The sequence below is a fragment of the Phragmites australis genome, chromosome 16 (assembly GCF_958298935.1).
Source record: "Phragmites australis chromosome 16, lpPhrAust1.1, whole genome shotgun sequence".
Lineage (NCBI taxonomy): Eukaryota > Viridiplantae > Streptophyta > Magnoliopsida > Poales > Poaceae > Phragmites > Phragmites australis.
This window is the reverse complement of record NC_084936.1, coordinates 17,982,836-18,054,924: the sequence shown is the minus strand read 5'-3', so window position 1 is coordinate 18,054,924 and position 72,089 is coordinate 17,982,836. Positions and strand designations below refer to the sequence as shown.

The following is a 72,089-nucleotide window of genomic DNA, read 5'->3' as shown; positions in this document are numbered from 1 at the left end:
CATATGTAGTTAATCTTTTGTCCTTTTTTTTAATCTTTCGGAAGCTATAGCTTGTTAATCGTAGTTTTGATTTGACCTTTTTTTTTTCACCGGAATATATGGAAAAGTGTGATCTTGTGTGTGATGATATTATTGTGTGCTATTTGGTTCTTTTTTGATCTTAGTATTTATGTGTTGTCTTTTCTCTTATGTTCGTGAGTAAGTGCTAACGTTTTGAAGAAGCTAATATGAATTCAAGATGAAGACTTCGCTGAAGACCCAACTGAGTTGAGTAAAGACAAGTTGTGTTTTTGAATATATTTATCATGCTAATAATTTATCAGGAATCCCAAAAGTTAGGTTTTACCCTAATTTTTTCTTATCATCTTTGTAGCCATGGTTTGGTTTTGATTATAGAAGGGTAGATGATGCTTAGCCTTGTTTTGTGATGGTGATCATGATATGGTTTAACCGAATACGCTAATGGTCTTGTGCAACAATGATAAAAGATGATAGTATAATTTTTTAGCAATATGGTATAGTGATTTGAGCAATGACTTGATGAGATCGATACATGAAATATGGTTGGAGTTGTGGTGATCTTGCTTAAATCTAAAGACCGGTTTATGGAGTAATCTTTCCGAGTAAACAATAGAATCATAAGCCTAGAATGAGACAGCCCTAGAAAATTAATCTGCATACTCTCAGTATTCTGTAGACCATTCGGCTGTGTGGAACGGAATGGTGTACTTCTAGGGTTTTAGTGGCGCAAGAGGTGACTTTTTATTGATGAGATGTATTCACATAGTGGTAAAACCTTAATTGGTATGAACAAGTAGAGAATGACTTTGTAAAACCTTAACGATGTTGGTGGAAGAAATAAAGTGTCGATGTCCCTTTAGTTTAAAACTAGAAAGGTTTTAAACTTATCCTTTCTCTGAAAGCATTGAGGTTGGAGTAAAAAAAGTTGTTTGTTCTTATTGAGGTTTTGACTGAGTCTGTAGATTATGAGATATGTCTTCTTTCTTGCGGTTGTTCATATTTCTCATATGTGAAGCGTGTATACCTATATTGGATGCTATATCTTTTGATTATGCATAAGCGTGTTACTTAATATTTACTTTTTCGAAGTTTACTTATCCTTAAGTTATGAAGTGCAACAAGAGATACATTGCTTTGCAGTTATTATTTATTAATATATATGCAATTCTTAAGGTATTATGTATATCTTTGAAATTTATGTTGTTTACTATGCATAAAATATTATAAACATAACATCTTGTATTAGAAGTTTTATTACCGTGGCTATATACAACACTGTATATTATCCATAGAGGAATACAATACACATCCTTATATTATTCGTGAAGCCTCGTAAAGCTGAGAGCCCTACCAAACAGCTAACTTCATTCATTCTTACGAGTGATGAGTAAATTATGTAACGTCAAGCAATGGAATAAGAAAGAAAATCGATAATAGCAGACCGTTTCTATACGTCAGATGCATTCAGACCAGATCTTATCCAGATGCCAAAACACAAGGGAATAGCAGGATTAATTCAGACGAGAAATTTTCAATCATTCATGCATTCACTTTCAGAAATAAAAAAAGAAAATAAAAAATCGTACAGGCATTACACGTCCTGGACGAACGTTACTGAGAACGTAAAAGTAAAACTCAGCAGAACTATCGTTCGGCACATGGAGATTTGATGCAGGCAGGAGCAGGATTTCATTTTTTAACAGTAGTTTAGAACTCCAGGTGAACACTCCTTGATCTTTCTTGTTTTCGGAGCCTACCATTCCTTGATCTGGAGAAGAGAGGATGAACCATGTTGGTTGCTCACTTGCCATGAAGACAGCCGCACTCTCTAGAGGAGCTTCAGCATTTTCAGCCGCTCCTCGTGCTCTGGATCAAGCTTCGGCACCGTGTAGTTGCCGTGAAGGTCTTCCACCACGTATTCCTGCACATGAGAAATGCAGTGTTAAGAAACGCCACTGCCTTGCAGAATTACATACCCAATAACTACCAATACTGACAAGATTGCCATGAGATGCTTCGAATACGTATGATTTAAATGTAATATGGACTTCTTTTATTCCATATGAAGGTATGAACACTGATTCGAGGGGAGTTGCTTGCCTTGGTCAGCTCCCTTTTGGTCAGGATGTGATAATGCCTCTGCCAGATCCTTTGGACGGCCATGGTTGCGGCGAGGAAACCGTAAGCAATGCCGAGAATGGCGAACACAACAATGAAAACCAACACCAGGGCAAAGCATGCCTCCAAGGAAGCAGGCAGGCAGTCCAGGATGCCCCAACCATAGCAGCAGTTCCGGCATCCTGCTAGGCATGGATCCTGGTTGTCGTTGAAGGACGAGCAATGCACTATCAACCCAAAGAATCCAAGCAGCACGAAGAAAACCACAACGCCTACAGCGGAAGATATGGTCACCACAGTTACATACCAAAGGTTCATATTGCAGATATCAACAATGTAGACGCATCATGAGAATGGATAAGAAAATAGACGACTTGCATACCCATGCAATAATAGAATGGTATTGGATGCTTTGACAAGAAGCGATCCCAACCATCGCTGAAACTGTTTCGGAAACTTCCATCCCTGTCTAGAAAGTATGCAATTGCACCAATAATAGCAATAGTCTGCAACAATGAAAGCAATTCAATAATTATTTCACTGGCTTTCAATTGGATTTCAATGCAAATTGACCTAACAATGCAATAGTATTTCTTGAGTACATATCTCTTCTACAAATATTTTGCCATATCACTACTTATCCAAGAGTTGAGTGAGCAGCAAAGACATAGTCCTTTTCTTTAACAAAATTATCCTGCATTTGTACCATTTACTATACCAAATTGGGAACAATGCAAAAAAAAAAAAAAAACCCAGGTTTGTTGCGACGTCTTATGATTGTAACAAGTAGAAAAATGCAATTGATGATGCCCCAGGAGGCATACAGTCATGCTTTCAAATGTATAGCTTTAAATGTTGCATAGGAAGAATCACAAGGAAACATCCCTAGAAATGAAGATATTGTGACTTCATTGTGAAAAAGTGCATACAAAAAGGAAGTGCATTCAAATGTTTAAAACTTACAAGTTGTATGGCAAGAAACACAAGAAGAACATCTCTTGCAACAAAGACCCGGAACTTCATTTTACGCCATGAATTGTCCTCCCAAGTCTCCACTCGAAGATGAAACTGAGCTTTGCAAGTTGTGCAGTGTGAAAATGCAAATCCTTCCTACAATGTAAGAATGAAAAATCAGAATCAGAACTGGTACACAACTTTTTCCTCCATTCATTCCATATGTATAGAAGACAACTTAAGAGATAACAGTGAAGGACTCATATTCAGAGACCATAACATCTAGCTTGGAAATATTTAATGCAAAGAGAATTATTGAAGGCCAGTAAAGAGCAAAAATTCAACCTAGATCTAATTAGAAGGTTCGATGAAGATCGAATTTAAGTGGCACAGAAATTGCAGCCAAGAGACTACATTCTACAATTTACCCTCCGAATCAAGCTGAAATCATATAGCTTGGAGAGATGCAGCTCGACTTCTAACAAGTAGTGTACTGCCAATACATGTCAAAACTCTGATTTTGATAACATCTTTGCAATGTCATAATCTGCCATTTGAAAGAAAGAAAAAATGGTTAATGAAGCAAAAGGCTGGGTTTTTGTCCATCGGGGAAGCGCAATCATCTACTATCACCAGAGGAAAACAAAATCTAACACCTAGATTGCACTGTTGTTTCCTGCTCTTCCTACAATACGCATCAACTAGTCCACCACTGCCTTATGCATGCTTTCTATGTGATATGTTCCCTCTATCTCACAGTAATGTCTCCATGTGGTAACTACCAACGTAAAGGCTTGTAGTGTCGATGAGGGGAAGCAGCAGCATATATCATGTGCTTGAGGGAACTGATATGTAAAATATAAGACACTGGGTGTACCTTAACAGAACGCCAGTGGTCAAGGCATGAACGGTGAACAAACTGTTGAGTTCCTTTGCACATGCAAGGTGATATCAGCTCATCACCTGCACCAAAAACAAAACCAAAAAAAAAAAAAAAAATCACAAGAGCACATAAGCTTACAGTTAGATCAGTTATTGGTTGGGTAGAAAAAGAAAAACTGAAGCACCCAATTAACATTCCACACTTCCAGCGCATCCTATCCTAATCATTTTTATTGGCTCAGAATTTAGCCGAATGCATATCTGAAAGTGCATCTAGACCCCCTAAGTGAGTTTTGATTTATTGATGACAAACGATTAATGGACTAATGAGTTTATTGAAGCTATGAACATGTTTTAGTTTTATTGGCGAAGTTATACGACGTTAGCGTCCCTCAAAAAGAAAAGAGAAGCGGTTTGTAGTACTCAATAGGATTTAATTGGTTTTATCTTTGAAATTGAGTTTAGGAAAGCCGTACTATCAAGAGGGATGCAATTGATAGTTTTGATGGTGTCTCAGTGCTCAAAATAACCTCTTAGAACCAAATGTTGAGACATATTCACCCATGGATACCGGGAAATAGGCTAAAGTGTTCTGAGTCCGGAGTTTCCGGTGCTCACCAGATACTCCGGTACTTAGTGTTTTAGGCCGGAGTCTCCGAGCAAAACTCCGCCAGAGAGTCTCAGTTCCGATTTAATTTTAAATGTCCGAAGTCTCCAGAGTTCACCAGATACTCTGGTGTTTGGTGTTTTTGGCCGGAGTCTCCGGCAGAGAGCCTCGGTTTCAATTTAATTTTAAAATGGCCGGAGTCTCCGGTGTTCACCGGACACTCCGGTAGTTAGTGTTTTCAGCCGGAGTCTCCGAGTGAGACTCCGCCAAAGAGTCTCGGTTCGAATTTATTTTAAATTACCGGAGTCTCCGGGGTTCATCGGATACTCCGGTATCTGGAGAGGCCGGAGAGTCCGGCAAGTCTCCGGGTCTTTTTTGTGTGGCAACTATGTGCCACCCGGAGTCTCCGGTGTTCACCGGATACTCTGGTCAGTGTAACAGAACTGTAATGGTTAGTTTTGACACTGTTCTGAGCCCGTTTTGAAATAATGGCCGGAGTCTCCGGTGTTCACCGGATACTCCGGGTTAGGTCAACCAGAACAGTAACGGCTAGTTTATGAGGGATAGCTATAAATACCTCCCCACCTCTTTGCATTGAATGCTTACTGTTGCTGCTGAGCTACTCTTTAACAAAGCCTTCCAAAGCATTCAAGAGCCCCTCCAAACCTCTCTAGTACTTAGATTGTTCCAAAAATTGAGAGATAGGGTTTGGAAGTGTAATTTAAGTTGTTGAGCCAAAATCCAACCTTTGAGCATTGAGTTCGTTGTCAAGCGTTCACTTGTGATCTTTTTCTCTTGGAGCCTCGTGCTCCTAGACGACAAGGCGTCGTCCGTAGAGCACTCAAGGATTGTAGAGTGCCACGGGAAGTTTGTAATCTCCCGTTGCTTTGAGTAAGAAAACATAGTTTGATCTTTGTGGTCGCTAGGAGAGGATAGAGTTGAAAGAAACCTGACTCTTTGTGAACTCCTCAACGGAGACGTACACGCTTTTTAGTGAGGTGACCGAACTTCGGGATAAATCCTTGTCTCCTTAATTTTCGTGCAAGTTTTACTTGTTCTTGTAGTTTTGGGAATTTTCTCAAATCTTATTATTCGTGAGTATTTTACTACAGGGTATTGTTGATAAAGTCATTTTACACTTAGTAGAACCTGTGGTAACTCTTAGACTCTAGTAGACTTGCTTAGATTCATTTCGATTTCGTAATCCTGTATAAGCCGGACAAGACCGGATACTTCGGACATCCGGAGTATCCGAACTTCACCGGAGTATCCGAACTCTGTTAATCAACTGCTGAGTTTTTAAATTTCAGAAACGCCTATTCACCCCCCCTCTAGACGACATCAAGTACATTCAATATCCAGATGCATAGAAAGTTAATTTCGTTTTCTTCACAAACCAAGGATGAAATCCAAAATGGCAGTTGTTCATCATGAGCAAAATGGTACATATTCCTTGTAATTTGCTGACAGAACTAGAATTTACAGTTGGCTACAGTTCAAAGATCTCACAATAGCATTGCAGACCTTCTCCAGGGCAATCTTTAAATTAGTCACATTGTGTAAAATATTGATATCATGACAGCATAAAACCCAGTTTCTATTTCTATAACAAAGGCATAGGCAAAGCTGCAACCATCTGCAAGCTAGTCAAATGTGCATCTTACTTTGTCGTCCTAGCTAACAAGACTTATGGTATGGTTCAGATCATTACAAATCCCATTTGCTAGCACGCATCCTATGACCAAATAATTGCCTATTCAATTAGACACACAATAAATACAACAGACAGAAAAGTTTTTAAACTAACAGAAGAAGTTGCTGAACTACTTTGAGCGGTACAAACACACTTCCTTTTCGTCACCTATCTCAGACTGTAGTAGGTAGGATATAGGATCATCACCTATTTCAGACTCAGCCTCGAGGCAAATGCGGCAGCACGCAGCAGAAGAGTCATCGGTCTCCTCATCCTCGATCTCCAGCGGGCTCACAGTTGCTGGCTGTGGCGGGGACAACTGCGCCGATGGCTCTGCTTCCTTGTTCTCCCCCCTCCCAAGAAGAGGGTCCGAGTCATTCGGTGTCATCTCTTCCTGCTCCTGGTTCCTATCCATTCCGTGGCCGTTCTTCACCGCAACCAATTTAACCACCACAACAGTCAAGAAACACAAAATTGTAAAGTTAATTATAGTTTGGGCAGCACGGCGAAGCATTGCCGTATGGAGCCAGAAGCATTAGAAGTAAAGACCAAGGCTCAGAAGTCAAAAGGCCCAATGAAGTTGAACATTTAACTAAGTGAAGACATTGAACTTGAGCTGCACTTGTACTAGACTTGGTTTGAGGGGCTACTCGCGGACCAAAATTGCACATGAGAAAACGTCAAGTTGTAACAAAAAATTACAATAAAAACCAAATAAAAGATCGATTTTACACCAAATTTGCACATACAAATCGGCTTGCCGCGTGAAAGTATTCCCACCAGGAAAATCACTAAATCAAAATTCGATGTCTAACTCTGCAAAAATTAGGACCCCATGGCCGTATTGCATATAATCCATGAGAAAACCGCGAGCGCATCAACCCCAGCTAATCAATGGAACCAATCATGGAACGACGAGAAAGCTCTAAGCTGAGAACGAAGGAAAACGGCTAGAAAATCAGCCCCAAATTCAACCAAAACTGCCCACTGGAAAAAGCAAAGCCCGATCACCGAATCGCAGCAATTGCCACGGAAATCCACCTCAAGAGCACAGCGCAGAGTTGCGTCGATCCACAAATGGATGCGGAACCGGAACCGATTCTTCAGAAGCCCAGGCCCGAATCAAAAATGCGAAAAAGGGAAGAGAAAATCGAGAAGGGGAAAACGAAAACTCACCAGGAGAAACCGCCTTCCTGCCGCAACAAGAAATCAACAAACGGTGCGACGAATCGGCGGGAGGAAAGAGAACGGAACCCTAGCCCGCTGCGCTCTGTGGAGCTCGCCTCTCGCGGAGGGTCTCGACGGATTCGAAGATTTCCGTGGGGAGCAGCGAGGAAGCAATGCGAGAAAACCGAATAATAGCAGACGTGGAGGTGGTGGTCGAGAAAGCTGTAGAATTTTGCATGAAGCACCTCTACGATAAACAACATGTTACCGACGCTGGAAAGCCCGTTGGCATTAAATCCGGCCCACATCAAGATGGCAATGGGCTCCAAAATCCGGAACCCAACAGGTAATTACCCATTAAAGACTGGATATGGATCAATTTTCACTGGATATGGACCAATTTTCGTACCATAGGTCTGGTAACCAGCAAAATCCTCACTCATTGGGTGGAGCGAGTGCGGTTTTATTCTCCTATCCAGCCCACTATGACAATACTTTTGTACATCCCATGACGAAAATAATATTGAATGGCACGAGCCCATCTAAATCGCCATCACCCACCACCCCACCTATCCCTAAGCCCAAACATGTAGTGTGGCCTAGGTCCAAAGGAGACCTCTCTTATGTATAAAAGGAAAAATGAAACCCTAGTTCATTGACGGCCTCTTGCCCACACACCCACTAATAGTATTTCTCCCCTCTACCGCACCTAAGGATAGCAACAAGCACAAAATTCGTGGATAGGAGCTACATAAATCCATACCCACGCTCATTGCATGCGGGCACGTTTGTATACCCACCAATGACATAAAAGGCCCATCATATTTTGGTGAAAGAAGGGTTGCTGTGAGCTCGTGTGTCTCCAGTGGTCACCCTCTTCGGATATTGTGTCAACGACAATACTCATATTTAGGGAATATAGAAGCATTTATTCAAAGTTGTACTGGTTACAAATTGTGTTTAAAAAAACTAGAGTAGCAAGAAATAGAAGGCAATGAATAAGACGGAAATAAAACAATGGAGAAATATTTGGACACACCTGCTGGACTACAAAGTATTTGGACACACATGTCCGGTGCTTGGAGTGGGTATGCTGGTAAAGCGGACATGGATAAGTTTTTTATTTTATTCTTGCGTATGTGTGCCTATTAAGTTTAGATACAAACACGTGCCTAGACCCATGAGCAAATAATACAACTAAAACCCGCACCCATTAAGGTTTTTACCTGCGGGCACACTTTGCCCATTGCCATCCCTAGCGCACCGGAAGCTGGGCTCCGTTGCCGACGATCCTAGCATCGCCCCACCTCTCTGATCTGTCAACAAGATCCGGCACGACCTTCTCCATCCGTTCCCTGCCCCCACTTCTGGTTTCACGACCAAGCCCAAGTGCATGACCCTCCTTCTCCAACTCTGACCGTGGGAGCAGAACACACTGCCGCCATCGACTCTTCATCCTAGCGTATAGGGCTGCCTCCACTATTTTTCTCTCTACCGACAACCTCCGCCAAGGACCTCATCGTTGACTAGCACCATCCCGAGTTGTGCTCACATTCTTCAGCGAGGCTTCTCTCCGGGCAAGCACTGTGGAGCTGTTGAGGCTAGCTGGCGTCCATACAAGGATCTAGGCTATCGTCGCACTGCAGTAGGTGGTAACCGCTCGACAGGGGTTGTTATGTGTGGGTAACCTGTTTGGTGCCCATTACCTATATGGGTGCAAGTACATGAAAATATTGTACCCATATGCGAGTATGGGGTATAGGGATGGTAGATTTCCTTCACTCCGGGTGCGGGTTTGGGTGGGCAATACCTCGCGGTTGGTGGGTGCAAATCCTTTGCTATCTTTAGACTGCATCTGCGAGGCCGAATGTAGAATTGCAGCGGACTTCACCAAAATACATCGCTAACAAAAAGATGGAGTCCTTGAAAAAGGACGGAGAAGAAATTTGTAGAGTAAATGAGGATGGGAAACCAGATGTTAATTATCAAAATTCATTGACACAGGGGAAAGGGATCGTGCTATTCGAGCGTTGGGTCATGTATAAGAACAGATCATACCAAGTGAATAGTTCACAGACAATAAAGAAAGATGACTAAGGTTGTCCCAGAGCTAAGGTGGCTGGCCACAAAGAAGAAAAAATAAAGAGTCAAAGAGGGGTGGCTACTCAAAAGCCTGTCATCAGTTATATTAGATGTTCCCTCTCTCTTGTTTTATCGACAATTTACCCGAACCAACTGGACATACCTCATTATTTTGTATTGGACATGGGCAGCATAAGGTTAATTAACACCATGAGATACATGGTGCGTTTACATCACCCATCCTACACTACTATAAAAACTATTTTCAGAAACGATTAATAATCTGTTTTCACAGTTGTTTAGTGCACCCACCTATAATCGAGAACCTGTGGAAATGGATAATTTTTACCAGTGCAAATGTGAACTACATGTGGTAATATGTTTTCACAGGCAATCCACTTCGTCTGTGATAATTGGCCCCCGAATCAATATTTTTTAGCCTAAAAAAGCGATTTACATGGTGCATTCACATCACCCATCCTACACTATAAAAAACTATTTTTAGAGGTGGTTGGTAATCCGTTTTCACAGTTGTTTAGTGCACCCACCTATAATCGAGGACATGTGGAAATAGACAATTTTCACTGGTGCAAAAGTGAGCTACATGTGGTAATATGTTTTTACAGGCAGTCCACTTCGTCTGTGATAATTGGTTCTCGAATCAATATTTTTTAGCCAAAAAAACAATTTTTTGGGCTGATCAAGCATCCTCGTGGCTGCGACGTCGCAAGTCATAAGTCACAAGTTTTTTCGCACAAAATTCACGTGCATACGGTTCTTGGCACTCGAATTTGAAACCTCCCAGCTTGCGCAAACCGTCCTCACCATTCAACCATAGAATTACTACTGATCATAATAGCATATGCATTTATTTTGATATTTTTTATCTGAAACTTCAAATAAAAAGGTTTTCAACTACAAAGTTGTAGATCTCGTCGAGGACTACAATTTTCATATAAAGTTTATCCTCATCCGTCTTCGTATAAAAAAGTTAATGAAAAAAGTTGTAGACACCTACAGAGAGAGAGAGCTGAAGGGAGGGAGGGACGGAGGGAGAGATACATAGATAAAGAGAGATACATAGAAAAAGAGAGAGATACACATAGAGAGATTGCTACACATAAATAAAGTTAGAGAAATAAATAGTAGTCATACATAGAGATAGAACGAGATGGAGAGAGAAGAGATACTGCTACATAGAAACATACATAAATAGATGCATACATAAATAGATAGAAAAGACATACATACATAGATAGAGAGATGGAGAGAGAGAGAAATAGAGAGAGGAAGAGAAACATAGATAGAGAGAAGAGAGAGAAATAAGAGAAAGAAAGGAGAGAAGACAAGAGAGAAGAGAGAAATAAGAGAAAACATAGTCATAGAAATATAACCATTATAGGTCATTTTCCTAAAAAATATGAAATTGAAATAACAGTAGAAACATATTTACATGAGAAAAAAATTATATAATAGCAGACTTACAGAAAAATGAATTTAGAGAAATTTCACTTCAACTAGAATTTAATTTGAGTTAACATTATTTTTGAGAGGATTCTCCACTGAGATATATGTTGATGCATGTGAAAAACAAGAAACGACGTAGAAAAAGGACACATTATCTATGCTTACAAAATCAACTTTAATAAAAAATTTCTAAAAGCATAGTACATAAATCACATATGAAAACTTTTCAGAAACACAAATGTGCATGCACAATACTCATATAGTAACATATGAATAATTTAGATCAATACCATGTATGAACAGAAAAGTACTAATATATGTTAACACCAAGCATATTTTTGGAGCCATCTCACGAAGAAAAATGAATCCAAAAATAAACACTAAGTACTTAACTAAAACAATACATAGAGAACAAAACATGAGATTGGAGACCCCTATCCTAGAAACATCAATCGTATCCCCACATAGAGAGTGCATGCCATAACGAGAGGCATAACTAACATAAGTAAAAACAAAATAAATAAGAGCAATATTGAACAAAAATAAGCATTACAGAAATGATATGAATAAAATGATGAGACATAATCTATAAGGGCATACTCACCACAACAAAAATCGTTGGATCTCGGCACTGCTCAATCCCTTCACCAGTCTCCTGCACAAAATATGTCCAGAACAGTAGAACAGTGACCACCTCCACCCCTCGCACAAAATCAAACAAAGACACATCAGAACCAAACCGAAATGCATTTTAGCTCACCTAGAGCAGAAGAGCAACCTGATTTCTGAGCACAATCCAAAATCCCCCACTCCAAAACCAAACCCTAACAGAGAGCAATCGAAAAAAAAAATCGATGAGAATAAACACAACACGCAGCAGCCCCCTATATAGTCAAGCACTAGACAATGATAATCGATCAAATCGAACCTTGCACAAACCGCTTGCAGATCTGGAGATGGTTGCGCAACGAGAACAACGCGAAGAACTGCGTCGCCTCTGCTAGGGACGCGATATTAAACAAAAATAAGCACTACATAAATGATATGAATAAAATGATGAGATAGGATCTATAAGGGCATACTCACCACAACAAAAACAGTTGGATCTTGGTACTGCTCAATCCCTTCACCAGTCTCCTGCACAAAATGTGTCCAGAATAGTAGAACAGTGACCACCTCCACCTCTCGCACAAAATCAAACAAAGACATATCGGAACCGAATCGAACAATGCATTTCAGCTCACCTAGAGCAAAAGAGCAACCTGATTTTTTAGCACAATCCAAAATCCCCCACTCCAAAACCAAACCCTAATAGAGAGCAATTGAAAAAAATCGATGAGAATGAACACAACACGCAGCAACCCCCTAATATAGTCAAGAACCAGATAGCGATAATCGATCAAATTGAACCTTGCACAAACCGTTTGCAGATCTGTAAATGGTTGCGCGAAGAGAACAAGGCGAAAACTACGTCGCCTCTACTAGGGACGCGGGTGTGGGAGAGAGAAAAAAGACAGAGAGAGACAGACCAACAGAGAGAGGGATCTGAAGAGAGATAAGTAAAAAAAAGTACTAAAAATGAGGTACAAAGAACCATTTTTAAATAGATTCAGGTCTCCGAGCAATATAGCGGATCGGGTCCGCACATCCAAAACCCAGAACCAAAATAAGATCCATAACCTCAATCTGCTTAGCAAGCAAAGCAAAATCATACGACCACAAATTAGATAGATATTAGAGTAAGAAATCTGTCAATAGATAAATAACAAAATTCATTCTTTTTCCCCTGAGATGTCTTGTGGTCCAGGTAGGAATGCTTGGGGTGTTCGTCCGATTAGACGATTGGTCGTGTGACAGCTTCTGCATTAAGTGGATAGTAGGATTTATGATCAGTGCGAAGGGTGCATCTAGGTTGATTTCGCGGCAATTTCTGTGTTGGAGAGCTTATGAGTTCATCTTGTTTCTCCTTGACATCGTTTAGCTGTATCAAGCCCAGTTTTTTTTTTAAAGATGGCATAAGGCTGGCTGATTTTATTAGAGAAGAAATAAAAGTGGATACAAAAACAAAAGTTCACGGTAGAAGGAGGCACAACACGTGTATCCCGGCCACACCAGCTAGAAACAAATCCACATAAAAACAACATGCTGCTACCATAGTGCGGATCAAATTGCTAGTGCTCTTTGAAATTCTTCTATTTGCTCCGTGATTTTTTCCGCTACCTGCATGACGTCACATTGGACGTTTTGGAAAGTTCGACAGTTTCTTTCTTTCCATATGTTCTACCAAAATGCGATGATCACCTCGTCAAAAGTTCATCATAGATGTTTGTCAATACGGCGCGATACTGTATAGCCTCCAATTGTGCGGTAGGAAGTTAATGGTGGGATATTATGCATCCGCGACCAACACGTCAGTTGGGCCCAAACCTACTGTGTGAACACGCAGTCTTTGCAAATGTGTGTTGGTGTTTTGTCCGCTTGATCGCAGAGGTGACACGCTTGGTGACGGGGCCATCCCCTTTTAGCGAGGTTGTATGCGGTTAGAATCTTATTTTGAAGGAGCACCCAAGAGAACGTCTTGCATTTTGGTTCCACCCTTGCCTTCTAGACCAACTGATTCTTGCATCTATCTATTTGTCCTACGAATTGAATTTTGTATGCACTCTTTGCCGTGTATATACCACTATTTGTCCAGTGCCATGTTATTTGATCGGGCTCTTTTGGGTGTAGGTTTTGTTCATATAACAAGCTCTGGAGGTGTGAAAATTGGAGGAGTCCTACCTCGATGTCTATCTAACTGATGTAGCCCAGCCATCATTTCTCTGATGGTCCTTGTTTAACACAAATTTTTTTCTTGAGCTAGTGGTATAGATTAGGGGTGCAATGTTTTTTGGGGCTTGCCCATGGAGCCAGCTCGAGTGCTAGAAGGAAGCCTTTTCACCATTGTATATAGTGACTGTCGTTGATGCGTTGAAGAGATGTACATCCGTTTGATGCAAGGCATGAGAAAGTCTTTCCATGGTATGTCGTCTTGCCACTGAAACCATAACCAACAAAGTCTAAGTGCTCTAGCAAAATTCTACAATTCCAATATGCCGGGGCCACCCAATTCTTTAGGCTTTGCGACGGTCGGTCAGTTGACGAGGCAATGTCCCCTCGAGACCTTGTGTGGGTCTTCCCCTCTCCAAAGGAAGCTTCTTTGAATCCTATCAATTTTCTTGATTAGCCATTTCTGTAGGGGGAGAGCGGTTAAATAAAAAGTCAGTTGTGAGGACAGAACCAACTTGACTAGTGTTTTGCGGCCAGCTAAGGAAAGGAGGTTCCCCTACCACCTCGGTAGTTTGTTGCCAATTTTTTTAATCAGAGGTTGGACATCTACTCTTCTCACTTTTCTGGTATGTAAGGGGAGCCCAAGATATTTGCATGGTAGTGAGCCAATTTTGCCGGGGAATCCATCTAGTATTTCGGCCATAGGTAGTTCATTGCACCGAATCTTGTAGATATCAGTTTTTCTTAGGTTGGTGACTAAACCCCAGAAATCACCAAAGGCCTTGAAGATTGTTTGTAGAGCAATCAATTCTTCTTTGTCGGGGTTGGCGAAGATAGCTGCATCATCTGCATACAAGGAACATTTGAATTTTGCCGAACACGGTAGGATAGGCTTTAGGATCCCTTGTTGCGTGGCCAATGAAATCATTCTTTGTAGGGGGTTGATGGCAAGAATGAACAGCATCGATGATAGCGGATCGCCTTGTTGAAACCCTCTTGCATGTTTGAACGGTGGACCTGGCAGACCGTTTAACAAGACCCGCGATGATGAGATCATGAGATTGGCCGAGATCCAATCTCTCCACCATAGCCCAAAGTCAAGATTTTCCATGACCTCTAGAAGATATGACCAGCTCACCGAATCAAAAGCTTTGGAAATGTCAAGTTTTATGAATAGAGCGGATCGTTTGCTTTTGTGCAGGCATTTGATGATGTTTTGCACATACAAGAAGTTATCATGGATGCTTCTCTTTTTTTATGAAGGCACTTTGACATTTCGGGATTATTCATATAGGTATGGCACTAGCCTGTTTGCCAGTAGCTTCATGATTACACTGCCTGTGCATCAAGTTTTTTGGGTAGTAAGATGATGTTGGCATCATTGATGAGGTGCAGTTTATTGGATCCCAGCCTAAAGAATTCATTTGATAGCATCAATGAGGTCCTCCTTGATTGTTTGCCAACAATGCTTGTAAAACAAACCGATGTAGCCATCGGGCCGGGGGCCTTTTCAGGGTTCATAGACTTGATTGTGCTCCAAATCTCCTCTTCATTAAATGGGTTTTCCAGACTGAATTGATTCGCAGCTGTCGAGATGTTGTTGTGCCAAGTTGCTAGACAAAATGCCGATAAATTTCCGTTTGCTTTTCTTGGTGTGTCGTGGCAAAGTCCTCCTCTGTTCAGATACATTGTATGTCTTTCTTTCGTCTATTTGCATTCGCCTTGTCGTGGAAATTTTTTGTATTTATGTCTGATTTTCTTATCCACCTAAGCCTCAGTGTTGGCGCGTCCTTCTCTTTTCAACGGCTGCCAGGATGGAGTCAAGCTCACTTGAATTAAGCTTGAGTTAGTTGAAGTCATGCTTTGTGTAATTCCATTTGTCCTAAGTTTTAGGTTTAAATGGTGATTTTACAAGTACTTCTAATAATTACAGTGGTCATGATTTTTTTACTGATGATATGCATTGAATTTGATAAGACATGTTATCCATAGGCTCTTGTGAATGCTGGTGCACATGAGTGTAACTACCGTACCGAGGATGGCCAAACCAAACATTATGACTCGAAGGGGATTAGGGTATAAGAAGGTGGAGATAGTCATAGATTGAAATGAGAGAACTAGATGGGTTGGGAGATAGCAAACAGTGGGAAAATATCTCTTTCTATGAATTAAACTTGCGTACACAGCCTAGTTTTAGAGTATTAAACAAGCCTCCGATCATACGGTCTCCATATCTTACTCTATCACTGACTTACTGAACTTATGTGTAACTTATAATTCATCAATTCTTCTTTTACTAACTTATGGACTCCTTTACTAACTCTACTTAACTTTTCTAATCCTCTTCCTGACCAAACCCTCATAAACTGCTGCCGCAGGCTGGTGTCTGTGTCCAACACACCATCATCTTCGATCTTCCCCTGCTACTGTATGGCTGATCTGGTCTGTTGAACTAACCAATTTGATAACCAACTAAACATCTAGCTGCACGTTGCTACTCCTACCAGCACCACCAGTTGCACCTGTTGCTCCCATTGCACTGCTGCAGGGCCCAAGCCTACAATATAGGCAGTGATGGAGTCTGATTTTTTTTTTGTGGGGCCAACAGATTCCAGAGCAGACTAGGTGGTATAGATGCGAGGAAGGTTTATCATTTGTTTTTGAAGACTGTTTTGTTTATGTTTCATTGTCCTTCATTTTTTAGTTTGCATTTCAATTTCTTTTACAGTGGGGTAAAAAATGTAAAGAGGTTTGGGGTCAATCTTAACTGGTACTAATTTTCACATATTTCCTAACCTTATTTGATTTTTTTGGAATATTTTTTTGGTGTAGCTGATTGACTTCATACCATAATGCATGAATCTGTTGTCTGTAGGGGATCAAATAAAATAACAAGAATTAATATATGTTTTTAGTTTATGTACATTTATTTTCAGTATCTCAATCTGCCTGTATAACTTCTGCTGGTGAATTTTCTGTGGAATCGAGGGTCTTGTGAGAAAAGAATGAAATCATCTAATGATTGTTCTATTTTACTGATTGATAAATTTTTTGTTGCACAAAGCAACATATGCATAAAAACCACTTGCAAGCGTTTGCTCAACGGACACATAAAAAGTTGCCAATCTACAATGTTGAGTTTGAAGGCGAGCATCATCAACCTAAGTCCAAACGCACAGTGGAAGTGGGCGGCCAGCTGTTCTCATCAACGTGTAGTTTTAGTCGCCGCAAGGAAGCAGAGCAGGGTGCTGCCGGAGTGGCCTATGAGATCTTGGTAACAAGAGGAGAGGGTGATGTTAAAGAGGTGTTTGAGCTGATTGATCAGGTATAGTTTTGAAACTGTTTCTTGTTTTGGTTGTTTATCATCTTTTCACCTCATGAGCAATGATGTTTATATATATATATTTTTGTGAATTGTGTTATATCAGATCATAATATTGAACTGTTATTTCTCCCTCCAAAAACAACATATCATAAAATAGTATGTTGCCTTGAAAAACAACAGTCTGGTGGTAATTACTACCAATTTTAGGAGCATACATAGACATGTGCATTTTGAGTGGGAAAGTCTTTTGTATTATTTACTTTCCAAATGCTTGTGGTACCATCTCATTACCATTTTAGTATTGCATGTCTATGTACAACTCAGTTTATAGTATCATGGGTTGTAATCTCTCATCTTTCAAAATTTGTTTTTAATAATTATGCATCTAACATATACATCCCTTTTTTCTTCCGTTCAGGATGTGGTGCTCTCCAAATCAATTCTTCATGAATTTGCTGACAAGACAAAAACCACTTGGCCCTCTTACTCTGTAGCTCCTCAAGAAAGCCATTGACCCTGTTTGTTGCATCCGTGGTGTTTGATGGGAACACCTATACTGGTGAAGCTGCAACCAGCAAGAAGGATGCAGAGCAGAAAGCTGTTCGTGCTGTGATCAAGTCAATTTTAGGTAACTTGTGTTCCCTTGTTCATGATTAGAAAGAAAGCGCCAATGAACCTTTTCTATTGAGAATTAACACTTGAGATATAATAATTCACTATGGTGTTTCAGCTACAGATAACACTTGAGAACTAATAATTCACTATGGTGTTGCAGCTACAGATAACACTTGTATGATGGGAATCGTTGGATCGAAGAAAAAGCTTTTCACTGCTATCAAATCTTCACGAAACAACAAAGATACAGGAGCTTTAAACCAGGAAACCCACAATACTTCAACAAAAAAACCAATCTACTTTTACTCCTATAAAGTGTACGTGCCCTGTTGCATACCCAGCATATGGTACATCTCCTCTTGGTACGGGACAACCACCACGTCAAACAGTATCCCCTCCATTTGCACTCTTTCCCCACCTCCGAAGGTAACTTGGAGTGAAATTCTCCTGAGGGCCTTGACCGGCTGCCCCCCGAAACCCAGAAGTGGGGTCCCCACTGGTCAAAGGCGGCTCCTGGCTATCTCCATTTGATCAAATGCTTTGGCGAATAGTAGATCTGCCGAGCTCCCTCCATCTATCAACACTCAGTGCACTTCAGATCCCGACACGTCTGCAATGCTAACAAAGACATCAGTATGCGGGTAGTCCATGACTCACATGTCATTCTGAGAGAAGATGATCGGACATGGGACCATCAAGACCTAACGAACAGGGGGCTGGTCCCCACATGATTGACACTTTGCACATATTCTCTATGTTGCATCTTGGATTTGAAATCATGGTTAGATCCGCTAGAGATGGCCAACTATGAAACACTAATACTCCAATTAGGTGTCGTATCTATATCGGCACGTATCCGATACGGCGCTGATACTTATTTGTGAAGTATCCAAAAAAATAAATCAGCAAAATCGGGATACATTGAGGATACATCTGTGACATTCAATATGGCCTGGCACAATATCTGACTATGGCCCATTAGCAACCCTAAAGACATCGTGTCTCATGACACAATAGCCCACGCCCTGCCACACAGTAGCCCACGCACTGCACTACCCCCTCTGGTCTCCCTAGCTGCCGCCCGCGCCCCGCACTGCTCCCTCTCTCTCATCGGTCGTTGCTGGCCACCACAGTGAGCCACCACAGCGAGCTGGAGACCTCCAAGTCGACGCTCTCCAAGTCGACGCCCACACGGCTGCACCTCTAGGAGACTAAGACGCTGCCTGCATGCCTACACCTTGAGCACCTGCTGATTGCTATCCTACCGGCGGCGAGCTGGAGCCCGGCGACACCCTCCACCTGGATCTGGTGAGTTCCTCACTTCCTCTCCTCTCCTCTCTCTTTTCTTCCTTCTTTTTTTCCCATCCCCTTCCGTGCCCCGATCTGAATGAGTGATCGTCAGCCTGCTTGTAGATGAGTATTGAAAGATGTTATCATGTTACTGAAATATGCTTGTAGATGAGTGGACAATAGCATACTATCTATTATACATATCTTACCGAAAGTAGGTCATCTATAGTCATGACTATTTCACTTAGTCGAATGTCTCAACTATACCTAGTGGAGATATGTTTGCCACTGAGCACCACCCAAACCTAACAGCATTGGCGAACCACCGCTTGCTTTGACATGTTCCTGCGTATCTTGGTTTAGTTTTATATGCTAATATAGGATCATGGTTTCATTAGTGTACATGTTGTACAAAGAGCAGCATATATCAAGATGCTTGGTTTTGTGAATGAGTTGTCTGATGTATAAAGTAACCTGTAGGAACACATACCTGTTTAGTGTTTACAAAACATATTCTCTGACAAATAGCTATCTTGTAATCCTTAGTTTCAGCCTTTCAGGAGCCTATTGTAATATTAATATGATCCCTCTCTCCACATGGTTTATTTGCTTAACAATTAGTATCAGTTACATAAAATTCACTTATGGTTTATATGCTAAAATTTACTATTTTTAAAAAATATATTAAAACATACCCGCGTATTAGGTTTTTTGGAAAAATGCCATATTCCTGTATCCGTATCGACCCAATACCGATACCCGTATCCAAAGTGATTTCATGCAAGCGGGGTCCAAGTGTCATGTTGTCCTCTTCAGCTTCTTCCAAGCGATGACGAACCTCCTTTGGTTCTTGTATGGTGCTCTCATAGAGTCGATCAAGGGTGATGGTGAGTTAAACTTGAATTTAGAGTGTGATATTCTCTTCATCGTAGTAGTATCGGACTCTAGTATTTTCTTTTTTTAGCATTTTTTTCTTTTTTTTGACATTTTAATACCACAAGACCAGATATATGACTAGCACAAATTAGAAGATAAAACCCAACACAACCAGCAGCTAGAACTTGATGGGATCAAAGTTTTCAGAAAGGATGAACTTGGTCTCTAACTTTTTACTTATAGATATGAAATGACGCAAAATATAGAACAACACAAAAGACACACGAATGATGTATGATCAGCAACTAAAACAAAGACTCTAATGGATAGAAACTTAACTAAACTTACCAAAATAACAGATGCAAAAAACAAAAAGCTATTATTTTTTTGTTGGCTTTTTAATGGATAGGACAAACACAAAATATATATAGATAGGGATAAACGATCCTATCGTGGCAATGAAGGCTCTGATACCCAATGATACGGATGGTGTCATGATTTTCACGATGTAGGATCATGAACAAGATAACTAGCTTCAAAGAAGCCAGATAACTAGCTGCAAGCAGCGGGATAACAGTGCAATCTGACAAATAAAACTCGAAGCCAACCACCGTCTTTAACCGGCAACCTGAATCGAGGATTCGCCCAACCACACTCTGAAGAACCAATCAACACAACCTGGAATCAACCTGGAAGCTGATGACGCAGCCGCTTTTGTAATTCCGCGAGGAAACCACAAGAGCAAAGGGTAGAGATCATTCTCTAAATTTGTTAGCACACAGCTGAACAAAGGGGTTTGTATTTTGATTATCAAAAGTCTCCCTATAATAGTGATACAAGGGGGTATCTATACTAGGAACAACCCCCTATCTAGGTGTGAATGGTTGGTGGAGTTTCCTAAAGATAAGCTAGCTGAAAGATCTAAAGTCGAAGAGTCTCGTGTGGCCTGTTCAACTTCTAGCAATCTTTAGTAAATTAGCCATTACTCCTTATTAGGAAGTCAAAATGATGAACCGTTTATTGGGTGTGAAAGTAGACTTGATTGTCTTTCCAACCATGTGTATTATGCATGCCGAATCATCACAGGCTTGGTCGCATGACTCGTGGAAGTTGAAGTAGTTGTCACAAGACTGAGAGTGTTGAAGATTGTGGAGGCGGTCGAGGCCCCCTCTTTGTGGTCAATAAGGTGCTCGATGAGATCAACCACTTCCTCTTCATGGTCGATGAGGTGGTCGACAAGGTCAATCACTTCCTCTTCGTGGCCGTTGTTTCTTCTTTGCGGTCGAATATCTTGCTGCACTGCTCGGAATTGGTCGAGGATCACGCGGCGCTGCTCAGAGTTGGTCGAAGAGCACGCGACGCTACTCGGAACTGGTCGAGGAGTATGCAGCGCTGCTCAGAGCTAGTCGAGGATTACGTGGCGCTGCTCGTAGGCCTTTGTATCCAAAGTAATGTCCTCTTCAGGTGTAAACCTTAGCAAAACAAATATACAACATTTAGGTAGTATAAAATTCTCATCATTATTAAAGTTTAACTCAGTAAAAAGCGAGTTCACCTCTTGTTGTATCTTTTTGGCACCGCTTCGTGTAATCGGCTCTTGGACTAGGGGTGAAGCATCTTGCTTTACATGACTGGTTGGGATGTCCGCATCATCCTTCCCCTCTTGAAAAGGAGTTGTCCTCAACTCTGACTCATCTTCATCGATGAAGGGTGACAACTCAGCGACATTGAATGTTGTGCTTACACCATATTCTTTAGGAAGTGCAATCGTGTAAGCATTGTCATTGACTTTGGCCAAGATTTTGAATGGTCCATCTACTCGAGGCATCAACTTTGATTTACGCTTGTCTGGAAAGCGTTCCTTCCTTGCATAGATGTACCCAAACCAGATCACCTGGCTCAAAAGTTAGCTTCTTACGATGCTTGTTGGCCTTCGCAGCATAGTGTTTTGTTTTCTTCTTAATTTCTTCCTTAGTCTTTTCATGTATCTTCTTGACATATGCATCACGGCTTGAGGCTTCCTTGTTACTCCTTTCCTGCAATGGTAGAGGCAGCAAACCGATAGGAGCAATCAATTTGAATCCATATACAATTTCAAATGGACACATGTTGGTGGTAGAGTATACTGCCTTGTTATAAGCAAATTCCACATGTAGTAAGCATTCTTTCCACTCTTTCAAATTCTTCTTGATCATCGTTCGCAGTAGCATTGAAAGTGTTCTATTCACCACCTCAGTTTGCTATCCGTTTGTGGGTGATATGTTGTGGAAAACAACAACTTTGTTCCAAGTTTTGCCCGCAACGTCTTCCAAAAGTAGCTCAAAATTTTTGTGTCGCGATCTGAAACAATTATCTTTGGCATCCCATGTAATCTCACAATTTCTCTGAAAACATATTTGCTATATGAGAAGCATCATCACTTTTATGACACGGTATAAAATGCGTCATCTTTGAGAATCTATCAACAACAACAACAACAATGGAATCCCTTCCCCTCTTAGTTCTAGGTAATCCTAACACAAAATCCATACTAATGTCCTCCCAAGGAACACTCAGAACAGGAAGTGGAATATATAAACCATGGGGGTTCAGTTTTGACTTAGCTTTGTGGCATGTGACGCAACGCTGCACAAATCTCTCAACATCTCTTCTCATCTTTGGCCAATAGAAATGGTCGGCCAGCAGCTCATAGGTCTTATCACGTCCAAAGTGACCCATCAATCCACCTGCATGTGCTTACTGCAACAACAAGAGTCTAACCGAAGAATTTGGAACACACAACTTGTTAGCTCGAAACAAGAACCCATCATGCTAGTGATATTTCTCCCATCCTTTACCATTTTTGCATTGTGCATATGGTTCTGAAAATTCAGAGTCTCTACCATACAAATCTTTCAAACTCTCTAGGCCAGGCACCTTCACCTCTAGCTGATTCAACAAGACATTTTTACGAGACAAAGCATCAGCCACAAGATTGTCCTTACCTTTCTTGTACCTCACAACATATGGGAAAGTTTCTATGAACTCAACCCACTTGGCATGTCTATGGTTCAGTTTAGCTTGGCCCTTCAAGTACTTTAAAACCTCATGATCTGAATGAATAACAAATTCTTTTGGCCATAAGTAATGTTGCCAAGTTTCAAGTACTCGAACCAAAGCATACAACTCTTTATCATACACGGAATAATTCAGTTGTGCACCTCCTAATTTTTCACTGAAATATGCTACATGTTTTCCTTCTTGCATGAGCACACCTCCTATACCAATTCCACTAGCATCACATTCAACTTCAAAAGTTTTAGTATAATCAGGTAAAATCAGTAAAGGTGCTTTGGTCAAACATTTCTTTAGTTCTTGAAAAGCATGTTCTTGTGATTCTCCCTGTTCAAATGCAACACCTTTCTTTGTCAATTCATTCAAGGGTGCAGCTAGGGTACTGAAATCTCTCATAAATCTCCTATAAAAACTAGCAAGACCATAAAAACTTCTTACCTAACTTATATTCACAGGAGTTGGCCAATCCTGTGAATATAAGTTAGGTAAGAAGTTTTTATGGTCTTGCTGAAACAACAAAGCCAAGAAACACAACTTGTTCTGTACAAAAGGTGCACTTCTCAAGGTTAGCGAATAATCTTTCTTTTCTAAGAACATCCAAGACTTGCTGAAGATGATCAACATGCTCCTTAAAAGACTTGCTGTAAATTAGGATATCATCAAAGTAAACCACAACAAATTTACCAATGAAAGATCTCAAGATATGGTTCATTAATCTCATGAAAGTGATAGGAGCATTAGTCAAACTGAAAGGCATAACTAACCATTCATACAGTCCAAACTTTGTTTTGAAAGCAGTTTTTCATTTATCGCCAATTTTCATTCTTATTTGATGGTAACCACTTCTCAAATCAATTTTAGTGAATATTATGGAACCACTCAACTCATCTAGCATATGATCTAGCCTAGGAATAGGGTAACGATAGCGAATAGTGATATTGTTGATGGCTCTACAATCTACACACATCCTCCATGAACAATCTTTCTTTGGCACCAAGATCATAGGAACAACACAAGGACTTAAACTTTCACACACATAACCTTTATTTAAAAGTTCTTGCACTTGCCTATGAATCTCCTTTGTTTCTTCGGGGTTGGTGCGGTATGGTGGTTGATTTGGTAGTGCAGCACCCGGAATGAGATAGATTTGATGTTCAATACCACGCAAAAGAGGAAGTCCAGCTGGGGTTTCCTTTGGAAACACATCTTCATAGTCCTACAAAAGATGAGACACTGCACTAGGAAGAGATGTTATGTCGTTAACTGAAAGCAATACATCTTTGTACACAAGTACAAAGAGTACTTGATCTGGGTGAGTCCTTACATTTCTTATTTCAGATTTGCTGGCTAACATGACTAGATTCTCTCCCTCTGTTTTCTTTTTATCTCTCACATTTGGTTTGTGGCTCTCACTCACCGAATTGTGGGTGGCACTCAGATTATTCTTTTTATCTCTTTCTCGTTCACTCTCCACTTTCACTTCGAAACTCTTTTGCAAATGTTCAGCCATGATTTGGTGAGGGGTCATGGGATTAAACAACAAATCTTTGCTTTTCTACTTGAGAGTGTAGTGGTTGGTGCGTCCATAATGAAGAGATGAACGATCATATTGCCAAGGCCTTCCCAACAGCAGATGGCACACTGTCATGGGCACAACATCACACTCTACGGTATCAATATATTCACCAATCTTGAATGAAACTTTTACCCTATATGCAATCTTGATATCTCCCGAATCATTCAGCCATTGCACATGATATGGGTGTGAATGCCGCAACAACTTCAAATCAAGCTTTTTGACTATCTCTTTACCTGCAAGATTATGGCAGCTCCTGCCATCAATGATTACCTTGACAACCTTGCCCTCAACCTTGGCTCTTGTTTGAAAAAAATTATGACGCTGTCCATTTTCAGCTTCCTTTAGCTGCACACTCAATATTTGAGCCACAACAAGAGCAGCACCACTCTCATATTCACATGTTGTTGGACCCTCATTTTTAGGAGCATCATCTTCTTCAACATCTTGCTCTTCTTCACTACCCGATTCATACTCGTCATTCTCATTCACAAGTATGGTGCGGTTATTTGGACACTCTTTTATAACATGTCCACGTCCTCCACACTTGAAGCATTGAATTCCACTACTCTTAGTTGTGTAACCCATCACTGCTCGAACTTGCAGCAATTTTCTTTCCACTATGAGCATTGGAACGTACACCATCACTCGAGCGTGTAACAGTTCCTCAAGTTACAGTAAATCGTGAAGCATTCATGCTTGTATTGGCTGCAACTCTAGTGCTATAAGGGCTGACTTTGCTTGACTTCTCATCTTGCTACAATTGACGCTCGGCTTTGCTTGCTTGATGCACTAGTTCGACCAAATTTTGATATGGCTGAAATTCAACAATGCGTTAAATATTACGGTGTAAACCCAACATAAACCGTGCTATAGATTGTTCTTCATGCTCATTTATATTAGCCCTGATAATGGCCTTCTCCATTTCTTTGAAATACTCTTCAATGGAGAGATTACCTTGCTTCAAATTCTGTAGCTTGTTAAAAAGATCACGCCGATAATGCCTCTGCACAAATTGACCTCTCATTTCTCTTTTCATTTTAGTCCACGAGACAATAGCAAACTGTCCCACATCCTCTCGATCACGGATAACTTGTTCCCACCAGATTAAAGCATAATCATCAAACTCGAGAGAAGCCATTGCCAACTTCTTTTCTTTCGAATAGTTATGCATGCAAAATATCTTATCAACTTTCAACTCCCATGAGAGATAAGCTTCAGGATTAGATCCTCCATCAAATTTAGGCATGGTAATGGTAAATTTCAGTTTACCAAACCTCTCTTCTTGGGGCTGATTACGTGCTCGATTTGCCTTGACGTCGACAGCCATTATTTTGTAATGGTTCATACTCGACCTCTTCTTCTTCTTCATGATCATTATTCACTCGACCATGACCTCTTCCCCTATCATGCACATCATTGTTTCCATGTTTTGGACGTGATGGTCGATGACCATGGAAAGCATCACGTTCTTGTTGTTGTCTTCCACGTCAGGTAGCAGCTTCTGTATCGGTTTCATCAACTTCCTCAGATTGATTACTCTCACCATCAAAGGCTCATTGATGACCACAAACAAGATTCATGAGGGCTTGAATGTCTTGTGAGCTCCTCTCTAGTTTCTCCTCCAAGATTTGCTTCAACTCATTGAATTGAGAAAGAGACACACATCTTTCCTGCATGGTTAGTGGTACTCGAGTAGAAAAATATGTGAAATAGGACAATATGTGGAATCGCACAACCTCACCGTCTCTTACCAACCCAAACTCTTATGTTTTCCCTACAGATTACAGAAGTAAATGTGTTGTGGTACAAGTGATGGTTAAGCGAATACACGACCAGATTTCCATTTACAGTGGCTTGTTTGTGGAGCTTGGTGGGGAGTTGATGCACAAGGAGCAATCTGATTTCTAGTTATTATAAAGCTAAGTAACAATTCAAACTAGAGATTCAATGCCAAGTGCTGATCACAAGATATGAATAAAATATATGGATCAACTCATGCAGAAAGAAAATTTAGATTTGATGCAAACAAGGAGTATGCTTGGGATGCAAGTGTTGCAATCAAACCCAAGCAAAATTTTGCACCAAAGAAAAGATAGCAAACTGGTCGTGCACTTGAGGGACGGTTTTCACTCCGCACCTTTGACAAAAAGGATTACAACTGTTTGCACAACTCGATTCGATGTTTTTACGCACTTGTACGAACTGATCTTTCTCACTTTTTTTTTTGCAAATTTTCCTTTTTTTTAGCAACTTTCTTTCTTTTTTTTTGACACTTTAATACCACAAGACCAGATATATGACTAGCACAAATTGGAAGATAAAACCCAACACAACCAGCAGCTAGAACTTGATGGGATCAAAGTTTTCAGAAAGGATGAACTTGGTTTCTAACTTTTTACTTATAGATATGAAACGATGCAAAAATATAGAACAACACAAAAGACACACAAATGATGGATGATCAACAACTAAAACAAAGATTCTAATGGATAGAAACTTAACTAAACTTACCAAAATAACAGATGCAAAAACAAAAGGCTATTATTATTATTATTATTTGTTGGCTTTTTAGTGGATAGAACGAACACAAAATATGTATAGATAGGGATAAACGATCCTACCATGGCAACGGAGGCTCTGATACCAGATGATACGGATGGTGTCCCGATCTTCACGACGTAGGATCACGAACAAGATAAGTAGCTTCAAAGGAGCCAGATAACTAGTTGCAAGCGGTGGGATAACAGTGCAATCTGACAAATAAAACTCAAAGCCAACCACCATCTTTAACTTGCAACCTGAATTGAGGATTCGTCAAACCACACTCTCAAGAACCAATCAACACAACCAGGAATCAACAAACCAGGAGCACCAATTGGAAGTCGATGACGCATCCGCTTTTGTAATTCTGTGAGGAAACCACAAGAGCAAAGGGGTAGAGAACACTCTCTAAATTTGTTAGCACAAAGCTGAACAAAGGGGTTTGTATTTCAATTATCAAAAGTCTCCCTATAATAGTGATACAAGGGGGTATGTATACTAGGAACAACCCTCCTAGCTAGGTGTGAAAGATTGGTGGAGTTTCCTTGAAGATAAGCTAGCTGAAAGATCTGAAGTCGAAGAGTCTCGCGTGGCCTGTGTATCTAAAGCAATGCCCTTCTCTTCAGGTGTAAACCTTAGGAAAACAAATATACAACATTTAGGTAGTATAAAATTCTCATCATTATTAAAGTTTAACTTAGTAAGAAGCGAGTTCACCTCTTGTTGTACCTTTTTGGCACGGCTTCGTGTAATCGGCCCTTGGACTAGGGGTGAAGCATCTTGGTTTACATGACTGGTTGGGATGTCCGCATCAAGTATCCAGGCTTGAGTAATCACAAACAGAGATGTAGCAGCACAACGAGTCCTTAGTTGTTGATCCATAGTCCAGGCACACGCAGTAGTGGGCTTAACGGGCGGTGTCTCGTATGCCTTTTTCGAAGCTAGATATCCTTTTTTCTGAGGTGTAGGTGCATGCAACTCTAAATTCTCCCTTGTGTGCACGGAGTCCATAGACGAAGATGGTGAAGAACCATTCCATGCGGTTGGCTTGCCTTATTCCTTCGTACATCAGCTTCTTTTGGTGTCCCATGTTGATAGAGGCCCATATCATCCTCGGCAAGATCCCTTAGCGCAATCCATTGGAATGGCGAACTTCGTTAATATCCGACTCCATCTGTAGGTTTGAGCACAAGAGGATGGTAAGTAAACCTTACTAGAAGAGAGGAAGGTAAGGGGTCTTTAAGCATAGCTTTTATTCTTCCCAAAGTTTTCTCTTTTTAGTGTTGACCAGTTATCTAAAGTTATATTCTAGGTCAATATGGCTCTGATACCACCTGTGTCAAGATTGGTTCAAGAAACAGACCAATCTCATCTATGTGCTGAGCCTAGGAATCAATCCCAATATATAGTAACTTTATTGATGATAATCATTATAATATCCATACTTAATCGAATTAACCATCTTACGAAAGTGACCTTTAAGGGTCGAAAAACCAAATAAACTGCAGCGGAACTAAATGAAATATGAAGACTCTAATCCTATATGACTCTTCCACATGCATCATCGATGTAGAAATCATCTTAGAATGATCCACCTTCAGCGTACTCCTCAATACCTTCTCCAACTGAGTGTTTGGTGATAGCAAGAGTGAGCACTTATCGTACTCAGCAAGTTATGAAGGAAATAATATGCATATGAAGGCTTGACAAGAATAAGGCTAATAAGGCCCTCTTGCATAAATCAGCATTTAAGTAAAAATGATTGAAAAACAATAATAATTAAGTGAATAACAAACCACCTCAAGATTCCATCCATCTTGACTTAACCATCTAACCAACACCTCAACCCAAAGTTCCATCTACTAAGGTTGAACCCTCAATCATAGTTCCCACCACTATGATTGACCATCCTCAACTATGATTCTCACCATCACAGTTGACCCGACTATCCAAAACATCAAGTTATAATCATGGTAGGTTTTCATTACCGCTCATAATCGTAAGCACGACTGAATATTCAATTTTAACTCTGCAGAGATTGTAATTTATCCACAAGACGTTTCATCCCATTTTGCCAAGCATCCGTTGGCCAACAGAGAACCCTTACACACTACCGAGATGTGCACTAGGAATCCACTACAAAGCCTTTACAATACCCCCTCTCAGCACATGTCTACCCGCTAAGGTTTCACTACCGCGTAATTCCACCTCAACAACAGAAGCCCCCTCTTGCACCTTTCAGATCCCAAGACATCGTCTATTCACTGATCTTCTGCGTGGTATACACTATACTGAGAGTAAGCAAATTACTTGGCTAGGCCCATCTCATACCATGCTTATGGTTGTATTATAAACACAGTAAGGTCACCTCATGAACCGGTCCTTAGATTTGAGCAAGACTACCACTTTTCCAACCATACATCTCATCATACCACCTGCTCAAATCCCTATATCATGTTGCTAAAAAAATTATTTCATCATATTTTATCATTGTTGCATAGGAACATTATCAAGTTTGCGGAACAATTATCATGATTACCATCCCAAAGCAAGGCTAAGCATCATCTACCCATCTATAACCCAAAACCATACTATGGAGACAAGGATCATAAGGATCATCTACCCAAAGCCTAACTCTTGGGATTTCTAATAAATTATTAGCATACATGTTTATAAATAAAACGTTTGTAAATCTGGAATAAAAATGATCAAGAACACAACTTGCCTTCACTGAACTCAGTTGGGTCTTCAAAATCCTGATCCTGTAGACCTTTTAGTTCCTCCTAAACGTTGGCGTCTACTCGCAACATACATGGAAAAACAACAACACATAAACTCCAAGATCTAAAAGGAATCAAATATCACACAACAAACATCATCCCATACAAGATCACTATTTCAGATAATCTAGCGAAAGAAAAGGTCAGAACAGAGCTACGATTAACAAGTTATGATTTTCCAAAAATAAAAACATGACTAAAATTATTATCTACATATGAAATTATATTGCTAGGAATTTTCTAGGATTTTTCCGAAGTCATCTATGATTTTTTGAGATTTTTCTGGAATTTTCTAGCATTTATTTGAATTATAAAACTATTAAATAGAATTAAATAAAACTATTAAATAGAATTAAATAAAACTATTAAAAATTGTTAAACATTATCAAAAATTAATTTCCTAATTATTATTATTTTAGAATTATTTTTATACTAAAAACTATTTATTGCGTAATATATACTATTTATGACATCAGCAAAATAATTAAAACAAAGAAAAAGAAAACAAAAGGATGACTGGGCTGCTGACTAGACTGCTAGCACTGATGTGGCATGACACGTAAGCAAAAGCGCTGATGTGCTTGGGTGACTAGGCTTGATGATGTAGCACCAGTTGACTAGGATTATGTAAGCCACGTGGCGCGCTCTGATTGGTTACTGAAGGGGTATGCAATCTTCGAATCTACACCGTCGATCTAGATTGGACGACTCACACTCGCCCGCTCTCGGCTCCAATGGAACAGAGGCGGCGACAGCTCCTCCTACGACGACGCACGGCTAGAAACTCATCGGAATAGCGCTCCGATGGACCAACTACTCCGACAAGCGGTGAAAAAGGTTCGGGAGAGCATGGGGAACTCACCTAGGGTACTTGTCGGCGTCGGAGAGGCTCCAGAGAGGCTTGCGGTGGCGACGGGTAGCGCAATGCTTCGGGGCTCGCTAGAGTTGGGCTCTTGGCGTCGGTTTCGCCTCGTCGAGTTGGGCAAAAGCTTCGGGATGTTCTAAGGGAGGTCTAGGGACGCATATTTATACACGAGAGGCTTCCTTATCTCCAATTTCAAGTCGTATTTGAAAACGACAGGCGGCGGTGATCCGAACTCCAATCCAGCGATTCAAATGCGCTCGGGCTTCTATCTCTTAGGCAAAAGATCATGCATAGCCTCTGGAATCTTCCTCCTTTTGATCCATAGTTTATCTCCCACGCATTCTCGTGAATTTGATCGGGACTCCATACGGTCAGCGGAGTCCTTTGCATGTTCATCTCGGACTTGGCTCGTGCTTTAGCAACATTAGCGCGGGCTCAAGCTTCTAGAGGCTCTAGCGATCTCGTCTAGCGAATGGGTGCTTGCTCTCTGGCTCGGACACGATGATGACACGCGCGCGGTGGTGGCTAGCTGCTGCTGCGGCACTGCGCTGAGCTGAAGCAGAGAGGGAGAGAAAAGAAGAGAGGGCAGATTAGGCCGGCTTGATCGAGTGGGCCAAGAGAAGAGAGAAAAGTGAGGAGGTGGGCTTCAGCCTATACAAATAAAAAGCTTTTCTTTTTCTTCTCATTTTATCTTTTCTACTCTCTCATGTATATACGCATGTATATTTATAAATACAACATATATACCACCTATATACTTATATTAGTTCATATAAACAAGCAATCAAATATATACACATATATACATATATAGACATTTTTTATAGGAAAAAGCCCTCATTGCCTATATGTATAACACACATGCTCACATATATGTATATATATGTATAAAGCACACATACACACTTAGGGATTTATTTAATTTTGCAAAACTCTTTTTAATTTCTTTTGAAAAAGTTTTTATTTTCTTGGTTTTAGGAATTTGGGCTGTTACAAAACCTACCCCCCCCCCCTAAAGGAATCTCGTCCCCAAGATTCAGGCTGATCTCCAAACATATGAGGAAACTCTGTCTTTAGCTCTCCTTCTTATTCCCAGGTTGCTTCATCCTTAGTATGGTGAGTTCACTGAACTTTGAATATACGTATGACCTTTCTCTGAGTCACTCGCTCTATTGTTTCCATAATCTTGACTGGGTATTCTGAATAAGTCAAATCCTCTTGCAGTTCTACTTCTTCCAGGGGTAACCGTTCCTCTGGTACTCGTAAACACTTCTTCAACTGCGATATATGAAACACATTGTGCACATCCTCCAGCTTGGGCGGCAGTTCCAACTGGTAGGCCACTTCTCTACATCTAGCACTCATTCTAAACGGTCCGATATACCTGGGTGCCAACTTGCATCTAATATTAAAACAGCGAAGTCCTCTTAAAGGCGAGACCTTGAGATACAAATAATCTCCAACCTTTAAAGTTAACTCTTGACGTCAGTTATTCGCATAACTCTTCTGTCTAGATTGGGCTATCTTAACTTTTCTCGTATTGCCTTGACTTGCTCCTCAACTTCCTTGAGTATTTTTGGTCCAAACACTTGACCTTCTCCAGTCTCATTCCAATGCAGGGGTGTTCTACACTTCCTTCCATATAGTGCTTCAAATGGGTTATCTGTAAACTGGACTGATAACTGCTGTTATACGAAAATTCTACATACGCCAAGTTCTTGTCCCAACTATTTTGATTTTGAAGAGCACAAGCTCGCAACATATCCTCAAGTATCTGGTTTATTCTTTCTATATATCCACCTATATGTGGGTGATATGCTGAGCTAAAATTCAACTTCGTGTTCAATGATTTATGAAGTTGCTGCCAAAACCTTGAGGTGAATTGGGTACCTTGATCCGACATTATTCCTTTGGAACTCCATGTAGGCACATAATCCTGGATATATATAACTCTGTTAACTTATCTCCTTTATAGGTTGTTTTGGCCTGGACAAAATGAGCTACCTTCACGATCCATAATGACCCATATTGAATCATAGCCTGATTAGGTACGAGGTAAACTGACTATGAAATCCATACCAATTTCTTCCCACTTCTATTCTGGTATCTTCAGAGGCTATAGCAATCCTACTGGTTTCTGATGTTCTGCTTTCACACGCTAACATACATCACACATGGCCACATACTCGGCTATTTCTCGCTTCATACAAAGCCACCAATAGTGGTCCTTCAAATCCTAATATATTTTGGTACTACCTAGATGAATAGAATAAGCTGACTCATGAGCTTCTCGTAAGATTATCTCCTTAATCTTTTTCTGGTCTTATACACAGATATGCTTGCCAAACCATACCATACCTTTCTCACCTTCTGAGAACTTTGGGGCTTTTCTTGCTTTAACATTCTCTTTATCCTTTTGAAATTTTCATCTTCTGCCTGTCCCTTCTAGATGTCCTCATCCAGAGTAAGTTCTACTTCCATGGTTACTGCCTCTAAATCGAAAACAAAACGTAGGTTAAGACGTTGGAATTCTTCACACAAAGTCGGTTGAGCTTCTTGTAATATCCATAATACTATACACTTTCTGACTTAATGCGTCTGCAACCACGTTTGCTTTTCCTGGGTGATAATGGATTCCGACATCATAATCCTTGATCAATTCTAGCCATCTTCGTTGCCTCAAGTTAAAATCCGTTTGAGTTAATATATACTTCAAGCTCTTATGATATGTTTATATTTCACATCTTTTCCCAAGAAGATAATGCATCCATATCTTCAAAGCATGTACCACTACTGCTAACTCCAGGTCATGAGTTGGATAATTCTTCTCATGAGTCCTCAACTATCTTGAATCGTGCGCTACCACTTGTCCTTCTTGTATCAAAACACATCCAAGACCTTGTTGAGATGCATCACAGTATATGTCAAAGTTCTTCTGGATATCTGGCAACACTAGTACTTGGGCTACAGTTAACTTCTTCTTAAGCTTATTGAAACTCGCTTCACAATCGCTTGTTCATTCATACCTCTTTTCTTTCTTTAGAAACTCTGTGAGTGGCTTGGCTATCTTCGAGAATCCTTCTACGAAACTACGGTAATAACCTACTAGACCAAGAAAACTTCTCACTTTTGTAACGTTGGTAGGTGATGGCAAACTATTTTCATGTTGCCTTGAGGGGCTCCGCCCGCTCTTGGCTTATGAACTTACCCCCAGGGTCTATTAGCTCCTGGGATGACCTGCGCCACCAGTTTGTGGCCAACTTTCAGGGCACATTTACACGCCCCGGTTTGGAGTGCGACCTCCATGCCGTCCAACAACAGGAAGGGGAGACGCTACGGCGCTTTATACAACGCTTCAGCCAGGTTTGCAACACTATTCTGTGAGTGGCCCCCCATGCTGTTATTGTTGCTTTTCGGCAGGGCGTCCGCGACGAGTGGATGCTCGAAAAGCTAGGTACGCACGAGATCGAGACCACTGCGGAACTCTTCGCACTGGCCGATAAGTGCGCCAAGGCTGCGGAGGCCAGGACGTGGCATGCTCCTCGCCCCGCCTCCGACCAGCCAAGTTCTTCCCGCTCCGACAAGCGGGAAAAGAAGAAGAGAAGGAAGCGCGAGGCCACTCCCGTTGAGCCGACCCAGGTCCCCGCTCACAGGGTGCCGCAAGAGCCCAACCGCCGGCAAGAGCGCCGGCCGGGCGTCGACCGACGTCCCGTCAGAGCCCCTGCTAGGGCTCCTCCTCGGGCCTCCATGCCCACGAGGGCCCCGACACTAGCTAGGGTATCGGCTCCAGCAAGTGCCCCGGCCCCCGGCCGAGCTCCTGCTCCAGCGAGGGCCCCCGCTCCCGCGGGGCCCGAGCCAGGTAAATGGTGTCCCATACACCAGACCAGATGGCACGACCTCACGGAGTGTCGTACGGTCAAAGGACTCGTGGAGCAGCGCCAGAGGGAGCGCGACGAGTCCCGCGGAGGAGGCAATGCTGAGGTCGCCCCCGACAACGTCGAGCTCGGCTTCCAGGAGCCCGAGCACGCCGTCGCCTTCATCGACGGAGGCGCCTACACACCTTGCTCGCGCCATGGCATCAAGGTCATGCGATGCGAGGTATGCTCGGCAACCCCGAGCGAGGAGGCCGCAAGGCCCCTGAGGTGGTCGGATGCTCCGATCACGTTCAACATGGCTGATCACCCCGCCAGTACTGCAGCCGTGGGGCGGCTACCTCTGGTAGTGTCTCCCACTATCTGCAATGTTAAGGTCGGCAGAGTGCTGATCGACGGTGGTGCCGGCCTCAACCTCCTCTCCAAGGAGGCTTTTGAGAAGCTGCAGGTGTCCTCCCGACGCCTAAAGCCATCGCTCCCCTTCTGCGGAGTGACCCCCGGGCACTCCCTGCCCCTCGGGCAGGTCGAGTTGCCCGTGACGTTCGGGAGCCGGGACAACTTCCGCATGGAGTGCGTCCTCTTCGACGTTGCGAACTCCCTCTCCCCTATAACGCCATCCTCGGGCGTCCGGCGCTCGCCAAGTTTATGATGGCCGTGCATTATGCATACCTTACGGTCACTTCTGTAACGTTGGTAGGTGATTTCCAACTCAACACACCTGTCACCTTACTTGGGTCTACTGCAACTCCTCCAGCAGATAGAATGTGTCCAAGAAATGACACATCTGTTAACCAAAACTCACACTTGCTAAGCTTAGCATACAATTGATGTCCTCTAAGCTTTCCTAAAACTTTCCTTAGGTGCTCTTCATGTTCTTCTTATGTTCTTCTTCACTCTTAGAGTAAACCAGTATGTCATCAATAAACACTACAACAAACTTATTCAAATACTCCATGAAAACCTTATTCATGAGGTACATGAAGTAAACCAGGGTATTAGTTAAATCGAATGACATAACTGTAAACTCATATAATTTGTATCGGGTGATGAATGATGTCTTGGGTATATCCGATTTACTATTCTTTAGCTGATGGTATCCTGACCTTAAGTCTATCTTTTAAAACACTCAAGCTCCGGTAAGTTGGTCAATCAGATCTTTGATCCTAGGTAAATGATACTTATTCTTTATGGTGACATCATTAAGTGCTCTATAATCTATGCACATCCTTTATCTCCCATCTTTTTTCTGCACGAAGAGCATATGTGCTCCCAATGACGAGGTACTAGGACGAACATAACCCTTCTCTAATAACTCTTGTATTTGCTTCTTTAGTTCAGCTAGGTCATTAGCGGGCATCCTATAGGGTCTCTTAGCTATAGTCACAGTTTTAGGCACAAGATCAATTACAAACTCAATGTCTCCGTCTAGTGATGTACCTGGCAATTCATCTGGGAATACATCTGGGAACTCACAGACTATCTATATCTGGTCCACTATCGATCCTTCAAGATGGTTCAACTTGCATTGCTCTACTAACGGTGTGTCTGCCATGAACTCTACCTTGACGCCTTCTCCATTTTCCAAGGTGATTGCCCTTCACTCTATCATTCCTTTGAACTTTGCTAACCAATCCATTCCAAGAATCACATCGATCCCCTCTGATTCTAGGACGATGAGGTTGGCTAGGAACTCTACCCCCCTTAATTTGAGGTTTAACGAAGGGCAGAGGAGACTAGTTCTCATTTCTCCATCAGGTGAGCTAATTAGCATCTTATGTTCAAGGTGGTTACTGGTAAACTATGCTTGGCCACATACTTGGATGTAATGAATGAGTGCGGAGCTCCAGAATCAAACAAAATAGATGCGGGGTTGAGTTAACAAAGAACATACCAAGTACGACATCCGGTGCATCCTGAGCTTCTTCTGCGGAGACGTGGTTCACATGTCCCTTCACATGGTTATGTTGGGCTCTGTTGGGCGGTGCAGATGTCTGATACTAATTGTGGTTCTGAGTTAGAGCAGGTGTCTTCGTTGGTGTGTTCAAGTTGAATGGAACTGGGGTCTGGTTCTACCTCCTCTTAGGACACTGATTAGCATAGTATCCAATCTCATGACAGTTAAAACATGCTAGTCTAGTTGGAGCATATGAATTAGGGTTCTTGGTGGGGCTGGTGTGTTGTAGCTAGTGTTGGAGTGAGGCTGCTGGTTCACAGAACGAGATGTTGCTACTTGAGGTCTAAACTGAGTGTATGACTGCTGTTGACCTGAGACGGCATGGTGCGTGGGCGAGAGTTACTACCTGAGTGTTGTCCTTGTGAGGCCATCCTTCTCTTGTGATCTTTGCCGAGCATACGACGTTTGTCTTCCAATACTAGTGCCTTGTTTACCAAATGCTAAAAATCTAGGTAGTCATGGGGGCTTAACTGAGTTGTAGTAATGGGGCTGTGTTGGTGGCTGATTATGTGTAGTCTGTTGCATGTTAGTTATTGCTTGGGTCATCCCTTGCAGAATCTGGGTTTGCATAACCATAAGCTGTTCTATAGTTATTGGAGGTAGTAGTGGAGGCAGGGTTTCTGTGCGGTTGCCACTTCTGAGGTTGCCCCTAGTGTTGACCATCTGGCAGAGTAGGGCATAGATAAGAGAAAAGTACAATATTCTAGGAAGAAGTCTATGTTGTAGAGACTGATTTTACTTAAAGAAAACTCTTATTATATTTATTACTATTATCAAAACCTACTTCAAAGATGTGGATGCAGACATGGTGCCTAAGGGCGATCTTACAACTCACATCTGACACTCACAAGCAAAAATATCCATAAGAACCAAAACTCCAAAATGACCTAAATGACACTACTAATCGATCTCTATTATTCTAACAGGGGACTCCTTATTTGGTAGACATGGTGGGGTTACAGGTTCTCCATCCAAGTCACTATTTGGGTACTTTGATCCTGAGCTAGAGAGAGGTTCAGAGCGAGCTCTCTTTCTTGGGGGCAACACTGGTGTAGGAGTGAATTCATCCAAGCGGTGTTGAAGTGTCATGTTGTCCTCTTCAGCTTTTTCCAAGCGATAGCGAACCTCCTTCAGTTCTTGTATGGTGCTCTCATAGAGTCGATCCTAGGCGACGGTGAGTTGAACTTGAATTTGGAGTGTGATGTTCTCTTCATCGCAGTAGCATCAGACTCTAGTATCTGGGCTTGAGTCGTTACGAACAGGGACGTAGTGGTACAGTGAGTCCTTAGTTATTGCTCTATAGTCTATGCACACGCGGTAGAGGGCTTGACATGCGGCGTCTTGTATGCCTTCTTTGAATTTGGATCTCCTTGTTTCCGTGGTGTAGGTGTGTGCAACTCTGAACTCTCCCTTGTATGCACGGCGTCCATAGACAAAGACAGTGAAGGACCATTCCGTGTGGTTGGCCTTGTTCCTCCGTACATCAGCTTCTTTTGGTGTCCCATGTCGATAAGTAAGGCCCATAGCATCCTTGGTAAGATCTCTTGGTGCAATCCGTTGGAATGGCGAACTTCATTGAGATCAAACTCCATCTATAGGTTTGATCACAAGAGGAGGGTAAATAATCCTTACTAAAAGAGAGAAAGGTAAGGGGTCTTTAAGTGTAGCTTTTATTATTTTTAAAGTTTTCTCTTTTTAGGGTTGACCAGTTATCTAAGGTTGCGTTCTAGGTCAATATGGCTCTGATACCACCTGTGTCAATACCGGTTCAAGAAACAAACCAATCTCATCTATGCGCTGAGCCCAGGAATCAATCTCAATACATAGTAACTTCATTGATGATAATAATTACAAATCCATACTTAATCGAATTAACCGTCTTACAAAAGTGACCTTCAAGGGTCGAAAACCAAATAAACTGCAGCGAAACTAAATAAACTACGAATACTCTAATCCTTTACGACTCTTCCACATGCATCATCGATGTAGAAAGCATCTTAGAACGATCCACCTTCAGCGTACTCCTCGATACCTTCTCCAACTGAGTGTTTGGTGTAGCAAGAGTGAGCTCTTGTCATACTCAGCAAGTTGTGAAGAAAATAGTATGCATATGTTGGCTTGACATGAATAAGGCTAATATAGCTCTCTTGCATAAATTAGCATTTAAGTAAAAACATTTGATAAACAATAATAATTAAGTGAATAACAAACCACCTCAAGATTCCATCCATCTTGACTTAACCAACTAACCAACAGCTCAACCCAAAGTTCCATCCACTAAGGTTTGAACCCTCAATTATAGTTCCCACCACTATGATTGATCATCCTCAACTATGATTCCCACCATCACAGTTGACCTGACTATCTAGAACATCAAGTTATAATCATGGTAGGTTTTTTGTATCGCTCATGACCATGAGCACGGCTGAATATTCAGTTTTAACTCTACAGAGGTTATACTTTATCCACAAGACGTTTCATCTCGTTTTGCCGAGCATCCGTTGGCCGACGGAGAACTCTTACACACTATCTTGATGTGTGCTAGGAATCCACTACAAAGCCTTTACAATGCCCCCTTTCACCACATGTCTACCCGCTAAGGTTTCACTGCCGCGTGATTCCACCTCAACAACAAAAGCCCCCTCTTGCGCCTTTCGGATCCTAAGGCATCGTCCATTCACTGCTCTTCTGCCTGGTCTACACTATGCTGAGAGTAAACAAATTATTTGGCTAGGCCCGTCTCATACCAGGCTTGTGGTTTTACTGTAAACACAGAAAGGTCACCCTATGAACTGATCCTTAGATTTGAGCAAGACTATTACTTTCCCAACTATAAACCTCATCAGACCACCTGCTCAAATCTCTATACCATGTTGCTACACAAAATTATTCCATCATATTTTATCATTATGACATAGGACCATTATCAAGTTCGTAGAACAATTATCATGATTACCATCCCAAAGCAACGCTAAGCATCATACCCATCCATAACCCAAAACCATACTATTGCGATAAGGATGATAAGGAAAAAACTAGGATAAATGCTATCTCTTGGGATTTCCAATACATTATTAGCATGCATGTTTATAAAACAAAATATTTATAAACCTAGGACAAAAATGATCAAGAAAAACAACTTGCCTTCACTGAACTCAGTTGGGTCTTCAAAATCCTGATCCTGCAGACCCTCTAGCTCCTCCTGAACGTTGGCATCTACTCACAACATACACAGAAAAATAACAACACATAAACACCAAGATCCAAAAAGAATAAAGTATCAGACAACAAACATCATCACATACAAGATCACACTATTATGGACAATCTAGCGAAAGAACGGGTTGGAACGGAGCTACGATTAACAAGTTATGATTTTCCAAAGATTAAAAATTGACTAAAAATGTTATCTACAAATGAAATTATGTTGCTAGAAATTTTATAGGATTTTTTCAAAGTCATCTATGATTTTTTGAGATTTTTCTAGAATTTTCTAGCATTTATTTGAATTATAAACTATTTAAAACTATTAATAGAATTAAATAAAACTATAAAATATTACTAAACATTATTAGAAATTAATTTCCTAATTATTATTATTTAAGAATTATTTTTATACTAAAAAACTATTTATTGCACAATATATACTATTTATGATGTCAACAAAACGACTAAAGCAAACAAAAGAAAAGAAAAAGCTGACTGGGCTGTCAGCACTGATGTGGCCTGACACGTAAGCAAAAGCGCTAATATTGTCGGGTGATTGGCATAATGGCATGGCACCCGCTAACTAGGATTATATGAGCCATGTGGCGCGCTCTGATTGGTTACCGAAGGGGTATGCGATCTTCTAATCTACACCGTCGATCTAGATTGGATGACTCACACTCACCCGCTCTCAGCTCCAGTGGAACAGAGGCAGCGGCAGGTCCTCCGCAGCGGCGCACAACCAGAAACTCCGGGGAATAGCGCTCTGATGGACCAACTACTTCAACGAGCGGCGAAAAAGGTTCGGGAGAGCACAGAGAACTCACCTAGGATACGTGTCGGCGTCGGAGAGGCTCCAGAGAGGTTGGTGACGGCGACAGGCGGCGCAAAGCTTCGGGGCTCGCTGGGGTTGGGCTCTAGGCGTCCTTTTTGCCTCGGCGAGTTGGGTAAAAGCTTCAGGATGTTCTGAGGAAGGTCTAGGGTGCATATTTATACACGGGAGGCTTCCTTATCTCCAATTTCGAGTCAGATTTGAAAATGAGAGGTGGCGGCGATCCAAACTCCAATCTAGCGATTCAAACACGCTCGGGCTTCTATCTCTTAGGCAAAAGATCACGCATAGCCTCTAAAATCTTCCTCCTTTTGATCCATAGCTTATCTCCCACGCATTCTCGTGAATTTGATCAGGACTCCATAAGGTCGACGGACTCCTTTGCGTGATCATCTCAGACTTGGCTTGTGCTTTAGCAACATTAGCACGGGCTCAAGCTTCTAGAGGCTCTGGCGATCTCGTCTGGTGAATGGGTGCTTGCTCTTCGGCTCGGATGCGATGATGACGTGTAGTGGTGGCCAGCTGCTGTTGCGGCACTACGCTATGCTGAAGCAGAGAGGGAGAAAAAAGAAGGGAGGGCGGGCTAGGCCGGCTTTACCAAGTGGGCCGAGAGAAGAGAGACAAGTGAGGAGGTGGGCTTTGGCCTATACAACAAAAAAAAATTTCTTTTTCTTCTTATTTTATCTTTTCTACTCTCTCATGTATATAGATATGTATATTTATAAATACAACGTATATACTACCTATATACTTATATTAGCTCATATAAACAAGCAATCAAATATATACACATATATACATATATAGACATTCTTTTATGGGAAAAAGCCCTCATTGCCTATATGTATTTATACATATAACATATTGTCGGTGTATCAGGAACCAGGGGTCCCTGAGTCCCGAGACCGGGCCGGCCATCCGCCACGCGTCACCATCCCGCGAGGTCCACCCTGCAAGATAAGAAGAAGCTAAGTCCCGGGAGAAGGTGCTCGGGGCCGCCGCCTCTGGTTCCCGAGCACCCCAGTTCCCCGATGATCCGCAGAGTCCAAGTACCGGGAAGGAAGTGCTCGGAAGGGTCCTCGCCTACCCCCGAGTACTGTAGTCCCCCGATGATCCAAACAGCCAAGTGCTCGGGAGAGAGTGCTCGGGCCTGCACGTGGCAGCCCCCGAGGACTCGGTTCCCCGAAGGTCTCACCCAAGTGCTCGGGAGATAGTGCTCTAGGTTGCACGTGGCAGCCCCCGAGGACTCGGTTCCCCGAAGGTTTCCCCCAGTGCTCGGGAGAGAGTGCTCAGGGCTGCACGTGGCAGCCCCTGAGGACTCAGTTCCCCGAAGGTTTCCCCCAGTGCTCGGGAGAGAATGCTCGGGGCTGCACGTGGCAGCCCCGAGGACTCGGTTCCCCGAAGGTCTCCCCCAAGTGCTCGAGAGAGAGTGCTCGGGGCTGCACGTGGTAGCCCCCGAGGACTCGGTTCCCCGAAGGTCTCACCGAAGTGCTCGGGAGAGAGTGCTCGGGGCTGCACGTGGCAGCCCCCGAGGACTCGGTTCCCCGAAGGTTCGCGCAAGATCGTCCGACGACCCGAAGGGTCCCATCGTCGGGGTATCAGCCAGTCAAAGGCCCGAATGCCGCATTTAATAGCCACGCGCGGCCTGACATCCTGACATTCTCAGCTGCCCACGCCCTAGTGTCAGACCCTGCCATGCTCTGGCAGGGGGGCGTGGATCCATTAAAGACAAAAGAACATCGCAAGCTAGCTCAAGCCAAGCTAGAACACGAGAGTCTCAAGCTCTCTGTAGACAGCTCAAGCTCACACTTGTAACCAGATACATCCTTGAAGAATTCCCTTCAAGGAAAGATATAGCACTCACACAGGAGTAGGGTGTTACGCCTCCGTGCGGTCCGAACCTGTCTAAACCCCGGTGCACCCATCTTTCTCGCGCTAGGACGATCATCTCCCACCAGCCACTGCATTTATTTCCGTTCCCATTTATTTCCCAGACAAGCTCGTTCAGGATCATCCCCCGGCCGAATCTTTAAAAAGGGGTCTCTCGGGATCCCTGCGACAGGAGTTCATCCTCCGACACACATATACTCACATACTCACATATATAAAGCACACATACACACTTAGAGATTTATTTAATTTTGCAAAGCTCTTTTTAATTTCTTTTGAAGTTTTTATTTTCTTAACTTGGTTTTAAGAATTTAGACTGTTACAGTGGAGGAGCTCGACGAGAAGGACCTCCGCTACACCTTCACGGCGCTGAGCAAGAACGACACCAAGTCCATGCGGGGTCGCGGGTGGGAGGATGCCTTCGCCACCTCCGACAAGGCCGACGCCGAGAAGAGGCATCAGTGCCGGCGAGCCATGAACCTGACATAGCACATCCGTCACATGTCGGGTCATAAGAAAACACGTGCCAAGCAACGTGTATGCGTGCAGGGCGAGGGCGCTGGGGATGGACGTGGAGTGGCTGCCGGACGGCGGGGTGCGGACGATCCTCGGCCTGCGCAAGCTGACGCGCGTGTTCCCGGGGCGGAAGGGGCGGCGGATGTGGTTCAACACGGTGGTGGGGATGCACGGCAAGGAGCTGAGCTCGGCGACGTTTGCGGACGGGTCCGAGATCCCCGCGGGGTTCGTGCGGCGGTGTGGCGAGATCATCGAGGAGAGCATCCAGTTCCGGTGGGAGAAGGGCGACATCCTCATCGTCGACAACTTCGCCACCCTCCATGACCGCCGCCCCTCGCTGCCACCACGGAGGGTCCTCGTCGCCACCTGCAAGTGAAAGGCCAAGCTGCCGGTGCCGGTGCTACACTTGCCGGCGGTGTGTTAGTGTTAATTACTCTACAATAAGAGCCTATACGCAAGTGGATTAAGCCGATCGGCTTAATGGCGATGGTTATATCAGTTTTTTATTAGCCGGCAATCGATCGTCGAGTTGTACATGGCATGACACGTGTGATATTATAAGGTTTTCTTGCTTTTCGTTTGAGTAAGCAAGCATGAATGCAACAATAGTTTTTTCCCTGTGGTGAACTCTGTAGTTGTTTGCTTTAAATTGGCTTTCAAAAGTCGAGTTAATCCCATTTCCGAAAAAGGTACACGTGGCAAGTTGTTAAAGATTGTGCAGACTCAAGAATGGTGAAATTGCAGTAGCATTTTTCCTGTAACAACTATGCCACAATATTATTCATGCCATATAAAATGCATTACATCTTTCCACAGTCTATCAACACAAGTCAAAAGAATGAAAAAAAATGCGGCCTTGGAGTTCCACTTGAGTGACAGCAGCTTGGGTGAAATCTAAATGGCCAGAATGGAATACGTGAAAGACAGATGCTCTGCAGCAAGACAACAATGTGAAGCTGGCTGTCACAACACCTCCTTACATAAAACAGAGATAGAGTGCGCAGTTCTCACACCAGGTCAATCAAGTATTGATACGCACACCTAGAAAACAATAGCTCATTCCAGTCAGTCACCATCACCATGGACAAATGTCGAGTTAGACTATTACAATGACAACGGAACATCTTTTGACACGGCACATACTGTGCTATGAGACTACAGGCATAGTCAGGAATTCGGTATTCGGCCCACAGTAAGCACATCATCAGTAACTGCAATCACACTGGATTTACATTGTCATGAAGCGCGGAAGCCTAAAGCGGAATCTAACAAGTCGCAGCAGGTATATAGGTTCCTAGTAAATGTCAGCAGAAGTACCCAATTTTCACCTATACTGAGGCTACACAACACTGAATCTCTAACTGTCCGCGCCATGTCCTGTTTGCGCCAGTGGCTGCGGCTGTGCTTGTAGTTGACGTTGCAGCTGGACTTGCGGGGGCTGCTGAGGTTGCATCTGGATTTGCGGGGGCTTCTGAGGTTGCATCTGGATTTGTGGGGGTTTCCGAGGTTGCATCTGCAGTTGTGGGGGTTTCCGAGGTTGCATCTGGAGTTGTGGGGGCTGCGGGGGCTGCTGTGGTTGCAGATGCAGCTGTGTTTGAGGCTGAGTGGGCTTCCCTTGTAAAGGATGCAGCTGCAGCTGAGGTGGGAGGATTTGTTGCGGTTGTGGATGCAGCTGCAATTGAGGTTGCATGGGTTGCTGTGGTTGAGTTTGCGGCTGCAGCTGAGGTTGCGGGGGTTGCTGTGGTTGAGTATGTGGCTGCAGCTGAGGTTGCAGGGGCTGTTGTGGTTGCTGCTGCGGCTCTTGTTCAGGCTCCTTTGGCTTGGGGGCTCCATTATTCATCCTTGCTCGGGCCTCAGCAAACATCCTTTGTTGCTCAGCAACAGCTTCCTCCTCTGTCATCTCTATGCCAGTGAACTTGCCAGCTTTTGGAGAGTCCTGCCAGTGCACAGGTTAGAAGAGGGAATAATATGCATAGCCCTGTGGGTGAGAAGCAGTACAAACCAGAGTATCAAGTTTATGCTGTTCATATGCAGCATAAACCTCATCAATGTACTCTCTGAAGCCAAGATCCTGGGATAGGAAGAACTGTGATAAGCTCAAGAAATTAACATATAAATATTTATTAGTAACATTGACAGCTAGAAGAAGAAAATAATCACTAACAAAGATAATTCACACATCAGTTTACAGTTCTCAATATAAACGATACTACATATAAAAAAGCATACCCCACATGTAGATATCTGAACAGCCCACAAGACATTCAGTTCAAATTTGGTCATGGTCTATCACACAAGACTACATGAACTTCAGTATTTACACTCCAAATAATTTTGTTTACAAAATAAAATGCTCATATGCTCCGTTTCACACTGTCCCTAAGTATATTATTTTCTTAGAGTTTGCAGAATATTTGAAACAGTAGTTAATGTCCTCTATATCAAACAAGCACATATGAAAATAACATTTACACAACTAAAACCAAATGATGAAAAGCAAGAGTTCCCCAGCAACCACAAAACAGCATCAATTGTAGTAAAAGCTAGTGGGAATTTGATTCTTATAATTCAGTTCGACAAATTCTTTCATTCTCCTATCTTTTAAACAATTTCATTTGAGGATGACCTCACCCTGTCCTTGTGTTCACCTCAAACAGAATTTCCTTTGAGAATTCAAAATAATAAAATATGGAAGGAGAAGAGACTAACACTTAGAGCCTTGAGAACATGCTCAGGAGCAATAGTTTTCTTCTCTTCTCGGCTGCACACTTCATTGGATTCAGAAGACAGGAGATTGATGAACTCTGAATGAATGTACATAAAGTTGTTCATAAAAGTAGTTAGACTAGAAGAATTGAAATCCAACTATATGCTTATAACAAACAATCAATATATTATTGTCAAAGACTGAGATGCCCATGACAGATGTGCAAACCAATTCTACAGAAAAAGCTAAGCGGTGGATTCACAATAACATGAATATATATGGTGAGAGCATGGATCATCTGATGAAAACAGGAGAATATGATATGATAAACTTACAAAATCTTAGCACATCCTTCTAAATAAACCTGTTTAATCTTTTATTATTCAAAAGCAGATATCCAGACTCCAAACTGTGCCAGGTGACAGAAACATATTTACACAAATAGACAAATCAAACAGTTCAGCCGTATACTATGTTTTTACAAGGTGCACTGTGGAGTATATTTTGCATGCTGACCCTCTCAATCTTCTTTTTGGAACTACAATCAGAAAGTTCGGGACTCCAAAAGGAAAATATATCCATATTTCATAAAGGGAGGTAATTCATGTCAGGCTGTATTATACAAGACGATAACTTTGTGTAAAAGCAAGCTATTGAAAACATCATTCTTGCATAGTTGAAACACAAGTTGTAGCATATGCTAAGATGATAGCCTTAATATTGTATTATATCATTAGTGTATGTCGTACCTACACAGCATTCAACAAGAAGATCCTGTGCATCTCTAGCCACTCGAACATCAGCAGGAAGCATCTCCTTGATGATCTTAAACATTGTTGCTGAAATGAAAAACAGAAAGTTCAATCAACTCCACAAATAGGGAAGTGAAATGCTTCAATTCAAGGTCTAGGGAAATAGTTTGAATCTCACAACTGTAATTTGGCAGAACATTAGCAACATAGTTGTAACTGCATTTCAAGCTATAGCATTGATTAAAAAGGAAATATATCACTGTTGTACAATGCACATCTGTAGCGAGATTTCTAACCAAAACATATCAAACTACAAAAATAAACCCCTTTATTTATGTTACCACAAACAGCAATACAAATCGTGGACAAACAGGTTATATATACTGTGCTGTTAAAAACAATATAATAATTAAGTTACGTTATGTAATGTGACATTTCCAACCACTGGAGACTTATAATTCACCGACTAGAAACGCCAGAGACGATTTAAACACGGCAACTTAGGCGTTACATGACATACATGAGGATTTTAACAGTAGGACCCAAATCTACTACTAGCAATAGCGAAACATGAATCCCGCTATACGACAAACAAGAAGCCGTAAAACAGTTACGGCAAGAGCTTACACCCCACGATGAAGAGAATAATCTACGAAATTCAATACTTCCCCACAAACCCTAAGACAGCCATCCTACAAACGAATTCGCACAGAACACCTACGCAAATAAAACTTTCTCATTGCATCGCTTCAAAACCTTAGCTTCCGAGCGTAAGAGCTCACAAGAAACATATCACGAATACCAACTTATACGAGACGTAAGAGAACTCACATTTGGGGAGGGAGACGTCATCTTTGGACTTGCCCACGATGTCCATAGGATCCATCTCTAGTCGCAGCACCGAATCCGCGCAAGAGAAGATAGGAGCGAGGGGAATCAGGGCTCCCCACGAGAATTTGGGGATAATTCAACTCGAGCAGTGTGGAATCGGGGAGCTAGAGTTAGGTGTGGGGGGGGGGGGGAGGAGGACGACGAGGGGGCTGGGAGGGGAGAGGAATGGAAAGGGGAAAAAGGTACTATTTTTTGTTGCTGGACCCCCAGGGGCTGCTCGATATTACGAGGATGGACTCAAATTGGAAATCACGTGTGCATTTAGGGGTGGCGACGGGCCGGTCGGGGCCGTAGGTTTTAGGCCCGACAGGGTAGGGTTAGAGAGTTTTTTTATTTTTATATTTTTTTAGTTAAAATTTAAATAAATAGATTACGGGGAAAAATATTTACAGAACTAGACGCCTGCAGCCTTCTGAGAGGGCGGTTAGGGGTCCTAACCACCCCCTAAGAGGGCGGTAGGCCTACCCGCCCCCTCAGAGGGCGGCAAGAGGGGCTAACCGCCCCCCTCAGGGGAGGCCCTGAGGGAGGGCGGTTAGCCCTAGCCGCCCTCTCAGAGGGCGGGTAGGGCAATTTTTTATTATAAAATTAATTTTTTTTCCATTTTATCCTCTAAAAATGTATTATTTTTGTAATTAAAGAAATTAAAAAGGAAGGGGTCTAAGGAAATTAAGAAATTAAATTTGGAGTAGGTTATGTAATAACGGGAGAAAAAAAATAATAATTAGTAGTTGCAGCATTTTACGTGGGTATGGGGTGGGAACGAGGACAAACATAGTATTGAACACATGGTGAAAACATATCAATACACTGTAACCGCGACGATACGATGAGGAAACAAATGTGGCATGTACGGTTCGCACTAAGACCTACTTATTAGTGCGCCGATCCTAATCATAACATGCCTTAGGGAAGGAACGTATGTCGGGTTACATTATGTACTCTCTACTGCTTGCATCTAGGATACTTTCCCTTTCGGAGGGCATCGGGACCTGCCGCCTTAGCACGGTGGGCTCTCTCCCGCTTCCTTTCCCTCTCAGCTTCTCGAGCCTGAGCCACGGTACGATCGTGGGTCGCCTTCCTCATACGCTCTTCTTCCTCCCGCTTGAGGCGAAGCTCCTCTTGCTGTTGTTCGTACTCGCGAAGTGCGTAGGCTTCCCTTCTCCACCTCATGTTCATGTTGACCCACAGCTTCTGTGAGTCATTTTGCTCATCGTCGAGCCACTGAATAAAATCACAGAGCGGTGGAGGGGACTAAGCAAATGGAACAAGATGAGCGGTTAGTAAAAGAGGGTGCGTAATCGGAAGAGATGAGGCGGATATCTGTTACCGTACCGGTCGATAACCAGTTGTTGCATGGCGAGGCTTGTCATACTCGTAGTTGGCACACATGAAGAAGCGCAGTCCATAGGTGTATGAGATGTCTTGCGACTCGCGGAGCTTACAAAGGTCACCACAGAAGCACATTGGTGGTTCGAGACCTTCAGGTATGGTAGTCCCCTAATGTTTCTTTGGTGGGCTCGATGGAGCTGAGGAAGACATTGCCCTTGAGAGATATGAGAAACGAGCGATGCTTCACCGTATGGAGGTTCGGCTATTTATAGTTGGAGGAGGCAGGAGCATTGGATTCGGTCTTGAAGAAAGGAGTGAGGGTATGGGCGTAGCTGCTGGGAGGAGCATCGGATTCCATCTTGAAGAATGGGAAAGTTTTGTCGTTGCCCATGGTCAGAGATTCCACGTTTATTGGTAATCGTGTTGTCATTTACTGATTGGAAAAAGCTGGGTAGTGTTGTCACATCTTGTTTAAAGCCTGCTGCAGGAGGCATGTGTTGTCAAGTCATGGTTAAAGTTTAGTGCTGTGGTCACTTCTTCATTGAACGTGTCTGAATATGAAATGCATTTACGAAATGCTAAGTCGACCATACAAAGTGAACGTGTCTTAATACATAGGAGTACATCACTTGCGCCCCATCGTGGTCTCGATGCCGTTGGTTAACCCTCACGTGACCCCTGGAGTAGGTGAGGGGGTCGGGTGGGCCGACGTTTCTGGTAGGCCTAGTAGGGACCACCGGTGTCGAGGGCTCGTCGTGCGTGGGCTGTGTCCGTAGCGGTGCACTGGAAACCTGGGACCGCTGAAGGATGTCGTAGTCAGGTGTGTCCCCGAAGAAGTCCCGGACGATGTCGTATGCGGTGTCGGGGCCAGCCTCATCCTCCTGACTAGGGTAGGAGGACTGTGAAGGCTCGGCAGGCGTCCATGTGTACTGGCTGGAGGGGCCTGTGAACAAATAATCACGTTAGATACAAACAATATGGTTTTGAAAGTAGTAAAAAATGTATCATTGTACCTGCATGGTACGACGGTGCAGCAGAAGAAGGCCACGCTGACATGCCGTAGTACGTTGCCGGGGGGTAGGGCATGGGGCCGCCGAAGATGGACTGGCCTTGTCACCGAAGTAACCTGAGCACAATTCTAACTTATTCTGCCGAAAGTATTAGAAAGTAGGAAGAAGAGTTCCCGAAGTACCTGAATGTGGACGCACAGGGCTCGATCTGCGAGGCTGCATCGAGACTTGTGCAGACGGACCTAATGAATGTTTAATAACAATAAGTAAAGGATATTGGTCAGTATTATTCAAAAGTATAATTCGTACCATGTTGCTCGGACCCTCCAGGACGTGATAGAAGGGGTCGTGTGGGTGCCGACACTGAAGAACGTCGGTGCACGTCAGACGACCGAGACAACTCGGCGTGTACACCACTCGTCCTGGGAGGCGGCCCTGCTACATTTGTGCTAGATCGGCAGGAGGTGAGCTTCAAGGCGCGCGTCGTCTTGTCGAAAACCCGTCTAATGAAGCTCGCAACATCCGACGCACTTAGGTGATGCCCTTGCCGGACGCGTTCCATGGCAACAGTTGCATCCCTATTTACGTCATAAATGATATCTGTCTGCGGAAATGAACAAAAGTGAACAATTGAAGTATACGGTTATGTTCATTCAATATGGAGTACGGACTTGAAAAAGTTACTTACTGCTAAAGCGGCGTCCTCGTCCCAATGCACCGGGTATTGTCTCCGTTGTCGATGCGACATGGGGCCGGACATCCTCAGGGGTGTACGTGACACGTACCACCGTAGGTACTCCCTGAAGTTCCCCTCGGTGTGGGGACGTGCCTCATCAACGACGTCCTGTAGCGCTTGGGCCCATGTTGCCACGTAAGGGGCCAAGCAGTCCGCCCAGAGGTTGCCAGCTGGCTGGCCTTTCCGCATGTACCTGCATTCATACCACGGCAAATGTAAGTGAAACTGAACTGAAGGTTGCTCAAACTATAACTTTGCAAGTGTACTTGTGGACTTGCAAGGGGATGGTACGGATGGGGACGACCGGGAATGCCTGGTGATGGCCAAACTGCCGCATGACGCGGTGCGGTGAGTACTCTTCGACGTAGATGTCAAAGACAAGGGGTGCCTTGGTGAGCCAGTACTCCTCGTCGCGGGTGCACAAGGGTGACAAACCCAACCCTGCCCGTGTATGCATCGACCGAACGCTGTATGGCTCCCATACCACATTGTTGGGACGTAGCCTGTCGAACTGGGTACGAAAATGCTTGTACGCGCTGCGAGGCTGCTCGTGGGCCCAGTGTGGCTGAGTGACAAACATGAATACAAATATTCAGCGACTAACATAGTACGAATGAAACTGTTAATGTAAAATACGTACCCGTCGATGACACCACAGCGAGGCCATTGTGGGCGCGTCCTCGTCCGTCTCGCCGTACCATTCCTCTGGGTACGGGGAGCGATCCACCACCGGCCTGCCTATGGCGAAATGCTCGTACGACCACAACTGAAGAAGAAGTGGACACCCGGAGAAAGTGGCTAGTGCCTCCTTCTTCGTGCATGTGTCACAGAGCGCCCGATACGTCACTGCAAGAACAGCGGATGCCCAGCTGAACTGCGGTACGTCCTCCGCATCAGCGTTCGCTATCGACCGGGCGTACGGCACAAGTGTCCTCGTAACCAGGTGGCCTTGGCCACTAGTGAACATCACCCATCCAAACAACCAAAGGAGGTAGGCCTCCAAATGTCTGGAGACCGCGTATGCGTTGGCGTGTGGGTGGGTGTACGCCGGCTGCAAAAATGATTGGTGTCAGAAAGGATCATTACGACATACTTTGTTAGTATTCCATAGGTTCCATGTTACCGTACCTGGAACTGTAAGGATCCACTTCTTCGTTGGCCCTCATGCATCGGATAAGAACTCAGGCACGTAGGGGGGTGCGTCCGCCTTTCGCTCCACCGGCCCAAATCGCTGATGCATGTCGTTGATCCAGTCATCCTGTATATCGATGACCCCAACAGCCGCTTCCGCGCAAGGAAGGCCTAAGAGGTAGGACACGTCCTGCAGGGTTGGGGTCATTTCTCCGCACGGTAGGTGGAACGTATGTGTCTCCGACCTCCAACGGTCGACCAGTGCTGCTATCAGCGACCGATCGAAGTAGAAACGACGGGCTGCAACCTCGGGGTTCTCCGTCGATCGGGCCTCAACCAACCGGCAAAGCGGTAGGAGTCCGGCCGCTGCCAACCTATAAGTATTGCAGTACATCAATAATATGTAACAACAGCAGTGATATGACAATTTCGTATCAAATTTTGTTAGTACATGTGGGTCCATCGCTCGTCTACCGTCAGCAGCTCTCCGGGGCCTCGTGGGCGAAACACACCTAGCTCCGTCTGGTGCTCGGCGGATAAGAAGCTGCGATGCTTCTTGTCCACGGCAGGGTCCAAAAGCTCCGGGGTCGAAGGGTGAGCCATCTCTGCATTTGAAAGGCATGTACATTAATACATTGATAAATAAATACAACAACAATATACTTTCAATGCAAATTAACTATATGCGAAATTGACTATATGCGAAATTAGCACATATTAAAATGGTACAAAACTAGCTGAACACACATGAAGCTCACCTAGACAACAGGTGCATCACCGCCTGCAGTTTTGCGACAATATTTGTAAGTGTGACCTATTTCATTGCACTGACTGCATCGCTTGATCCTAGGGCCAGCCTCGGATTCATCCATATCGTTGCAAATCCGACGAGTTTGTCTTCGCCCCGGTGCGTTCTTCATCTTTCCCAAATCAGGAACATATATTCTTGCAGCCCCTGGGTTACTTGTAAAAGTGTCAACAATGCCATAACCATACAGCTCCTGGTTCCATGTGTTCAATACTTGATCTTTCATGAAATATTGTGACACATATTGCCTCGGAAGCATATGGTGCTCCGCGCACGCAGCTATGACGTGTGTACAAGGTTTGTGGAGTAATTGTGGCTTTTGACAACTACATATGCATGTCCCACTCCTTAGCACACACTCTTGAACATGCCGCTCCCGTCTACCCCCCTGCGACCCTTATCCCGACACAGGACACTGAACCTATGCTCTGCAGTGCCCTCTTGATTTGCGCGATGCATGTGGGCCTTCCTATTTGCCTTCTCTATGTACTCACACAACATCCGGCCGTAAAGCATACGATTGTCCTCCATTACAACCTTAGCAGCTGCATACCGATCAATGAAGTACTTGCAGGTCCTATGCAAAATGCATTCTACAATTCCAACTAGTGGTAGGGACCTCATTCCTCGCATGACCCAATTATAAACCTCTGCAAGGTTTGTAGTCATTACTCCATACCTGGCACCACCACTGTCGTACAGCAGAGCCCATTTTTCATTCGGCTCATTGCGTATCCACTGTGAAAAGCTCCTAATAGATGAGCCCGATCTCCTTACAATCTACGGAGTATTGGTTGGGAGATGACCGAGAGCTATTGGTTCCTCACCGTTAGGTGCAGCCTCCGCAGTTTGTTTAAGAGTCAGTTCATCAAGTCTTGCCCATAATGCGTTGAACTTACGTTGCTGGTTCTGACTGCACAACTTCTTGAAGAGCTTCATTAATTCTTTGTTTTTAAACTGTCTGTAGAAGTTCGCACCCATATGGCGCATGCACCACCTGCTTTTGAGATCTGGCCACTGTACTAGTACACCTCGTCGCACGCTACCGTGTTGCATATCCAGCAAAGCCTGCAACAATCCTGCATGTCTATCATGAATGAGACACACATCTGGTCGGTCAAGAACAATTGCATGCTTCACCCGTTCTAGGAACCAATACCAGCTGTCCCCGTTCTCACTCTCCACGAACGCAAACCCTAGTGGCAGGACTTGGTTGTTACTGTCGACCCCTATTGCAGACAAAATCCGCCCTTTGTACTTTCCAGTCAGGAATGTTCCATCTAGGCATATGATGGGTCGGCAATATCTAAATGCTTTGATAGTTGCACCGAATGCAAAGAAAGCACGCTGCAACACTCTTTTTCCGCTGTACTCCACATCAGTAGAGGGGTAATGCTTAATATCATAATAGCTGCCTGGATTTCTTGCACAAATTGTGGCTAATTGACAAGGTAGATTGTGATACGAATCTTCATATGTACCGAACCTCATCTCAATAGCCTTTTGTTTCGCCCTCCATGCCTTCGCATAGTTTATTGTGTACTGGAACCTTTGCTCAATAGCACGGATTATTGATCGTGGCTCATACCTTAGGTTGTCCACAATCTCTCCGTACATAACATTTGCAATGAAAGCAGAAGACAGGTTCCGGTGGGCGAACTCTATTTCCTCAATGTGACAATTATGTTCCTTAACTATTGAGCATTGCCAGTATTCTGCCCATTTCCCTCTAAATGCGTGCACCCGCCAAGGGCACTGAGGAACCAAGCACTTCACATCATACTCTCTTTTACTTGATTTAACAATCTTGAATTGCCTACGAAGAGACAACGACCAGAATTTCACTGCATCAATAACTGCCTCTTTTGTAGGGTACATAGCACCCTGTGACACCTCATTCTCATGGTACTGCCACGGTGTCTGGTCAGCCTCGCTAACCACCAACTTCGAAAATTCTTGATCCCGCCACTCTGCAGGAACTGGAGCATTAGCCTCCTCATCAGACGAATCCCCATCGGCAAGGCCTTCCTCCAACTCTTCAGCCTCCAAATCCATATCTTCAATGATGCTAGGGATGTGCTCCCCTTCATCAGTTACACCCATCGGCTGCAGCTCTGGAACATCACCATCCTCCTCCCTGGACCCTACATTAGCCGCCTCTGACTCATCTTCCACTGCCTCACTTGGTCCTGCTACTGCTTCTGCAGAGTTCACCTCATTTTGATCTTTCAAGTACGCCTCAGCTAATAAAACAAGCGGCAGGCCACGTTCACAGCATATATCTACATACTGCCTCCAAGTTGATGTGGCTTCGATGGGAACAAGCTCACCAATGTATCCCTGACTAGCACGGCTCAGAACAGCTTTCAACTTCAGCTCATATTGCTGCGGATCCAGTTGGAAAAACCGCATGAGCCATTTGCATACATCCACAATAATCCTCTCATTAGCCTTACTAAGTCCCTTCATGACATGACGAAATCCAGAGAGATCTACCCCGTTGGGACCGTACATAATTTCACCCTCACCATAATATATCTGAAAAATTAATTTGTCTGCCATCCCTGGAAACACCCGCAAATATAACCCATGTTAAGACAACAAACTATATTTCTGATTATCGGATAAAATAGTTTTTAAATGGTACCCTTTGTTCGCAAATTATTATCAAATGTTGCCTCATACGTCCACAGGTACAAATAATATACTAAAAACTATATACTACAAATAACATACGAAAAATTATATACTACAAATAACATACTAAAAATAATATACTAAAAATAATATTCTATATTTAACTGCTATCGTACCATTTTCTAACTAAATTTGACAATTTTCTAAACCCTAGGTCATAAATGTCTAAAATCTATGTCATATACTACTACTGAACTAATTAACAAAAATAAAAATGAAAAAAAATTACCTGAACTTTTTCTTCAAATCCACAGCCCAAATGCAGCAGGGCTTCGCCGACCTCTCTTCCTCCCCTCTCCTCTCCTCTCTACTTCCCTCTCTTCTCAAATTTCACTTTTTTCCGAATTTTATGAGTTTTTCCCATTTTTTGGGCTATTTATAGTCGAGAGGGCGCGGGGGGCTGGTGCGGTGCGGCGGGGTGGGCGGTAAGGAGCTCTACCCGCCCCCTCAGGGGGCGGTAAGCACGGGGTTCAGGCGGTTAGCCCCTCTTGCCGCCCTCCGGGGGGGCGGGTAGGCCTACCACCCTCTCAGGGGGCGGTTAGGACCCCTAACCGCCCTCTCAGAGGGCTGCAGCCCCCCTAAGAGGGCTGCGGGCACCTAGTTCTGTAAATATTTTCCCCCGTAATCTATTTATTTAAATTTTAACTAAAAATATATAAAAATAAAAAAACTCTAGGGTTGGGTGCTGAAATCGTCCTGCGGGACCATCGAGCGAGCTGGGTCCAGAGGCTGGGCTGAATCTGGACCTGTGGATACCTTATGGGCTCGTAAACAACTCGACCCTAAAGTCTATTCTTGCCCATGTGTGTTGCCCTCTCTCCAATCCGCTCCTCAGCTCCTCGCGGTCTCTCATCCACCTATGCGTGCCCTCCCTTCCTCTCCGCTTACCCCATGGCCCAAATTTGCAGCGGCACCAATCAATGCAGCGGCTCAGGTCTGCATGTGCCCTGCTTCTAGACACGAATGCCACGAGATGGGATCGGTGACGTGGCGAACGCAGCTGCCACGAGCAGGCAGCGTAGCAATGCAGACGCTAAATGGATGGGGCCATCTGGCCATGGGGCTGACACCTTCACAGTCGCATGGTCGTTCGACACGGCTGCCTCGACGTTAGCCACGCCCAGCAGCATGCTGTTGACACCGTCTACATCAACTGCGGCACTGAAACCGGCGAAAGCCTTGAGGTCGGGGCGCTGGCCGTTGGCAACAGTGTAGCATCGCTTGTGAGCGGTTGTGACCATTTTCACAGGCGGTTCCTTCCTTATGTGAATCGTTTGGGAAAATGTAACTATTTTCACAGGCGGTTCACATAAAGCACCGCCTATGAAAATTTGTTTTCACAAGCGATTTCTTATGTCAACTGCCTGTGAAAATAGCTCCATAAATACTGCATCGCCTCGGGGAGCATTCAGACAGACTCTTCTGTTGTCCAAACAGTAGAGCAGCTCAAGTGGTGGCGGATTTGGAAAATAGGGGGGAAGGTTTTGTTTTTGAATTCCTTGAAGGAGCCAAATAAGGTATGTATATCTCATCCCTAGCTTGTTTTTTTTTAGGTTCAGATTTAGATTTAAAGCTAAATTAGGGTTTAAATGTGATCTAGAGATGCTCATGGTTCTTGCCATTTAGATCATCAAATTAGCTCAAATTTATTAAAATATTGATTTAATTGTATAGATTCACATGATTTCTAGCATTATATTTTAAAAATGTAGCTAGAATTTGATGTTTTTTAGCCTTATGAGGTTTCATCATGAATGGAGATTTTTTTTCTCTAGATCTAGATCTCTAGGAAGAGGGAGAGGGAGAGGGAGAGGGAGAGGGAGAGGCAGAGGGGAGAGGGGAGAGAGAGTAATGAATTCACATTATTTTGAGCCATAAATTTACGTCAATGTAGATTCAATTGTGTAGACATATTATAATCATAACAAGCCGATTTTTTCCTTTTTTATAAAAAATCTTTTTAATTCTGATTTTTAAATTAATTAATTGATGTATCTAATTTTGTGGTTGCAGTTAAAGATGGACAGAGCATGGATGTACGATGCACCAAGACATGAAGAAATATACATCAAAGGACTCTCTGCTTTTATTGAAGCCGCCGAGAAGGACGCTTTAACTAAGAAGACAAAGGAAATATACTGTCCATGTTCTGACTGCTAGAACCAAAAATTGTGGGACAAATCAAGCATAATCAAATGACACTTGATCTTGAGAGGTTTTGTTGAGGATTACAAATGTTGGTCCAATCACGGTGAACAACGTACAAGTGAACCAAACAAGGACATCGCTGCTGATCAAGTAGATGGTGATGATGAGGGAGCAGTCAAAGGCGACACTGATGTTATGATAGATGATGATGCTGATTTTGATTTGGATGATGATGCTGATTTTGATCTGGAGGAAATGCTGCGCCACGCAGAACCGCATGTTTTAAGGGACACGAGAGGTTTAGATAATTTTGAGGCGTTACAGAAGGCATCGAAGGACCTTTTGTATGAGGAACCGAAGGGCTGTGGTAAGGAGTTTATGGTGTTGTATTCGGTGCTTGAACTTCTAAGGTTGAAGGCCAGTAATGGATGGTCCAACAAGAGTTTCTCGGATCTGTTGAGTCTCTTGGCAAACATGCTTTCGTGGCCTAACTCCTTGCCCACCACCACTTATCAGGCGAAGAAGCTTATCTGCCCGTTGTCATTGAATGTGCTTAAAATACACGTGTATTCGAACCACTGTATCCTCTACCGTAAAGAGTACGAAGCCTTGGATAGATGTCCAGTGTGCAATGTGAGTCGATACAAGAGTAATGATGGTTATGAGGACGAAGATGCTTTTGCCAACGCGAAGAAGAAGAAGAGTAATGCTGGTCGTGACGATCCAGACACTTCTTCCAACGTGGAGAAGAAGAGAAGAAGTCATGTGATGGTGATGTGGTACCTACCAGTGATCTTCCGCTTGCAGCGTTTGTACTCGAACCCTAGGGACTCTGAACTGATGCATTGGCATTTCGATAAGCACAAGAAGGATGGAACTAAGCTTCGACAACCCGCTGATGCTAGGCAATGGAGAAAGTTCGATGCCATGTATCTAGAGTTCGCTGAAGAATCAAGGAATGTAAGGTTCGCATTGAGTACCGACGAAATGAATCCTTTCGGTGACATGAGCACCTCACATAGCACTTGGCCAGTGGTCCTGGCCATCTACAACCTTCCTCCATGGCTATGCATGAAGCGGAAGTACCTTATACTATTCATTCTTATCCAAGGACCAAAACAACCTGGCAACGATATAAATGTGTTTCTGGAACCATTGAAGGAAGATATGACAAAATTGTGGATTAAGGGGGTCCGGGTGTGGGATGAGTTCCAACGACAGTACTTCACGCTGAAAGCCATGATTTTTGTTACCATCAATGATTATCCCACCCTTTTTTTCTCTATCGGGACAGGTTAAAGGGAAGTAAGGATGTATAGTGTGCTTGGACGAAACCGCGTCTGTGTACCTTCCGTACTCACAAAAGGTAGTGTACACGCGACGCCTACAATTCTTACTCAGAACTCACAAATACCGCAAGATGAAGAAACATTTTGACAACACGGTTGAGGAAGATACTGGCCCGAAACCTCGCAGCGGGGCACTAGTGTTTCAAATGGTCAGTAGCATCAAGGTTGTTTTCAGGAAGCCGCCGAAGGGTAAAAAGAGGAAGAAAAGTGAGACACCAACCAGCACACTATGGAAGAAGATGCTGATTTTCTTTAAGTATTTGCCCTACTGGAAGGACCTGGACGTCCGTCACAGCATCGATGTCATGCACGTTGAGAAGAATGTGTGTGATAGCATCCTTGGCCTCTTACTGGATATACCGGGCAAGACAAAAGATGGAATCAAGTCATGTAAGGACTTGGTGCATTTTGAAATCAGGCCAGAGCTACACCCTGAAGACAGACCAAATGGGAAACATTATCTTCCCCGTCTAGCTACTCTCTGACACCTGAGGAGAAAAAGGCTTTGTGCAAGTGCTTACGTGGGGTGAGAGTCCCGGCTGGTTACTCATCCAACATTAAGAACTTAGTCTCGATGAAAGATTTGAAGCTAATCGGCATGAAGTTTCATGATTGTCATGTGATGATGACGCAGATGCTCCCTATTGCAATCAGGGGTATCAAGCCAAGATACATAAAGGTGGTCATCACACGGTTGTGTCACTTCTTCAACACAATTGCTCAGAAGGTGATCGATGCTGAAAAACTGGGTGCTCTACATAGTTACTTGGTAGAGACTCTATGCCAACTTGAGATGTGCTTCCCTCCATCCTTTTTCGATATCATGGTACACCTCTTGGTTCACATCGTGAATGAGATAATTACACTGGGTCCTGTATTCTTGCATCAGATGTTTGCGTTTGAGCGATACATGGGCATTCTCAAGTGCTATGTACGGAATCGTGCTCACCCAGAGGGTTCCATGATCGAGGGCTACAGTACCGAGGAAGTCGTTGAGTGTTGCATCGATTACATAAAAGATTCTAATCCGATTGGTGTACTTGTATCTTGACATGAGGGGAGGTTATCTGGGAGAGGGACCAAAGGAAAGAAAAGATTCATCGATCATGATTACAAAGCAGTGGAAGAAGCACATTTCACCATCTTGCAGCAGATCCAGTTAGTGGCGCTGTACGTCGAGCAAAACCTGAATGAGCTCTACACAAAAAATCAAGGCCGCTCGTATGATTGGATCTTGAAAGAGCATAAGCGTCGCTTCACCACATGGTTCAAGAACCAAAACCTTACAGATGGTGAATCTGTAGATAAAAAAATGTGAAAATATTGGCTTGTAGCCCATCAAGTTTAGTTACATCATGATAAGCGTATGACATTAATGGGTACACGTTTTATACCAAAAAAAAGACAAGAAGAGCACGACCCAAAACAGTGGCATTCGAACAGAAGCCTATGACACAACAGGGGAAAATGTCACCTACTATGGGTTCATAGAAGAAATCTGTGAACTCGACTATGGAGTGAATCTGCAGATCCCCGTCTTTCGGTGCAAATGGGTCAAACACCCAAATGGCGTGGCGGTGGACAACTACGGCTTCACAATTGTCGACCTCAGCATTGTAGGCCACAAAGATGACCCGTGGGTACTCGCTGATCACGTCGCACAAGTTTTCTATATAATCGACCCCGCGAATGAAAAGAAGTACGTAGTTTTTGCCAAAAAAAAAAAGAATTGTCGGAGTCGAGAATGTGGAGGATGAGGAAGAATACAATCAATTTGATGGCGTGCCGCCTTTCGGAGATCCAGAAAAGATCAAACTTGTAGAAGCAACCCTCGATAGATCTGTGATGCCGTACATGCGTCTGGATGGTGGAGGGAAAACAGTTCAAGGCAAATAGTGCCATGTTATACGAATTATTTTCCAATGTGACAGAATCCTGAAATTTGTATAAAATTAGGATAAGCTTTAATTTGTATTGAGGACTTGTATGCATGATGTAAGAGAGATTTTGCTTTAATTTAGGGCATGTATATGCTTTAATTTAAGATGCTTTAATATGTAATAGAATAGTATTTCCCAAACAAGCAAAAATCATTTCACAGGTTTCCACAGGTGGTTAATGTAAGAAACCGCTTATGGAAATCAGGTGAACCGCCTGTGAAAATCATTTGCATAGGCGGTTTCTTAGGTGAACCGACTGTGAAAATGGATTTCCACAAGCGGTTTCTTAGGTGAACCGCCTGTGAAAATGGATTTTCATAGGCGGTTGGCTTAAGGAACCGCCTGCGAAAATGATTTTCAAAGGCGGTTTCTTACGTTAACCGCCTGTGGAAATCTTTTCTATTTATATAATCGCACGCGGCCCTGAAAACCCTAGGGCTTTGACAAACTTTCGACCATGCAGTCAGGCTGTCCCGCCGTCCGCCGCCCGCGCTCTCCCTTTCCGCTGCCGCCCCCGACGAGGAGGGCCACCGCACGACGCCGCCACCCCCGACGAGGAGGACCGTGCCGACGCCGAGGAGGAGCCGCCGCCTCCGAGTTGGACCGCGCCGAGGAGGAGCCGCCGCTGCCGGTGAGTAGCTCCATATCCCCCTCCCGGCCGAACCATCGTAGTCGGTTCTCCGGCCGGCCGTGTGATGCCCCGCTTTTCTCTGTGATGCCGGCCATCGTGCCGTTGTGATGGAAGAAACGGCCAACATCTTTTAGCCTGCAACAGCTGAAGTGCCGCTAGGACAGCTAAGTTTGGTTATAAGCAATTTTATACCTCCTTCACCCAAAGAGATGTTCTTTTAGAATGCATTGGTCTTAACCAATTCATTGGAATTTGTCACATGGAAATGAATCGATGATAGCAGACATGTTACCAAAAGTACGTTTATATCATATTATCTTTGATAACTTTTACTAACATATAATCATGGTCAAAGTTGTGTATCAGTGATAGTTAAGATATATGAATATTTTGAAATAGAGGGAGTAATTTTCGTCTGTCAGGCGATATCAGACAACAGTGAATCAGGGAAAAAACATTTCACTGTCGTTTTCAGGAGTAGATGTTTTAAACACTCATTTAACCCTTGCAAACAGTGATAGTCACAATTTACCTGCTCCAATCACCTTGTTTGAAGCTTCTAGTTTCATCAATCATCATTTTCATGGTAGGAACTTGCCCTAATTATGTAGATCTGCACCATTTGTATAACAGAGATTACATGGTCAGCACTAAAATACTGAAATTTCTCCTAGTTAGACCTTAAGGACTCATGGCAATGGAAACAGTATTATCGATAGCAGACCACGAGGAAATCTGACATTTGCAAATATTCTTCAGACCAGTTTCAAATTGGGTAATTCAACTGGTAGCATAAGCATGGTTAAGGCTTGCGCTTCCAATTAACTAGTTAATTGACATGTTAGAGCTGAGTGCTGGTTCCTAGTTCCTTCCTATAAATTTGCCTAGACATTGTTGGATGCTCATCAAAACCAATTAGATATCACTGCAGTTGCTGGACTCCATCAGCTTGATAGATGAATTAGACAGGAAATATTCAAGCACTTGCATCTTGTCCTTTAATTCCATCATTTATTTGTGGCGGTGTGCGCGCCCTTGCATCTTCCTTGTAATTAATCGAGAAAATGAGGCCTAGTTTGTGACAATTGATCAAAAACTAAAGTCTTGGCAGTCATATTGTGCATTGATGATAGGGTGAATGGTCATTCTATATGGATTTGGTAGGAATACATAAAAGTTCTATTCTTGAAAAGACGCTTGTTAAATTAAATGATGTCCTTGAAGAACATTGCTTACCTGCTAGTCTGAAGTGATATTGTTACTTGCACGGATTTGGTAATTTCATGGTCTCTTAGTCTATTTATAGGCATCACTTTAGGATCTCAATCCATTGGCAGCCTGGCTTGAAATTTCTCTTGGATGATTCTAACCGTCCTGTCATTTTGTAACTATTTATTTGATACCTGCAAGCCGTTGATAATTGCAATTGTAGGACACTAAATCCTCAGTGCATGGAAAATCCACAATACCGTTGAACATGTACGTGTGTGTACTTGCATAACCTGTTTGAGATATCATCCAAGGGTGAACACCATAGTTATCAAGTCGTAAAGTCGAGTCGAGTCGCCATAGGGTCGACTTGTCGATTTTGTCGACTAGTCGGTCGACTAGTCTCGACTAGTCCACGACTAGTCTTGAGGTGGACTCTGGAGTCTGGACTCTAGACCGTGTCGAGTCAAGGCCCTCTAGTCGAGAACGGGTACCGACTTATCAATTAATCGATGATTAGTCACGACTAATCGTTCGACTTAATAACAATGGTGAACACATTTGGGAATAACAAGTTGTTCTGCATCTCTAGTCGACCTCCTGCTCTCTAACGAGGGAGTACGAGTACGAGAACTCGTACTCCATCGTTAGAGAGCAGGAGGTCGTCCAGAGATGCAGAATAGTGAGGAAAAGGCCATGTGTTGTCGTAGATTTCCTGTTATTTGCTAGTCATAGTTCCTTTAGGATCTTTTAGGATCTGTTACATTGATTCCTTTTCTTTCCTGTAACAATTTAAAATCCATACATTGATTCCTTTTCTTTCCTCTAAAAGTTTAAAATCCATACATTGATTCCTTTTCTTTTCTCTAAAATAATCCAATTGTTGAGTAAGTACCATGGGGTCTAAGAAACCAGAAGCAAGCAGGAGGTCTGATAGGAGCCCAAGCCCGCTCCCAATAGAGGGCGCTCCAGCACAGAAGCCGCGCCCAATAGAGGGCGTCCCAGCACAAGATGGGGCGGATGCAGCAAGGGGTCGGATAGGAGCCCAAGCCCTCACCAGTCGTCCTCCTCCGACAGCAGCGAAAGCTCGGGGTCGTATCACAGCCCGAGCCCTGTTCCGTGCGATCGGGAGATCCGGCTTCGCGAAAGTGACAACGAGTACGATCCTACCGAAGAGGTATTTAGTTGAGTCAATGCATTTTATACTTCTAAAATGGAGGAATATCTTTTGTTTATTTCAACTCTCCTTTTTTTCTCTGTAGAGGGTCAGGGTGCAACAATCTTCACGTCGATCATCTATGCCACAACCCACTGCTACCTCTGTGCTGGAAACTTTGGGTCTCTCTGGGGGTACGCTAAAACGAAGAAGGGGCGAGCGAGCAGAAACAAGTTGCCATCCAACATTTATACAATAACACAGGTCGGTGTTGAAGGGGAGCCTGTTGCACCTCGTGAGGACTGCGCTAAATTCCGCAACAGTTGTGGATTTCTTGTCAAGGAGTACGTCCCAATCACTATAAATGATTGGCGGATGCTGCCGGATGAGACGAAGGAGTTCCTGTGGGCAACATTGCAGAGAACTATCCGATTCCTCGCGGGAACAGAGGAAGTCGCCAAACATAATGCATTGAAAACTATGGGAAAGAGCTTCCGGGGCTGGAAGAGTGAGCTGAATAAGGAATTCGTGAAGAAGAACCTAGTACCCTACAATAAATACAGAAAAATTACGCCAAACCAATGGGCAGAGTTTGTTAGGCAGAAGACCACACCTGAGGCCATCAAACTGAGTGAATCGTTCAAGCACCTTGCGAAGAAAAACAAGCACCACCATCACCTGGGCTCGTCTGGGTACGCCCCCAAAATTCCTGAGTGGAGGAGGCAAGAAGAAGAGGTTGCCCGGGCTGGGAAACCCAACCCTTTGGAAAATTGTAATGAGCAAAGCAGGAACTGGGTCTACACTCGGTCACAACGAACCGAGTCTGGGGACTTAGCCTTTAATAGCCCCGAGACCATGGAGGTGACCCAGACCATTCAAGGGCTTGCTAAGGAAGGGTCTCTAGAGCCCAACAGGGATAATGACCTGCTTACCAAGGCCCTGGGAAACAAGAAACACTCGGATCGCACTCGAGGCATCGGATCAAAAGTGGGCTGAAAGCATGGGTTCCCAGATGTCGCGGGCTAGTACAAGACCCGTAATAGATATAAGAAGACCCTAGAGGAACAGATATAAGAACAAGTTAAGGTCCAATTCATGAAAATGTGGAATGAAAAGGAGAAGGGAAAGGTGGCATTAATGCTGATAGAGCAACCAACCAGCTCAGGCTTTCAGAGCAGCATTGGGTCCACGCAGACTGATAACCAGAGATATCCTGTGGATCACATCACAGAGGCTACCCCTTGCATGCTACATGTTCCGGTAGGCAAGGGAGACTTCACTGTCGAGGTGGCCACAGGCCATGCCATTCCAGGCCGTTTGTTTCACAATCTAGACATTCCGGCCGGTTACGCTAAGGTACAAGTGGACTTGGTACAACTACTTTTCATGAAGTACAAGCTAGACATCAGCACACCTGAGGGTATCGAGCTTCTCGATGAGGCTGTTGGCAACTTCGTTCTGTGGCCCAGACGGGATATCATCCTCAGCCGTCAGAAGTCACAATCGCCAGCGTCACGACCGCCCCCGCGCCCAGCATCTCTGCCTCAGGCACCTACGCCCCAGAGCCGAGCCTCTACACCTCAGGCAACTCCGCCCTAGAGCCAAGCCTCTCCTCCTCAGGCAGCTTCGCCCCTGTGCAAAGCATCTCTGCCTCAGGCACCTACGCCCCAGAGCCGAGCCTCTACGCCCCAGGCAACTCCACCCCAGAGCCAAGCCTCTCCTCCTCAGGTAGCTTCGCCCCCGCGCCGAATATCTCCGCCTCAGGCATCTTCGCATCATACTTCACCATCTGCGACTCCGGCACCTCCGCCTCTAGCGTCTGTGACTCCAACATATTCATCACCTGAGCATCGAAGAGTCCCCAAAATGATTACCCCATACGAGAAGACAATACTTGATCCTGTGAAGAGGTGGCTTCTGTCCTCAAAGAAAAGGCATCATCTGCTCAGGAATCTCCAGCGAAGGGCGATTTGGTGAAAGAGACTGGCAAAATATTAAGTACCCCTCAGATGGATTTTTTGCCCACACCGGATGTTCCAGAGAAATATGAGCATGGCAAGCCATTTCTGCCTTCGTTTCAACTCCAAGAAGGTCCATGGGAGATGAGGAAATTCCACGAATGGTACATGCGGGCATGTCGCACGGGGTTCTCCGTAATCACTGCTTCTGTCCCCGCTAACATTTATCTTAGCGGACACTCCTTTCTCATGTTGGATTTTAAGGACATGCACGCTTTGTTCCGCCACGAAAAACTCGACATCAATCTCATAAGCGTGTGGTGCCTGTAAGTACCTACAATCTACCCCTACGTTCATATATCTACCAATGTATGCTATAGAAGCTAATGACTAGTGACTTGTTCTGTAGGATGCAATTTAACGATGCGGAAAAGTTGAGGAGGCCCGTCGGATTCATTGATCCACAACGAATTTTCCAGCCCAACATGGTCGTGAACTTAAGGAATGATGACCCCCAGATTAAGGGGAAGAGTAAAAAGGATAAAGCAAGGGTCCTAAAATACTTGACCAAATCAAAAAGGCTCAAAATGTTAGTCTACATAGGAAGGGCTATGCTAGAAATGCAGGATGCCACACCCGGTTTTAACGGACAAAACCAGATGCGGCTTATGTGTGCCCAGGATGTTCAACACACATAAGGACGTCACAGGTGAAGTAACAAAAGCAATACTTTTATTAAATAAACGTTAAACTCTTACAGCAATTGACATATATTGTCTTCTATGAAGATATCTGCAGCGGAACAGAAGCACTGGTGCCCAACAACACCGCAGGCAACTGACTGGGAGACACGCGCCTAGAACGTCACAACCTCGTCTTGATAGTCTTCAACAGCTTCACTCACTGAGCAGCAGCATACATATCGCATGGTATAGGGAAAATAGCAAGTGTGAGCACATAGAGTACTCAGCAAGTGGGGGAAAGTAATGATATGCAGGCTTATATCAAGATAGGCTAACACATGGTATTTTTGCGTAAATGCGAGTAATGAAAACATATTTGGACTCAAAAGCATTAAGCAATTATTAAGTGAATGTAACCCATACAGTCTAACACCCAGCATACAAGGCTCCCCACCTTGCATACCATAACCGTCTAGTACTCCCTGTACTATAACCAAAACCACAACCATCTAGTACTCCCTGTACCAGAACCATAATCACAATCATCTAGTACTCCCTGTACCAGAACCATAACCACAACCAAACTCATAACCACAACCCAACTAATCATGTGAGGATCCAAGTCTCTCATATCCGTGAGCACGGCTGTTATAACAGTTTTACACTCTGCAGAGGTTGTCCATCTTTCCCCACGAGTCAGTGAATTCCATGTTGCCGTGTTCGCGAAACACTTAACACACGCCAGTGATGTGCCGCCAAGAATCACCGTATGACACTTTCCACTAACCAGAGACTAATCCAGTGCATGTCTGCCCACTAGGTTTCACCGCCAGGCTTTACGCGAGCAGCAGCTCCTACCCAGAAGCCCCCTTTTGTGCTGACCCAACGCACACTGGATAGACTCTAATCAGTATGTCACACTTTACCCATATCAGCCTCGTGGTTGGTACGTTACTTCTTGGGTTGTCGCTCCACGAACCGGTCCTTACTTAGGTTACTTGAGCAAACACTAAACCAATGTCATAACCATGACAACCATCAAAACCACTTTGCTCAAGGTCTAAGGTTCCATGTTGCTAGACCATTAACCAGTTAACCACTATTGTTGCATATGTTCATTAGTCAAGTATATGATACTTCCCAGTATCCCAAAAGCATGGCTAAGCAATCTACAAAGACTTCCAAGGGATAATAAGGGAATATCTAGGGAAAACCCTAACATAGGTGACTACCTATCATATTGACAGACATTGCATGCAGTTTTGTAAAACAAAATATTTAAAAACATAGGTTCAATATGATCAAGGACACTTGCCTTTTTCCCAATGCTGCTCAGTGTTGTCGAAATCTTGGTCTTGAAGTCCCTCGAACTGCTCTGGAACGTTATCGACTAATCGCGAGAACTACCGACAAACAACACAAAGGAAACACTAAGAACAACATACCAAACATCATCAAAACACTTTAAAAACACTATGGTTGGATAGGGATGATTTTAGGAACATTTAGACGTAAGAATCGCCTAAATCAGAGTTAAGATGAAAAGAGAATGAGCCTTCGAGAGATGGATTAGACTGAAAAGGAAATGCTGATTTTCCGGAACTATCTTCCTATGGGAAAAGAGTTTATTGCACAATCACTGTGTTAGGCTTGACAACGTCATTGCGTAAGATTCAAGAAGTTTAGGGCAGACTAGACTTCACTGACTAGGCTAAGGAGAATGATGTGGCGTTGACTTGGCATACTATGCAAGTACCATCTTGGATTAAAGAAAGGATACACTAAGGTCTAGTATCGATCACCTATGATGGATCAAAAAGGCCGAAGGTTACGCTTCTAAGTTAAGGATACTACTAGTCACTCTATGTAGCGGTGGTGGTTCGGGTTTCGTCGAAGATGGCGATCGGGCATGTGGCTACAAACATTGATGTCGGCTTCAGTGGTGTTTCAGTGAAACGAGGGAAGCATGGCGTAGAACACGGAAAGACTAACTCAGCGGTATGGTTGGTTTTGGAAGGGGTCATCCGAGGTAGCGGCAAAACAGCGATGACTGCTTTTAGGTTTGGTGGTGACCGCGAACAAATGCAGGAACGAAGACGCTCGCGTTCCAGGAGATTGACTATGAAATTTGGGGAACCGTTTGAATAAGGATGTTCATATAACCCGGGAACACAATGCTATGGCATGGGTTTTGGTAGATCATCCACTAAGAGCAAGAACGATCAGTATAGATGAAACGGGTGATGGCTGCGACATGCTGTGGTTGGCAATGGCGTCCTGGTCGTGTCGCTGCACAAACGGGGATGGGCTCCTAGGGTAACGTAGAAGACACCATGGGACACGTCGTGACGCGGTTGGTGCATCCATACGGCTTTCGGATTGACGAGGGACGCGAATGCAAAACCGGTGCGCGTGCTGAACACGTCCAGAAACCGGACAGCAGGTATGTCGACCTTGATTTCGATAGTTTGGCTAATCTACTGGCCAAACCGGTTGGTGAGGGTGTGAGGAACATCATGGGACATGCACCGGTGAAAGGGCTTGGTGCTTTGACCTCTGGTCGGTCGGGAACATCGATGCCAATCAGCTACAGCGCGGCTGTCTCGCGGCTGTCCGCGACGGTGACGACCATAGCGGCATAGATCGGGCTTTGATCAGGGCTAGGGATTTGCTAGGGACTTAGTATGATACTAAAACAGTAGTAAGAAAGGAGAAGAAGAGGTCCTCACGTTGCTTTGGTGGTTGAGGAAGAAGGATTCACGGAGAAGACGACGTAGCGCATCACGGGCGGCGGCGGCGGCGACTCCGGCGAACGGCGGCGCTCCGGCGACGCACGGACAGGGCAGCAGCGACTTCTAGAGCTTGAGGACGTGAAATAGAGGTAGGAGAGGGCGTGCAACTCATATATATAGGGCTAGGGACGGCTGGATGAGGTAGAGTCCAAACCGAACACGAGTTGGATTCGAGTCCGAGTCGGTTACGATTCCTTTTTCGCAGCTCTGTATTCCGAGGATGATATCTCCATCGTCCGGACTCCAAATTGGACGTTTCTTGATTCTAAATTGTAGTACTCAAAAAGATCTACAACGTTGGTAGTCATTGGAACTTCTGAAAACGTCATCTTAATTTCCAAAAATGCGCCACAAGATAAACTGTTTGAACTCGGACTTCTCTGCGCAGCACTGATTTCGGGGGCCATAACTCCCAGCTCCCTTATCCAAAAGAGGACTTCCATAGGTTCAAATCGAAGCTCTCGACGAGACCTACAACTTTGGTATTGTTACGATTTGCATTTGAGGCCGTTTTGAACTCCAAAACGTCATGAGAAGATGAGGCTGTCCAGGACTCCGCGAAAATTTACAGATTTCGTGGATCCTTTGTTGGGCCATCTAGAAGACTTGGCTAAGGGCTTGGACTTGAGCAAGATTGAGCCCAAAGACACTTTAGGTATATTTAGGGTTTAGAAAAGAAACTTTTGCAGAGAAATTTGAATAGGATTTGAATTTGAATTGAGTTTGGAGTGAATTTAAGAGAAACGAAAAATTGAGGTTGAACAAGAATAGGAGTAGATAAGGAATTTGAATTTGGATTTGGGTAGAATTTGAGAAAGAGGAGAGATTGAGTTTAAACAAGGATTTGGATAAGATTTGAATTGACCTGAAGAAGGATCAGGTATAATCAAAGATTGAATAGATGATGAATTCAAAGATTTTGAATTCCAACCATTAAGATCCTTAACTTATTCACTACTAAGTTTTGTAAAAACCTTTTCAAAATCTTTTCACTCAAAACACCAAAGAGAAAGAAAAGAAAAAAAACTCTAATGCATTTACCTGGCTCCTAGGAAAAATCAGCATGCAATGCACACAAAATAATAACCTAATATTGATTGATTGATTAAGAAAATAGGTTTTAAACATATACTACTAGTGAAGCTATTCAATACTCTTGGAAAATTTTAGAAATTTGAGAAATCTGAAAATCAGGGTGTTACAAACCTACCCCCCTTAAAGGAATCTCGCCCTCGAGATTCGGGCAGATCGAAAATGAGATAAGGGATCTTGATCTTCAGGTTTTCTTCTCGCTTTCCAAATTGCTTTTTCTTCTCAGTGTTAACCTCGTTTCCCTGACATACTCTGCTCACTTTGCTTTTGATGGTTTCCACATCTATCTTGACAAATCTTGATTCATTATCTTGAGTATGTTGGATTTTCTTGGATATTCCATTCCTGTTATCGTCAATGGTTGTAGTTGTCTCTGATGTACTATTCTAACTTTTTTGACCTGCGTCATATAGGACCATATACTTTCCTACATCACTCTTGTTTCCATACTACCGATAACAATCCTTGAGATCATGGTACATCTTAGAACTTTCTGATTCCTGGGAATTCCGTAGCTTCAGCATTCTTGATAAGTTTCCTTTATTTTTTTTTAATGATCTTCTCATCTGTTGATTGACCTTGGCGGACCTTTTTATCCTCGATGATTTAGTAAGCATATCCTAATTCCAAGGAAAGAGTACTTGTTCTTAGCAGTCACTTCTGTGGTCGGAGTGCATCTTCTGGGTACTGTCCTTCCTTTAGCACACTTTATTACCGCATTACCTTTGCTGACTAGCAGTTTCCAATATCTGTCTTGAGGTTCCAGAACCAAGAGAATGGCTAGAAAGTCTACCCCCCTTAAAAAGGAGCGGACTTCTCTGACTTACATTTCAAGTTCTTGAGAAGTAGATAGATATATAGCCTTTGACATGGAATATATCACTTTTTTTATGCCTACCGAGCATCTGTGTCCTTGATGGGATCTCGTCGATCTTAGCTATCTTGAGTTACAACTTGAAAGTTGTGACGGTCTGAATCTTGAACTGAGATCTTCATATGGGATTTGGGTTGATTCAGTTCCGTACGAGGCGCTTCGTGGGACATCTTTTGACCCAGTGTGTAGGTTCTCCAGAGTGGACACACACCTTCTTATCGTCATATACAAGGATCCTTAGAGGGCATCCATTGGCATAGAGTCTTTCTTCTTCACAGCAAAACACACCTTCCTTGTAGGGGTACTTTGCAAATTTTCTCTCGACCTGTGAAACTTCCTAGTTGACAGAACAAAGTGCTTGTTCAGGAGTGGAACGTAACCAAGAACTGTTCTTTGTTTGATGGTCTTCAAAGGCTTTCTTCTTCTTGTTGTTGTTGTCTTGCTTTCTATGCTCGTCTTCTTCACCTAGAGCTTCAAAGATCTGTAGTAGACTTTCCATATTCTGAGCCATATTTTGAAAGATCTGAGTCTGGATCTCCAAAAATTGTTCCTTGTTGAATTGAGGTTGCATCTACTGGATGTTGTTGTTGTTGTTGATACCCTTACCAAGCTGATCTTTCTTTGTGTTCACCATCTGATCGGGATTGAGGCGAAAGGTTGGGGCAAGAAGAGAAGGGACTAGAAAGAGAAAACCCAGCTATACTATCAACTATAGAGATATATAAGGAATGCAGCTGTTACCAGATGCTAAAGCATCCCACAACGCATTCCGGCACTCAAACAGAAAAGCCGAATCACACAAGGCACACAACACAAGCACACGACCTAACATTGCTCTAACGTCTCTGAAGACTGGGGAAAATCCTCCTATAACTTAAAGAAATAAAACTGGGAGAAGCGCAGAGGTAGATCTTCATGTCTTCAGTGTTGTGGTAGATGATTCTTCCTTGTCGTGATGGATCTTCATCATTATCATATAAATCTACACGCAAGGTAGGAGCGACAAGAGAGATCATCAAGTGTATCCTTCTCGAACAGAGTCACTTGGATGGTTCAACAACTAATAGTTTGAAAAGTGGAGTGTTGGAAATTCATTTTTTCTCAAAAGAGTGAAATAGGTAAGTAGAGAGAGAAACCGAGAGGTCAGAAAAGCACAGGGATGGATTTTCAAAATAGGCTTTTAAAATATGACCTTATGTCACGACCATTCTATCTAGGCTTGCGTCCTACGGTCAATATT

The 72,089-nt window shown here is 43.4% G+C and overlaps 2 protein-coding genes and 1 pseudogene across 4 annotated transcripts; 1 reads left to right on the top strand and 2 right to left on the bottom strand.

Moving 5' to 3' along the window:
• Positions 1-1,536: 1,536 nt before the first annotated feature.
• Positions 1,537-7,661, bottom strand: LOC133895652 (uncharacterized). Of its 2 annotated transcripts, none has more exons than XM_062336115.1 (7): positions 7,452-7,661; positions 6,444-6,702; positions 3,971-4,056; positions 3,103-3,249; positions 2,522-2,645; positions 2,122-2,411; positions 1,537-1,942 (listed from the first exon to the last, which is right to left on the bottom strand). In XM_062336115.1, the coding sequence occupies exons 2-7, from the start codon at positions 6,688-6,690 to the stop codon at positions 1,850-1,852; spliced, it is 987 nt and encodes a 328-aa protein (XP_062192099.1). In that variant the 5' UTR covers positions 6,691-6,702; positions 7,452-7,661; the 3' UTR covers positions 1,537-1,849. The 2 variants fall into 2 exon arrangements, with proteins under 2 accessions (XP_062192099.1, XP_062192100.1); XM_062336116.1 differs by having other exon boundaries at positions 6,483-6,702; positions 7,452-7,659.
• Positions 7,662-16,830: 9,169 nt separating this feature from the next.
• On the top strand, positions 16,831-43,332 carry LOC133895101 (double-stranded RNA-binding protein 4-like; annotated as a pseudogene).
• Positions 43,333-43,909: 577 nt separating this feature from the next.
• On the bottom strand, positions 43,910-47,434 carry LOC133896168 (protein Dr1 homolog). 2 transcript variants are annotated; one of them, XM_062336719.1, is made up of 5 exons: positions 47,247-47,434; positions 46,413-46,502; positions 45,666-45,760; positions 44,959-45,042; positions 43,910-44,892 (listed from the first exon to the last, which is right to left on the bottom strand). In XM_062336719.1, exons 1-5 carry the CDS (start codon positions 47,299-47,301, stop codon positions 44,314-44,316), a joined length of 903 nt encoding a protein of 300 aa, XP_062192703.1. In that variant the 5' UTR covers positions 47,302-47,434; the 3' UTR covers positions 43,910-44,313. The 2 variants fall into 2 exon arrangements, with proteins under 2 accessions (XP_062192703.1, XP_062192704.1); XM_062336720.1 differs by having other exon boundaries at positions 44,959-45,027.
• Between the last annotated feature and the right edge of the window lie 24,655 nt (positions 47,435-72,089).

What these genes read in the sequence shown, in the direction of transcription:
- LOC133895652 (XM_062336115.1), bottom strand. Translation starts at nt 6,690, where the DNA reads ATGGATAGGAACCAGGAGCAGGAAGAGATGACACCGAATGACTCGGAC. An exon ending in CCTACTACAGTCTGAGATAG is followed by an intron (nt 4,057 to 6,443) that starts GTGACGAAAAGG and finishes TTTTTGGTGCAG; the next exon opens with GTGATGAGCTGATATCACCT. An exon ending in ACCACTGGCGTTCTGTTAAG is followed by an intron (nt 3,250 to 3,970) that starts GTACACCCAGTG and finishes CTTACATTGTAG; the next exon opens with GAAGGATTTGCATTTTCACA.
- LOC133896168 (XM_062336719.1), bottom strand. Translation starts at nt 47,301, where the DNA reads ATGGATCCTATGGACATCGTGGGCAAGTCCAAAGATGACGTCTCCCTC. An exon ending in TGACGTCTCCCTCCCCAAAT is followed by an intron (nt 46,503 to 47,246) that starts GTGAGTTCTCTT and finishes TTTTCATTTCAG; the next exon opens with CAACAATGTTTAAGATCATC. An exon ending in ATGTTCTCAAGGCTCTAAGT is followed by an intron (nt 45,043 to 45,665) that starts GTTAGTCTCTTC and finishes AGCTTATCACAG; the next exon opens with TTCTTCCTATCCCAGGATCT.